Source organism: Prinia subflava, chromosome 1, assembly GCF_021018805.1.
Source record: "Prinia subflava isolate CZ2003 ecotype Zambia chromosome 1, Cam_Psub_1.2, whole genome shotgun sequence".
Taxonomy (NCBI): domain Eukaryota; kingdom Metazoa; phylum Chordata; class Aves; order Passeriformes; family Cisticolidae; genus Prinia; species Prinia subflava.
Genome location: NC_086247.1, coordinates 72643701 through 72714462, shown reverse-complemented (window position 1 = coordinate 72714462; position 70762 = coordinate 72643701). Strand labels below are relative to the sequence as shown.

At 42.7% G+C, this 70762-nt stretch overlaps 3 protein-coding genes across 4 annotated transcripts; all 3 read left to right on the top strand.

Moving 5' to 3' along the window:
• The first annotated feature begins 5420 nt into the window (after positions 1–5420).
• Positions 5421–16583, top strand: LOC134551884 (carboxymethylenebutenolidase homolog). The gene is made up of 6 exons (XM_063399871.1): positions 5421–5936; positions 9360–9573; positions 10206–10313; positions 12174–12316; positions 12701–12792; positions 14471–16583. The coding sequence occupies exons 2-6, from the start codon at positions 9368–9370 to the stop codon at positions 14648–14650; spliced, it is 729 nt and encodes a 242-aa protein (XP_063255941.1). The 5' UTR covers positions 5421–5936; positions 9360–9367; the 3' UTR covers positions 14651–16583.
• Positions 16584–32916: 16333 nt separating this feature from the next.
• Positions 32917–40552, top strand: CMBL (carboxymethylenebutenolidase homolog). Of its 2 annotated transcripts, none has more exons than XM_063399854.1 (6): positions 32917–33276; positions 35497–35719; positions 36515–36622; positions 37697–37839; positions 38989–39080; positions 40049–40552. In XM_063399854.1, exons 2-6 carry the CDS (start codon positions 35505–35507, stop codon positions 40226–40228), a joined length of 738 nt encoding a protein of 245 aa, XP_063255924.1. In that variant the 5' UTR covers positions 32917–33276; positions 35497–35504; the 3' UTR covers positions 40229–40552. The 2 variants fall into 2 exon arrangements, with proteins under 2 accessions (XP_063255924.1, XP_063255930.1); XM_063399860.1 differs by lacking the exon at positions 32917–33276 and adding an exon at positions 34516–34624.
• Positions 40553–56283: 15731 nt separating this feature from the next.
• LOC134562551 (serine/threonine-protein kinase SBK2-like) lies at positions 56284–66574 on the top strand. The gene is made up of 4 exons (XM_063419992.1): positions 56284–56381; positions 63311–63506; positions 64225–64427; positions 64686–66574. Exons 2-4 carry the CDS (start codon positions 63320–63322, stop codon positions 65253–65255), a joined length of 960 nt encoding a protein of 319 aa, XP_063276062.1. The 5' UTR covers positions 56284–56381; positions 63311–63319; the 3' UTR covers positions 65256–66574.
• The last annotated feature ends 4188 nt before the right edge of the window (positions 66575–70762 follow it).

The window sequence follows — 70762 nt, the reverse complement described above, 5'->3', positions numbered from 1 at the left end:
AAGCTCATGTTTTCTACTAGCTGTAGCATCCAGTTTGAAACTCACTAGTTCACCACCAAGCTGTGGAAGAGCAAGCCTGGGAGTTCACTCTTGGCACTCCTGCTTCGGCACACACAGCGCTAGCAAACCATGAACTGTCTGGGTGAGCAGAGGAAGAGAACCTCTTGCACACCATGATGTTTGATGCCATGAGCAGCTGAGCCAGGGTGGGCAGTGACTGCGCTCTGGTTGTCCTACCTGGCCCGAGTGCTGCCCTCCACATGAGATGCACATTGCCTGTGTGTCTTCCTGTGCCTGCACTGGACTCTGCAGGTCAGGATTCACACGGGGGGCTGGCCCCCTTTCCTGCCTGGACCCCTTTTGTCTTCTGAGATGCTCCATTATGTGTTTACAGCACCTCAGGGAGTCTTAGATACTCATTTTGTTTAACTGCCATAGACTTAGAATAGTCCCAGCACAGCCTCAACCATTTGCAGGATTACACTAAATGTACTTTTTTTTCTGCTCAGCCAAAGTTCATTATCTCATTTTAGAAAAAGGGTGAGACAGGTGCTCTCTGCAAACATATTTAATAAAGCCACTTGATTGCTCTGAATTATGTATGGTAATTATCTTGTTATATAATTAGAAGCTCTTATATATACTTTCCTTAAACTTGTTGCTTTGATGTTGCACTTGGGCGTCTGTATTACTTTGTGGGATACAGTCCAAAGCTGTCTGGATACATTCCAAGATTACTAATGCATAGACATATTTGCAAAACAGGACTTTTAAAGTCTAGCAAACATGGGTAAAAGTTTTTTTCCTGGCAGTCTGTTTAAAGTTATGGAGTTTAAAACACTGATTAGTATAGTAATTTTTGCCAGATTTGTTCAATATTCAGTGTTCAGATATTCAGTAGCTATCACTGATTGTTGAACAATTAGTGTTCCTGACTCTTTCCCTTTCTCCAGTTAGGAAGAAAAACCCTAAAGGTTTATCTGAAAGATGCATAACATGTGGGGGATCATATGCAGATGGAAATGTTGGGGTCCTCTTAGCTTTGGAAAGGATGTCTTGGAAAATCTCAGCCAAATGAAACTGATCAAGTGCACAGTGGGAGTTTACAGAGGAGAAGCCAGATTTCTACACATGGAAGTTGCTTCTTCTGAAAATTAGGATAAATTCTGTGGGCACAAGGTGCAGCTTTTTTGTCCAGGATAGCTGATTTGTACTGAAGACTGAAATAGTATTTACATATCCATGCAAATATGGCCTCAATTACATGGAAAAAAAATCACTCCCTTCCAGCTGATTAGTCCCAGAAAGTTTCTGAAACAAAATGAGCATTAGATGAGTTTTGTATGAGACAACACATACCAAATAAAGGAATAGGGAAAAAAAAGGTAAAAGAACCTATGCCCTGAAATAAAACTCACCAAATATATATCATAAATATAATCAACATTTTATGGTACAAATTCTGCATGCAAAATTCAGTTTCAATGGCTTAAGACATGGAATTAATTCACCATTGCAAGTAATACTCTGAGTGGTGGATAGCTGAAAAAAAAGAAGTGTTTTTAGTAATTACTGGGTTTCAAATTTTTGTCATTTTAGAGGAGAAGATAAAATATTTGGTAAGAAAAAGACTACATATTCTTAAATCATGCACAAAATAGATGTTTAGTTTTTTTAGAGAATGAAATCAGCTCTTAATCCATGCAATTATCCATGTACTCTTAATCATATTGTCTTGCTCATATCTGGATTTATAGAGTTCAGTGAAAAACAGACATCATCTTTGATCTGGGATACCTGTTTTTGAGCCATTTTTCCAGAGTGTATTATTTTCTCTATATACTATTATCAATATTCATTATTATTTGGAATATCTACCTTGTACTGAAATGCCATTGAAAGTGTTCCTTAATAAAGAGCTACTGAATAGCCTAGAAACACCTGGACAGTGGTAAATAATTTTAATATCCCTCTTTGCATGTCACCCACAACATTAGAATAGATTTCCTGCTATTGCTCAGCATAATTAAAGTACTCCACCTGATTTCTATAAAGTTCACAAACCACACCCTCTGCAATCCCACAAACTCTTTCAGGAAAAATAGAAAATTTGAGAATAAATATTCACAATTTATTTTTAAGTAAAAATTAATCCAAGACAGGCATATGAAACCCAGAAACTGTTGGGTCAATCAGTTTTACATTGCAAACTAGCAACATACCTGTGGAAAGCTATAATCTGCAGATCATCCTTCTGCCCCTGTGGTGAAAGTCATAATACTGATTTTAGGTAGACAAGTACTTGTATGCTCTGAGAGCTGACCCTAGCCTACCCCAGAAAAACCCTGGAACATTAAAAGGGATAACCAGAAACCAATTGAAACCAGTGGCTTCAAATAACTTACGCAAATGGAACAGAGTGGAACAGAAGGAAGAAGGAGTGGATGCAATGGGGAGGTGGCCAAATGATGACAGATTGAGCCTATTATTTTTTAGCAGCAAATAAAATCACAAGGGAGTGGAAGTGTGGTGAGAGATGCGAAGATTTATGGCAAAGAAGCAGCAATCACCCTGGTCCTGGTGCCCTGCGAGGAGCAGCGGGTGCTCTGATCAGCACAGGGAACATGGTCATGCCTGTCAACTGTGCACCAGATGAAGCAGATAAGGTCACTCACTCCCACAGAGGACAGACTTCGGAGCCTTTCTTCTTAGACACATGGGAGAGCATGGGAAAGAGTGGGGATATGGCTCACTACTAATCAAATCAAAGGATTCTTTGGAGAATTTTTGTAATGCTCCAGGCAAAGGCAGCTGCCAGCTCCAGAGTACTGTGCTAGGTAAATGGTAAAGAACAAAATTGTAAGTGTAAGACTAGTTCTCACTGATGATAAAGAGAGTATCTGTACATGTAAACCTCCTGCCAAGCCTTGATTTGCAATAAGAAGAGCTGGCCTGATTCCCAAGAGTCTTCATTCAAACCCTGACTGGACACCCAAGACAGAAACCTGTAGTATTAAATCAGATTTGTTAAAATATATTTCTTTCCTCCCAAGTGATGACTCAGTAGATAACTTTAGATATGAACCATTTTACTGGATGGAAGGAAAGGAATCCGGTTAACATGCAGAAAAAAACCCCCTCATCAAACCAAGCTCCAAATTACAAGCTCAGTAGTAAGGCTGTCTTTTCAGTGAAGTTTTATTAGAAGGAATAGCTATGCCCCCCTCTTGAAGAAAACCAAATCCCAAAGGATTCCTCTTGCTCTGAAGGCAGATACAGTTGGGTACAGAGTGCCCAGTGGCATTAGAGCTGGCTCCATAGAGCTGCATTCTCACTCCATCCCACTGTGCCTCTGCTGTGGTCCTCCCCAGGAGCCTCCTCACCGGCTCCTCACAAGGTAGCTCGGCTGAACAAGGCTGCTGTTGCTGTGTAAGGGGAGAGGGGAGCCCTGCTCTCCCTCTTGCCTTGTCTGCAGCTTCTAGGCTGCAGTCCTGTCACTCAACAGAGATCCTTTGTACAGGTTTTTTCACAACATAAATAAAATAGTTGTAATGATTTCAACTTTCTGGTGAGTCTGTTGTTACCAGCAGCCTCCAAATACTGTATGGGGTGACTGTAGACTGGGCATGTTTAAGCCTGCTCATTGGTTTCTCCATCTGAGTGTTTCCCTTCTGCACTAGATGCCACTAGAGTACCTGCCTTTCTGGGTTTTTAGATATCAGTAGTCATCTGGGAGAGAATACCTTTCTATTTTGCCTCAGGGCAGCAGGTTTCTGTGTCCTAGGATCTTGTTTCTTTTATTGACATACAACTAAAATTGCAGCCAACAGCTGTGATGATTAACTTTTGGGCTTTAGTCTATGTCCATTTCTATAAAACCAGGAGGGGCAGCTGGAGAAGTATTGGTGCAAGCCTTAAGGAGCAAAAGAAGTCAAACCAGCCAAAAACCAGCTGTGTATCTCTGGAATGAGAAATTCCACCACTGTGTGTTTGAACAAGTAAATCTTGTGCTCATTCCAGCTCCTATCTGCCTTCCTTTTTTTTTTTTTTTTTTTTAACCCTTAAAATAGAAATGCTTACAGCACATATAAAAATGTAAATGTATAAGTTCCTTGAGACTGTAGGAAGTTCATGGATGCAACGATCTCCATAATCCTGAGTCCATTACAGAGGTGATTGTATCTTATAAGGAAAAAGTCTCAGCAAGCATGGGAGATCTGAATGATAGAGGGTTTGCAGGTCAAACATAAACACTGTGTGCAGGCAAAGGCTTCCATTAGAGCAGAGTGAGTCCTTTGCTCTCCTTTTGCCCTAACCACCCACAAGGCTGGGCACCAAGACAGGGTTTACAGTCATGTGTGTGGGGATCAGATATTCGCTTCTGCTGGCTCGGCCTGTTCCAGGGGATTGCAGCTTGGATGAATCCACGTTCCGTGGGGGTAAGGTAGGAAGACAATACTTCAGTCTTGTGGATCTGAATACAAGATACCCACATGGGTGGGATTACACAAGGTCAAGCAAGATGCCATTAATATCAAAGTACAAACCGGATCTTTTCAGTCAAGTCTCCTGACTCCCTCCCTTGCAACACAAGCAATCTTTTTAATGGTTTCTTGTACAACCCTGATGTGCAAACCTCCTGACAGGTGTAACAGGACAAACACCCTCTTTCTGGTCATGACAAACCTTAATTTTGAGTTGTGCAGCTCCCATAGCACAGGGAGGTAGGACTCACTGTGCCTGGGTTATTATGCATTCAGCACAGCAATCTTATTGCACTACTTGGGTCACCTAGGGGACTGCCTATTTTCATTCAGAAAAAGACACCCATGAAGTGTGAAACATACTCTAAAAATTGATGACACTGTGGGAGTGTAGACACCTTGCTGACATGAAGATAGCATCATTGCAATTGTCTGAAGTTTGGTGAACTGAGTCCATCTATCAAGTCCATCTATCACCTGTTTAACACAGTCCTCAGATTATGGTCCCTACCTCACAGAGTACTCCTGAGCATCTAGTGGGTGACTGGGGAACTTGTTTATCATATACATCAAGAATAAAAATTTCTTTACTGATCTTTGTCTTGAAATTACATTATAATTTCCTTTGAGCTCTTTTGTCTTTCTCGTTTGCATACCCCCCCACCCTCCAACATGACACTCACCCAGACCATGTGCACTCACAGAGAAAATGAGTGCATGTCAGACCGAGGGCTAAGTTAATGTTCCTTACATACAGTGCCATTGTGGAAACAGGAATGGAAAATTTCAATCAGCCACAACAGACTCAAGGCTTTCTTGCCTGGCAAATGCAAGTCTAATCACAAATAACCTGGAACACTTTTCAACTTGTTGAGAATACTTATGGGTGTGGTTGTAACACGTTTGTGTGTGCTAGGGAGACATAGTAAAATTTTTAAGCTGCAAATTTGCCAGGACAGATTCATCTTAATTCGCCTCAAGTTTCATTCATAACATTTATTATAGTCAAGAAAATTCTTCAAGAAAATGCATCAGCAATCACACCACTGATGCTAAATATCTCAGTTATAAATAGTCTAAAGCCTCTGCAGTGTCTTAAATGTCTGCATTACACGCATCATAGTGTAGTACAGTGTTTGGCTGCATCTTTCCTTCTAAACTCCTCAGGTAATAAATAAATGAAAGGTGGAGTAAAGGCAACTGATGTAGAGCCTGCTGCACACTGCCTGTCTGCATGATCTGTCCCCACCCCTTCCGTTTGGGATGACTCTTGAGTGAAGCCTCTCCTCCTCACTTCCCAATCCCAAAATCTGCAGAAGAGTTGAAGAGCACCTGAAAACTGGATGGGCAGCACCAGGAGCAAAACTGTCAGCAAGAACTGGTTTTCTTTTTCTGTTTAGAGAAATCTCTCTGAGCAAAAGAAAGAAGCTGAAACAGGATCCTGCACTCCAGGTATGTGAGGGCAAACTGGTCCATGCAGACTGAGTTGACAGCAGAAAAGGATAACTACTTTTACCTGTGCTGAAAGGGAAAATCTGAAATTGCTAAGCAAGTAAATATAGCTCTTTGAAAAGGCATAAAAGACTATTATTTTGGTTTCAGTAAAAAATTTCACAAAGACAAGTGTCAAGGGGCAGATAAGATGAAGATAGAGGCTGTCAACTTCGGGAAATACAAAATTTGGGAAAGACTAAATTTAATTTTGAGTCTTTGCTACAAGCTGTGGTACAGCAATAGTTCTGAGGACACTGATAATTTATGTTCATCAAGTAGCAAATTCACATTAAAGGACCATAATATTTTTTTTCACCGTTATGGTAATGAATTTCCATTCTTGTCTTTGTTTGGTCCACTGAGCCCTTAGCATTGAAATGAAATGCTGCTGTAGCTTAAAATGTTAGCACTCGACCCAGGAAAAGGGCAGAGATGTCACATCTTGGCACCAGTAGTCCAAGGTTCTGCCAAACAGCACAGCACTTGGAGATCACGTGCTCCTACTCACTTTCTGGGAAGTGACGATTGTCCTTAACAGGATCTTTGCCTCTGTTTAACCTGATTATTTAAAAAAAAATATTTTTAACCTCACTTTCCAAGTAGAGATTTGTTTTTTCCTAATGAAAACTAAGACTCAGCAGAATATAACTGTGTTATATTGTTGCTCCTAGAAATGCAGTAGTTTGGGTCTGTCCTACCTTTGGTGGAGCCCATCTTTGCATTGTGTAAATAACTCTCCTCAGTTTCTATGTAACTTGCATAAAAGCTGAATGACACTGAGACACCCAAGGAGGAGCAGGACCACTGGAGAGAAGAAGCTTTAGGAAGGCTTTCTCTTAAGGAGCAGTAGGATGACACAGGATTCATCAATATCTGTGGCTTTTCCCATTAGCAGCAGGAGCTTTTCCCCCTGTTTGCAGCAGGCCCTGCATCTCCTCTGTGCTGCAGCGCAGTGATGAGCGGGACATAAAGGCGAGATGCTGCCTGCTTGGAACTGTGCCATGGGGAAAGCAGGAAAAGGAAAAGTGTAGTGGCTGAAATTGGTGGGAAGAGGGAATGAGGTGAGACTGGAAAAGTAGGAAATATCCCGGCGTGTTGCTTTGCCACACTGCATTGCGTAGGACAAAGCAGGAGGGAGCAAATAGAGCTTCTGACTGAATAGGATCCCATCAAACTTCTAAGCAGCTCAGGTGTGGCTGGCTATTTACTAACACTCTGCGCTGCCTGGTGCCTGGAAAGGAGCCAGCTGGCTCGGCCTCAGTCAGCACAGGCCAAACAAATGGTTTCTGGGAAGCAACCAGTGGATAGGGAGGAGGCTGGTTCACAACTATTGCACAGCTTAATGCCTCCTAAAGAACACTTCCGTGAAGGGGACACCATAGGTTGTGCCCTTCAGAACAAAATACCACAGTGGAGTAAGACTTTGGCTGCCATCTCAGAAGGCAGCAGTGTGAGCTATCTTTGGGAGTGCCTGTGGTTTCTCCAGGCAGCCTCCTGTTCTTCAACAAGCTCATTCATCTTAGGTTTTTAAAAAGAGAGGTAGGAAGCACTTTTGTATGAATAGACCTCTCTCAAGCATTTTCAGGCATTTCAAGCATTATGGGGGTCTTAAACCAGGAGATTATCTCCCATGTGTCACACCTTCCACTTTCATACAATACCAAAACAATGGAGATCTAATCCTGAACATCAGGCTACTTCATTCTTTCTCGAATCAAGCCTGACAGATGCTGAGAAAGGTGGGATAAAAATTAACACATGTAATCAATTCTCTGTTATCAGCACAGGGGATTACTGATGATGAGAGATCATCCATCTCATGGATTTATCTGAATGAGCTTCATTACAGCAGTAAAGCCATGTCTGCCCAGTTCCTGTATGTCTACACCATTATCAGCCAGGGTTGTGGTTGTAACCAAGTGTATTTGCTCAGTGGTGGCCCTACCAGATGTGGTGACAGCAGCCCCAGGGTTGGGAGAGGATGGGGAAGAACAGTGTCTCTGTTCTATGCATTGGAGAGGTTGATTATCTTGGGTATAGAGCAGTTTAAACCCATATAGAGTTTGGATTATCTTGGATATAAAGCAGTCTAAATGCATATAAAATATGGATTCTTTTACTGAGCCAGAGTGAATCATGCAAATGGGGAAGTGTTGTGTAGGGCATATGCAGGTGGTGAGTTTTTGTGGCATCAGCTCTCTGTTCTTCAGACTGTCAGTACCGTGCTTCCAATTGTGTCCGTATTGCCTAGGCAGAATTTCCCATTACTCTTTGAAATGTAGGCCTCTGCTGCTCTAGTCAGTGGAGGGCTGAGGAAGGCATGCATTTTTATAGGAACTTGCTGCTTTTAGATAGTTTTATGAAGTACATGTTACAACTCAAAATAAAATAATAGGTTGATGTAGAAATGATAAAGTGGAGACAGTCATAGTGTATGTGCCTGTGTACTGCACACCCAAGGACAGTTTCAAAGTCAGTACAGGACTAGGAAATGCTACTATTATCACTGCCCCTGCAGACTTAATTGGATTCCGTGTATGGATGCATTGTAACACCACTTTTAATTACAGGATCACAATCTACTTTTTGCACAGAGTCCATTCCAAGCTCCTGACACAGAGAGTCAGAACAACTTTTGCCATTAATCTGTCTAGCACATCTACTGGCTCATTGTCTCTAATTGCTACTTTTGGAGAAGGAACAAAACCACATACTCTCAAATATTCTGAATGAGGCTTGCACATAAGCTTGTTTTCTTGCAATCCCTTTCAAGGGCATAGGGGCACACAGCATAGGAGTCTAGTTTACAAATCTTTATTGCAGCTCTTCACTAACTGCGCCCAGTACTACTCTCAGAAGAGCTATGATGCTGCTACAGAAAACACAGATGAGCTACAAGGCACCAGCACCAAGACAAGCACTGAATGCTACACTTCAATGCAGCATTGAGTGCTGTGGTCCTTGCCAATAGTTCAGAGAAACCAGCACAGGATTCCCCATGAAGACATGCATGATGGTCCCATGCCTCAGGAGAGAGGGACATCGAAAGCCACAGTGCTTCACACCAGTGCTGACAGAGCCACGTGGCAGTGAAACAAATGTGACATGAGTGTCAAGACTTACATTAGCAGGTTGTTTGTAACTTGATAACTTTGATTTTGGTATTTCTCTTTATTTTCAGCTTAATAACATAAGAGACAAAGAGGCATTCTGAACTAGAACATTGCTTTTGCTTTTTTCTACTTTCTCTTTTCATACAAGGATGTCAATGTTATTCAGAAGATCATATTTGCCTTTTTGGCCTAAATAATTTTTTTTACATTCTTGCTATCTTTTTCTTATTCTTCATTTACTTTTTTTTTTTTTTTTTTTTTTTTTTAGGTTTTCAAATGGCTCATCCTTTTCTATATAATACTGGAGAAAGGTCTCACTATGGGTGCCTTGGACACGAAGTAGAAATTGAGCACATTAAGGCATATGTTTGTGGACCATCTTTTTCCACGGACAAAGCTGTGATTGTGGTTCATGATCTATTTGGATGGCGCTTCCCAGATATGAGATACATAGTGGATTTGATGGCAGGTCATGGATATATGTAAGCAATTTTCCTTTCTATCTTCCCTTTAAATGCACTGATAGCTCATCAGGCCCAAAGCTAGGCATAGCATATGAAGTTTCCGATACACATACGGTAGTCACACAATTTCAGTCTGAGCAAATAAAACAGAAAATAGACAAAATATTTCCATGGAGCCACCAAATCTACTAAAACTGACCCAGGTTAAATGGCTACCTCAGCACAAAGGCACAAGGAGTCTTGAAGTGCCTGTGTTTGTGCTTATGAAGCAGCATGGGTGATCCAAATAGAAACACTGGTATCTATTTTAAGTGGTATAAGCTTTTCAGAACCAAGCCTTTTGAACATTTGCTTTAGCTTGTAACAGCAAAGAGGTATATTTGTGTTTATATAGAATCAGTAGGTTTGTTTAATCATTTTATTTTTGTATTTAATGTCTGTCTCATGAAACAATGAGCATTTATTTATGTCTCTTCTTTTCTTCCATACAAAGATGTATACTTTTAGCTAGCTGATTGCCAGAATCGGATGAGTAAAACATGATTCAGACAGTGATCATGTAGATGTGTACTCTGGGGTAGAAGATACTAGAAGACATTTAGACATCCACAGATTCAATTAAACTTGACTGAATTCTGTATCTCACACAGAACCATCTGCCCAGACTTCTTCAAGGGGACAAAACCCTGGACATCTACTGATCACTGGGCTGACTTTCCTGACTGGTTGAAAAATCATGATCCTATGAAAGTAGACAAGTAAGATATGTATTTGTACTTGAACTGCTAAAAGTATCCAGCAAAAAAGGAGAATTTTTATGAAATGTTAGAAATGGCACCTCACAGCAGGGTAAGATGGCTGCACAACTGCAGTTTCTTATTCTGAATGATTCTTCTGTGGTCCTGGGCACTGTCTTGGCTGAGATTTGAAAAGGATCATCTGCTCTGCCCATCACTCTGCTTATTGTCCCCACCTTGTTTCCCTGAGCCTTTTTCTGACTAGGTTATACTGGCCACACAGGATCACAATGTTTCACAGGCTACAAAATGCCCACCATTGTCACCCACAAGTGCTGATTCTGCGCCCAGTTCCTCAAGATAAAGAGGAAAATTCTTCTGCAACTGCAGATGTTATCTGCCAGTTGTCACGTACCCATCTTGCTTTCTGCCTTGCAGATTGTGATAGGTACTGATGAGATTCTCCTGAGCAGCACTGCATAAAAATTTGCTAGACTGACCAAAACCTAAGATACATCTGATCCGCTGTATTATTTTTTCAGTGTGAAATAGAGGGATCATTACCTGTATGACCTAACAGAGCCTGTGAAAAGGCTTCCCTGAATTATGGCAGGCATTGCTGTTTCTTCAGCATCTCTCACCACAGATGAAAACTTCAGATGACAGTGAGGCAATGACACCCCATTACTCAGCTACCATCCTGCAGGCCACAAGTATTCTTCTGACCCTGTCCAGACAGTCAGCAGCCACAGACTATCTTCAATGTCTCTCAGCAAAGCTTTTGACCATATAATTCCACCAGCTGTGACCAATTTTTTTTAAAAGACAAATAAATAACGACTATAAAAAAATCTTACTCTGAAGAGGAGCAGATATTTTGGCACTGTCTTAAAAAATTAGGATCTCAGGACATGCTTTTTCAGTCTTCTAAGGGTTTACTTGTAGGTGAACATTCCAGTTCAGATCCATTGCTCTTTCAGAGAACATGAAATCCAACATGGAATCCATGACTTTCTTAATGCTTTTCAAAAAAAAACAAACCTAGAAGAGGATGGCCACAGCCCAGTGTCCTCTTCATGTCACTGTCATACTGGTTGTTTTTTTTTGGTCAGCCTAACCACACCGGAATGACCATACAACTCCACCTAATGTTTGAAAATATAGTCAATAGTTCATGAACTTTGCATTTAAACTCAATTTAAAACTTTGTAGGTAATGAAGAAGATAAAATTATTGAGACATCAGAAGTCAGCAATTTAAAAAATATTTACTTGTATTTATCTGCAAAAAAAAATTTTTTTTTAATTGCATCTCATGCAAAAGTTAGTTTTTTAAACATTGTAGTTACTGACAATTTAATGCGAGTAATTGCTTCTTTAGCATAACATTCTTGCACATGGGCTTGGTAAGATATTTTAGTATTAACTTGTGTAACAGGAATGACATAGGAAAAATCTTTATCTAAATGTGTGAGGTCTGTAGAGATAGTACAGTGAAGCTTATCTTTTCCTACAGTCCATAATGCAAGATGTTGTTCTACGTGCAGATATGTCTTGTCTTTAGTTGTCCTGTCCTAGACAGAGTGATTCAAATAAAAATTTACTAATTTTGAAAACAAAGGAGCAGGTGATAATTCAGGTAAGTATTTAAGTGCCTACACCTGTAGTTCCCTAAACTAGGACCAGAGATGTTAACTCTCATTTAATAACAGAAGCCACTGCTCTAGCCTGAAATGTGCTTTTTAAAGTAATCTCTGTTTTAAATGATTGAAGGTGCAGACACAGAAAAAAATACTGTGTATGTCTTTTGATTAACTTCTTAAATTGTCAAGTATTGGTTCTGCAATAGATTCCTTAGTTTACTTTTCTTTATATGTCTTAGGGAAGCTGATGTTGTCTTGAAGTATCTAAAGGAACAATGCGGTGCAAAGAAGATTGGTATCGTTGGGTTTTCCTGGGGTGGAATGGCAGTACATCACTTGATGCTGAAAAACCCTCAATTAACCGCTGGGGTGTCCCTCTATGGTAGTGTAGAACACATGAAAACTTACTTGGGTTCACATGACTATGCATAGCTTCTAATTCTACTTATTGCTTTGTAACAATTTCCACAAATACTCAGCTCAAAGGTGAGTTGAGATTTTGATCATGGTTATTTCAGCAATAAGCTATATTGGTATAAAAATATTAAGGATACTGTAACCAACAACAAAAAAAATCATTCCTTGTTTTAGGAGAGCAGAGAAAAATATGCTTTCCAAATGCTTATTCTCCATACAAATAGCCACTGTCCTGATCTAAGTAATATACCTAATGAGTAAACTTAAATAAAAATGTTCTCTTTTAATTTGCCATTTATCTCACAGGAATGCTAACCTCACTAATCGATTGTTTCTCAAAACATTATAGGAATAATTAGAGACTCTGAAGAAAGATACAATTTACTAAATCCCACGTTTTTCATTTTTGGTGAGAAAGACCACACTATTTCTTTGGATCAGGTAAGTTGTTTTTCTGGAAAGACTTCTTTTCACATAGTTCCTTTATTATTCATAGATATCCTTGTTAGAAACCATTTTCAAATAAAAAAAATTAGACAGGTTGTATGGTTCTGTTTATATTTCAACTTCCCCCCTATCTTGTTTAGGTTATTCAAAGCTTCTTTTTTGAGGTAAGAAATATAGTAAAGAATAGCCATCAGTCTTTGAGTGGCTAGATAAGCAGAATGTGAAACTGGGCGGGGATATCCAACTTGGTATGAGCCAAGCATCTCAAAAGCTTGGATACTACTGCTATGGGTGAGAAATCAGGAAGCTAAACCACTGAATTTGGACACTGAATGGAAAAAAGAAAAAAAAGTAGTTTCATCTTAGTAACTGAACTTTCTGATGATGGGCCCAATAACTAACTGCTTTTGCCACAAGAACACAAAATTAACTGTGTCAAGAGAGTTGAAGAGTTGAACCGTGTCAAAAGGCCATGAATTTTAGCTGAGACAACAACAACTTGTAGACTCAAATGTTTTGACTCCTGGCTGCCATCTATGTTCTGATATAACCCCTACTGTAAGCATATGTGAGAGGCTGGATAATTACATGGGTAGGAAGCTGGTGCCCTCTTCTGTGCATAAATTCTTTTTCTTCAGTGACAAGGATGCCATGTCACCTCTAGCACAGCTTGTTTTTTAGGGTAGGGTGTGACTGGAGAACTCAGTGTGCTCTGGGAATGCAGAAGTCATTTAATATTTACTTCAAAATGCATTAGTCAGCATATTAATCTATACTTCATATGTGTCTACTCTGCAGAGAAAAACAAATCCATGACTCTCTGTCCTCATTTTATGGTGAACATGTCTTTCTCCCAAGGGCACAATTTTGGCAAATGCATTTTTTCTGTCATGTGTTACACATTGAAACCACACCATTTCCTCCTGAAGCTTTCTTTCTGTGCAGATTGTATAAGTAAAAATTCCTGTTTAAAAAAAACCAAAAAAAACCACCACCAAACCTTCAAATATAGAATTTTCTGTACTGAAAAAAAGAGCTCCATGTAAAAAAACCCCACAAACCAAAACAACAAAAACCATAAAATAAATTACAATACCTTCTCTAATATGCACAAGGGGTAGAAGTAAACTTGTGGGTCAAAATAAGTGTTCATTCATCTATTTTCTGACTTTTACTGGAAATAAGCAGAAACTGTGCCAGCAAATGTATATGGGTACATGAACACATTATTAGTACTTTGCATACTAATCACCAAAACATTGTGCAAGAGCAATGTCTTTTTGTTTTTCTGTAAACTAAAAAAAAAAACCAAAACAAACAAAAACCAAAACCCTCCATGTTTTCTTAAACTCTGTAACTAAGCCTATCAAAATGTTTTGGAGTGATAGCCACTATGGTTTATGGAATATATTCTCTCAAGATCAGAGCTTCAAGTGTAGGTTACAAGCCTGAGAGTCTAAAGAGAAACATGCCTGTTCCTTTATGGCAATGAGATTTACCAAACCATATTTGCTGCAACTGTTGAAGTTCTTAGACTCACCCACATTTAAAAAAAGAGTTTCAGTCTTACACCCAAAGAGACATTTTCTCTATGAGAAACAGCAAATTTGGCAAACTTAAAAAATGTAATGGAAATGGATAATGTAATGGAAAATTTGCTTTCTTTTTTCAGATCTTCTTATTGGAGGACAAGCTGAAACAATATTGTAAAGTTCCATATAAAATTAAAGTTTATCCTGGGCAAGTTCATGGGTTTGCACAACTGAAGCCAGAAGATATGAAACCTGATGATAAACCTTATATTGAAGAAGCTAGAAGGGATATGATTGATTGGATCAAAATGTTTGTTTGACAATAACAGAAAGAAATGCTAAGCTTCAAGATCGGTGATTGACTTAGTATGAGAGAAGAAAACAGTCAAGGGAAAAATGTCTCATTTTGAAAGTTGTCATAAACTAAAATAGGAACATTTTAATTTATAGCTTTAAATTATTTTTGACAATATTTACAGAATATTGTGAAATAAAAGTCAGACTAAAGGATAATTAGGCATTAAAAAGTTTTTTTAAGTTTTCTTGCTTTTTATTTGCTTCATTGATGACCTTGATAGTCATGATAGTGTTTATCCATTTTTCTTTGCTAGTGAGCATGACTTCATCATGAGTTTACTGGAGCAATTTCAGGCTTTATTTTGGTATGATGATTGGTGTTCATAGGTGTTCACATGGGAAGTACCCTGGGTTTGCATACAGACATTTTCTTTTATTATCTACTAAGTATTTTTCTCAGCTGTACTGGGCAGAATTTCCCCATGCATGGAACAAACACTTGGCTATACTAAGGAGTTAGGAAGAAATGATGTTGTTAAGTTACACCCTCCTTGGCAATATTAAGAAGGGTATTTCTAGTATTCCTTCATCAGCATCAAGGAAAAACATAAACAGTCCCTCCTGTGGAAGTAACCCAGACATGAACACTGCAGAAACAGTGGGTTGGATGTCGTGGGGAAATTGGGTGAAATTGTGCTGGTGAGGCACAGGGCTCATGCAATCCTGATTATATTTTTTGCTTCATATTACATCCTTGTTGCTCTCTCAAGTTCTTCCCCTTTATCACCCTTATATCCTTCCAACAACATAATGTATAAACAAAAATAAGCATCCCCATGTACACTCTGCCTTTGTGAGTTTTTTGAATTTCATTGCCTTGGTAATGACTTGGCAATCAGCGTTTACTCAGAGATTCTCTAAGGAACCCACGGCCCTTTTTATTTTCTAGATCTGTCAGTTTCTTACCCTGTCACCTTGTTAATGCTGCCATAAGTTCAGGCCAGCTAGGTACACTGATATGACTTTCCCTTTGATATCAGGCAGTCTGGCAGTTTCACACATTATCCCATCAGTGTAACTATATGGTCACAGCATGCTGGTTGTTCACACACCTCAACAGACCGAGGATGTTAAACAATACTTGCTCAATGAGCCTCTTAAAAGGGCTTAAACTTTTTTTATGTACTCTGAGTTAGATGCATGGGAGAAATATCAACAAGATATTCTCAAGAGGCCAAAATAAAATTTAAAAAAAAAAAAGAAACCTTCACTGGCAACTACAGAAAATCAGAGAACTCAGAAAATCAGAAAATCAGGCAAAAGGCCTAGAGCAGCATTTTGTCAATGCAAAACATCCCACAAAGTGTTAACCTTGTCTATTCAACTTATCAAACTCCAAACCCACCTAATTTTAAATTATTCAAAGCTCCAGGAAGAGGGAATTAGAAGAAGAAAGGGACAAATACAGAAAAATATACAAAAGAACAAGTATAGCTACCATTTCTAGTTCCAGCAGTGTTCAGTCTCTCACAGTTCCATGCCCAGCTGTATTAATGCCTTTAAATATTTGAATCCTTATTCAATATGTCAGTAGCTGGTCTTGTTTAATTACAGAAAAGGTGTAAATTTTGTGTGTGTGAGATCCTGATTTTGATAATTAATCCTTCTGATATGAGCAGGAGTTCCTCTAGCACTGTCTTGCTTGCAAAAGAGCTGATGTTTTGGTACCTGTTTCCTTGCACTTTCTATTGCCCAGAGACCAGACACAGTCTGATCCACATGTAATCATTTTGTGTGGCTGTATAAAGAAATATACCCACTGGGCCATAAGAAATTTGGACAACCTTGCCTCTTCATGGAATACAGCCCTGGTGGTGAAAGCACAGACTTGGGAGCAGCTGCTTTGCCTTGCCTTGCCTTGCCTTGCCTTGCCTTGCCTTGCCTTGCCTTGCCTTGCCTTGCCTTGCCTTGCCTTGCCTTGCCTTGCCTTGCCTTGCCTTGCCTTGCCTTGCCTGGCAAGGGAACTGTCCCTTAAGACTATTTGCTGCCTTCATCTCTGATGAAGATGGTGAGCCATCTCTGGGAAATTGTAAGCCACAGTCATAAAAATTATATTGTGAGACCTCTTCAGATGGAAAATATTTACATCCATGAACTTCAACTAATAGGGGATTCTGTGCTGCTTATTTCTCAAGTCTGAAGTTCTGCTTTGCAGTCAGTGAGTTTTCAGGTGGAAGAAGAAGGGATTTTGTGTGTGTGTGTGTGTAAATAAGGGCATTTTAAGGTATGTGAACATAGTAATTTTTCTTTTCAGTTGTATTGGGGACCTTGAAATCCACAACACAAATGGTTGTCTCTTAAACTCAAGGACTGTCAAAATTACACAGCCAAGGTCACTGCTGTACATTAAAATGTGCACTGTGAGGTACAGTACAATACATTTATCATCAGTGTGAGTTGCTGCTATTTACCATCCAAAAAATTCTGGAACTGAGACTCTTTTGTTCTTCGGGTATCGGTAAATAAGCCTTGTCTACTCGCTTGTAGTGCATGACAAAGAATTAGGACTGAAGACAATTTATGTAATACTTGCATTTAGACAGTCCATAGTCATGAAGGGGATTGTTAGATTTGTCTTCTTTTAGATTCACTACAGTCAAGCACCTAAGCTTTTGCTTTTTAATTCTGAGGAACAGCATAGAAAATGGATGTACAAATTTTCCAGACAAGCTAGGAAGAGAATGTTTTCCAAGGGCAAAGGAGGAGATGAATGTGCCCGAGATGACTGAAAAATGGGTGCATGCAGACATGCCTAGATCACAGTCCTAGGACTAAGCAGGCTTAAGTCACTGCAAAAAGGACATGTCCTGAAATGCTCCTGACTTGCCCAGGGAAGATGGTGGCTGTGAGTGTGTTGACACAAACAATTAATTTACTAGACCTGGTTGCCTTCATGGTTCTCAAGAATGAAGGAAGGCATCAGAAGCAGGTCATAGGCCAAAATAACCTTAGATAATAAAGATGGTAAGAGAGCTGGAGCACCTTTCCTGTGGAGACAGGGTGAGAGAGCTGGGCTTGTTCAGCCTGGAGTTCAGCAGGAGTGGGGCAAGGCTGGGGGCTGGGTGTGGCTGGACTGGGGGGCTGCCTCTGTCTTCACCCTCCATGGGTGCAGTGGAGAAGGTCGTGCCAGGAGGGCACCAGGGAAGGCAGCAGGCATTAGGATGTGTGAGATGCTTCCCTGTGAGATGCTTCTGTTATAAATGCCAATACAATAGTCCAATTAAAATTATAATTTTTGGTTTATTAAAAAGGATCGAATTACAGAATTTCAGCAAAACCACCCGCAGCAGAGATACATTGACGATTGACCCAGGAATCGTCAAGGATGAACTGGGACACAGTACCTGGTGTTCCTGAGTGTACCTGAGTGTACCTGAGTTCACAAACTGGCCTTGTTCGGGGCTTAGTTTTTATACACTTTATTCTGCCTCTGGCAAAAATTTCCTCATAGTCCTTTTGTTTCCAAGCTAGTTATTCGAATTCATAGTCATCTCCGGCTTAGCTGAAAGGAGTCTCCTTCTCTACTGCAAGGTGTTAATTTTTAGTTTCCCATGAGTAAATGGACACCAAAGTGTATGAATGGTAAAAGTTCATCTCCAGAGATGTTGATGATGATGGTTCTCTTTTTATGAGGTGCTCTGATAGCTGATGAAAGTGCTCTGATGGCTCTGTCATCCAGGGAGGGGAAGACTGATAGCTTATCTTAATGTGTCCTTTTCTGATTCCAAAGAGAAGGCCAAGGTTTCCCATAAATCCTTTGTCTCCTTTCTAAATGAAATTCCAGGGTGGTGGCTGCCTCTGTCTCAGCGAAATTCAAGGCAGACTGAAACTATATTCCCATATAACATATATACAGTGGTTTTCATAATTTTTTTAACATGTCATAACCCATAAGAACATGAATTAATATCCCATGTTTTTCACACTTCACAACTTCTCTGGGGCAAGCTGCCCAGAATCTCCCTCTGTGGAGAGTTTCAAGACATTCAGGGTGAGTGAAACTTTGAGTGGTGTGGTCTCATCCTGGCCCATGGGAAATTGGGCAAGATGAGTTCCAAGGGCACCTTTGACCTCCAACCTCCTTTAATCCCTGAAATCCCCATGTTGACCTGACCTGGTGCTTTCAGTACAAGTCTGTTACTCGTGTCCCCAGAGGGCTGTATCAGCTGTCTTGTGTTGCCAAACATCAAGGTCCCAGTCCCACAATATTTCCATGTGTGTCAATGAGAGCTCCAGGCCCTTGGCACCACTCCTGTGCCTACATAACCTCAGAAAATCTCTCCAAGGGTCACGGCTTTGTGAAAGCTGCACCATACATGATGTCATTTTTGCAGGAGACAAGGGACCAGCATGATGAAGCTCTTGGAAATAGGAATTTGAGGGAACTGTGAAGCAGTGTCTGCTTAGTTTGTCCTGAAGTGAAAAATGCTGGTTGCATTATTGGCATTTAGACATGTTTGCAATGGGATAGAAACATGCACTGCATGTACAACAGCTTTTTCCTGTCTTGTTTTCCAAGTATTAGGCATCTTCTTAAAAATAAGCATTCGCTGGGGAGTCTCTTTAGGTGAGGCTTGTCCCTATGATACAGGTGTTGTGGGTGTGGGATAGCATGTGTGGGATGCAGCTGCACGTTGTGCAAACAGATTTTATAGGAGAGACATGAAAACTTGCTTGTATTCTTCTCCAAAGGCACCAAGACATGGGTCATCAGGTCTGGCACACGGTGTCTCCAGCCATTCTGGGCATCCAGGTTCTCCTGTTGCTCACAGCCACAAGTGCCATGGCTCTGGGGTGCCTGAGAAATCTTTGGGTTGATTAGTTGACCTCACTGGTGGTGGATGCCCTGACCTCATCTCTGCTCACCCTTCTCTTTTCTCATTCCTGTTTTTCAGTGAGCAGGTAAGGAGTTTGCAAGTCGTATGTGAAAGTGCCCTTCAGGTCTTTCTTTAAAAGCTGTATTGAGGACGGTTTGCCATGAGAAAAGGAAATGAAGTGGTTTTTGCACTTCTCAGCCCAGGCATAACTCCAGATTAGGCAAGACCTGCTGCAGTTGGTTATCACAGCTTGTTCTCAGCACTGCGTTTACAGCACCGTGGTTAACAGCTTCACAGCCAGACCATGCTTGCTGCAGCAAATATTCACAAGGTGGGGCCCCTTTCCTTGACAGCCACAAAGACTTTTAGGGACTTTGGCTCTAATTACAGTAATCAACACTCTGAATGGTCCCTGTCAGATCCTGCAGTAAAAGTACACCAGTGTCAGAGGAAACCTGGCTTCCTAGCAAGTGGAAGCTGTAGCAAGAAAAGCTGTTGGATGTTGTTGTCTCTGCATGCAGCAAGCACCAGCCTGTTGGGTTGTGATGAAAGGGGGAATGTCACCTGCTCATTAGCAGCCTGTAGTTATTCAGAGAGAACACTGGTTGTCACACAGTATCATCACACCCTGAGTTTTATTTTGCACTACTGCATATTTATCCGTCCATCTCCTGTATGTAGCAAAATCAAATTACCTTGGGATATCATTAGAGCTTGATAAGCCAATAAGCTGGAAGAAGCGTGATTTGAATTTTAACCCAAGGGTATTCTCCTTATGCTTGCTCATCATGAGTCAGATCTTTCTTTTTCCAACATAAGCAAATATAGAATTACACTAAGCTGCTTAAAGGAACTTTAACTGTGCAAGCAGCATTAGTTCCAAAATGCAGAGTTAATCTCCTTGCAATTCCCTGTTAAACGTAATTGGTCAAATAGTGCAAAATCACTTTAAAATTCCTCAGCAAAATAAAAATCAATTGAGAGGGGCAGCCCAAATATTTATCACTGGAAAAGTAGTATTCAAAAAATACTAGCTAGTAAATCTGAAATTCTGTCATCCAAGCATCACCAGTGTTCACTAGAGGTAGGAGAAGCCTCTGTTGCAGAATGTATTGTGGAGACAGGTTTGTGTCTGGCACTCCTATGCTGTCTGAGGAAATGGGGAGTAGCCACCTTGATGACATACCAAAGAAGAAATTGGACAAGGGCTGATGAGCAATGGGAAGGATAAATAGATGGAAGAAGGAGAAGGCAGAGAAGCATTTCAGAGCAGTGCTGTTTGGAGTCTTGTTACCTATTTCTGTGCTCATGTTATAGACCCAGACTCACTGCTGTGGGTAAGAGAACAGCACCGAGGCTGTTGTGCTGTGGCTGCAACATCAGGAGTTCACAGATCAGACTCTGCTCAAACTGGGTCCTACCCAAATTGTTTTGCTATTTGGTTTTATTTTCTAGAGAGGATTTATGTGATAAACTAAATCTTGGAACTGTTTTTAATACCATTTACTGAATTACAATTGTAGCAGAGAAATTGAAGAGGGATTATTGGAAGTGTATGAGAGGTCTTATTTGGCATCTATTTTAATTAATTAGAAAATCTAGAATGGGATAAATAACTAAGATATATTCTGAACAAAAACCAGTTAAGCATTGATCAGCACATTTGATTTTTGTTGCCAGCATGCTGCATTTCACTTCAGTAAGGGGACCAGCCAGACCAAAGAATATTGTTCCAGAACATGTGCTTACATGGGAATAAGCAAACAGTTTCATTTTGATCAGTTAAGACTGACAGCAGAGCAAGGTTAAGCAGCTTCTCAGAGTAGGGTGGAATAAATGTTCTCAGTATGACTACCTAATGCCTGTGAAGGGGAAGAGTGGGGATCACCAAATGTTAGTTTGGTTTAAAAAGCTGCTACAGTGGCCTGTCTGCTGTTGAAGGATACAAGAAATTAAACTGAGTTTGAGGGTTGTTTCTGAGAAGACCTCCTAGGTCATAATCTCCACTGAAACCTTTCTTCACTTGAGGAGAAATGGAGTAGTTTCCAGCTTGTCCTTTAAAATGTGCACCTCTGGAGAAGTTATGGATCTGTGCTGTATGAGGATGTGTTATATGCACAGCACTGGTGTGTGTCTCTGTTCTTCTGACCACTTGCAGTTCAGATCGCGCAGTTTATAACTTTGCAAAGAAACTCTCTGCTGATTTACCTTCTTCAAGATGATTTATTAGAACCTTTAGAGATGCCAGTTAATAGTGGGCTCCCTGGGAAAGAATTATAGGTGGCAGGGGATACAAGAGACCAGCAAAGTGCACGTAGGAAGCAGCAGCTTTGGATTCCCTAAAGAGGAAGGGAAAGGGGACATCCAGAATGAAAGCTTGAAGGGAACAGCAGTCAGAAAAACAGCATGATGACAGTGCGGTCCTGCAGGAGTTACAGCAAGAGGTCACCAGGTGCCAGCCTGGGAGGGGGAACTGTAAGACCTGTAATACCACAAGAGAGGAGTGGTTATGAAGCACAGTGTGTGGGGACAGCACATGGAAATGCAGTTATCACATGCTGAATTGCTCCAGGCACAAAGCTAGCGGTGGGGGACTGACACAAAGCCTTCCTCTGGCCTTAACACACCCATGGGTTATGCTGACTGGCCTGAAATTCATGAATATTTATGGCATAAACATGTCAACAGCCTGTTTACAACAAACACCTGGAATTTCCCTTCCAACCTTGCCATACCAAGAAGGTATTAGTAGGTGTCTGGAGGGGGCTGGGAAGGACTGCATGAAGATTGACTCATAATCACAGTTGGTATTCCAGATAACAACTGGTTTTCATTTCTGCTTTCCTGCAGATTCCTGGATGGCTGATGAATGAGGCCCTGCCCGTGTGATACTGGAGACAGATTTGACTCTGAGGGTTGTGGGGCAGGAAGTACAAGTTGAGAACATCAAGGTGTACATTTGCAAACCACCTGCCAGCGCAGGTAAATCTGTGATTGTGATTCATGATATATGTGAATGGCAACTCCCAAACACCAGATACATGGCTGATATGCTAACAGCTAATGGCTACATATAAGAAGTATTTTATTCTCCAGGAAATCCCACTCTTTATGATTTCTAGCCTTACATTAGAACGGTTACATGTGAAAAGAAACTATTACCAGGGCAGTTTGAGCACTATATTTCCATAACACAAACCCTTCATTCTTTGCTTTTACAGAAGAGGGGACTGCACAAGTAGAATGAGAAGAATATTGGAAACACTATGCAGTAAAAAGTGATTTTGCTTATTTTCCCAGCAAAGCAAGATGGCTTTTAAAAGTAGTGTGTTCTGAAACACAAGATTGCCTTCTGATTTTGCAAGCCTTTTAAAAATAAAGTCATTCAATCAGAGATATATGGTGGGATTTTAAAAAATTTCCATCAGCAGAAATATGAATGATTGTCATATATTTTGAATATGATATTGAATAAGGGCATATGAATGGTTCGTATGCACACATGGATATTAAATGCAATCTCCTTTCCCCTTCAAAGCTTTCACATTCATTTTCAATGTCCTGTATCAGTTAAATTCCAAAAAGCAGAAAAATCTTGCAATAACTGGATATGGTGCAATGTACTGCATTTGCTTTATACATTACAGACATTCATATAGGGTTTGAACAGGCATGCAGTGCCAAAAGGCAAACCTCCACATGATTCTGTAGCAGTCTAGTTTGGAGAGATACTGCCTTTAATGCCTTGAACCTGTGGAGCAGGAGGGAAGCCAGATGTCAGCAGACAGTTGTGGTGTGGCTGAGAACTGCCTGTGGAACTGAAAGGCAGAGAAACTGTCTGGAGAAAAAAACCCTCTACCTTTGCAAGCATTACAGTTTTCTGACACGCTGGAACAACGCAAGGGTCTATTCTCTGCTCCCTGTTACTGTCTTTCCTGAGGACTTGACCCTCCCTGCTCTGCTCCATGTTTGGAAATATGTTTTTCTTGTGACCAAATGCAAATGTGAGACCGGACACACGCCCTTCATGCTGTGCAGGATGCTGGCAAATCACTGCTATGACAATGTGCTGCTTTGTTACAGCAGGAGTCTGCTCTCTCAAAAGTGCCCAGTGTCTGATCAATTGGTATTTTCCCATACTACCTTGTAAATTCTCCCTATGAGTCATGCTATGCCATACTTGTTTTTGGGACACCTTTCCCTCCACCTGACCTGGTAAGAATGCAGTGGTCAAGGGAAGAAGGCTTCAGGAGAACTGAGTGTTTTCAGGCAGCTGTGAATGAAGAGAAGCTGTATGTGTCTTCCAAGATGCTGCTGAACTGGTGCACTGGTGTTTACTGAGAGGAAAATACAGGGATTTTTTCCTAGTGCAGTAAGGGATGAGGAGCTATCAGCTCCATTTCAGAGACCATATGAAGCCTGATGGCTAGTATTGCCTGATTAGATCAGCTTGAGAGGGAAAACACATTCTTCTGCTTGGGTTTGGGAAAGGTCACTTTCAAAGCACTGGGTGTCTCTTATCCAGAGGCTGCACAGTTTTGCCCATACATTTCCATTTATGCTCTGCATGACACTGGGGGTTTTTTTGGGTGGTTTGTGGTTTGGGTTTTTTTGGCTTTTTTTAATAGAAATTATAGAACTGATCAAACAAGGTGAAGAAAAATAAATGTTTGCAACATACTTCAGTCGGATTTAGGCCAAACTGATCCAGTCATTTCACCATGTTCAATAACATCCATGAGGTGTGTCTGAGGACGGAGAGAGCCAAAGACATTTTCATAAGTGAAAGATGATTGCTGATTCCCAGGGATCCCATTGCTTCCAACTGGGATGGGCTTGGGAGAGCACACAGCAGCACCTGGTGGTGACCTAGTGATGGCAGCCTCCAGAGTGCCCTCTGCTTAAGGAATCTCTGTCATGCACTACTGAGTGCATCATCACAACTCAGCTGCAGGCCATGTGACACATTTCAGCCGAGGTCACCCCGAGCCAGGGTTTGCATCCCCTGATGCAGGAACTCAGTTCTGAGTGGACTCTTACTGCACTTCCCTTTTCCCAGTCACCAAATGAGTAAAACACTACTCCCCTTCTCCTAACACAGTTTCCCTTCACTTGTTCTTTGCTGACCTCAGTCCATCAGGCGTCTGCTGTTTTGGATTTTTCCAGTTCATAAGCCTCCCCATGTGCTCTGTAGTAAACAGATATTTTATGTACTTGTCTTGGTTTACGTGGAACCTATCCATGATGGACTTATGTTAAATGCTATATGTAGCATACAAATGTGAATTTTTTGTAATCATGACATATTTTTATCATCTTTTACAAGATCATCTGTTGTTTTAGTGTGTTTTAGTTTCAAATTATGTACACAAACCCAGGTAAAATACAGATAAGAGGATTGATATTTTCCAGATTTGTATCACAGAATGTACTTTGTGGTTTAGTCATTGAAAAAAGCACGTATATTTAAATGCTTTCTAATGCTCATAGGTATTTCTGTGGAATATGTAACATTGTTTAAAAATTTTACTTTCTCAGGAACAAAGATATCAAAATTATGCCTGGATAGAAATCTTCCATGCAATGAAGGGCCAAAAAAATCTCAGTGTGTGATTAATTAATCCAATTTTGATTTTTGTGTCTGTGTGTGCAGAGCCAGCTGCCCAGACTTTTTTCAGGAGGAGAAGTTAGAAGCTTTCTGATGAGTGGTCTGAATTTGAGGACTGACTGAAAACTTGAGATGGCAGGAAAATACACAGGTAAAATGTCAGGGAGCTGGATATCATGTTGTCTGCTGCTGTCAGAAACTGCCTCTTCCCTTTTTTTTTTTGGTTTGTTTTTTTGGTTTTTTTTTTTTGTTTGTTTGGTTTTTTTGTGTGTTTTTGTTTGTTTGTTTGTTTGTTTTGGTTTTTTGTTTTGTTTTGTTTTGTTTTTGTTTGTTTGTTTTGTTTTTTGTTTTCTTTTGTTTGTTTGGAGTTTTTTTTAGTTTTGTTTTGTTTGAGATTGGATGCATCTATTTTAGTGACACTAGCAAAAGTGGCCTTTTGAAGTGACTTCCTAGAAGTGGATGGAATCAATGATTTTGCCTTGAAGAAAATTCAAGGACATGTCCCTTAGTAGTGGCTTGGTGAAGAATTTTTGCTATCTGCTGTTGACAAAAGTTGCTTCCTCTGCTTCAAAAAGCCCAGTTTAGAAGTGCTCAGTGACTCAAATAGTGAGAAACCATAATTCTGATCTGGTGTCCCACTGAGTCTAACAGACTGATCCTTTAAGGGGGCTGTATGGAAAGAAGAAAGGAGTTATTGATTGTGCCAGAGAATTTTCCCAGCATGGAGTAATTGCCCCCAGGGAGGTGATGGCTGCATCATCAGGCAGAGTGAGGGCCAGTGGCTCTCTAGGGAAGGTGGTGTCTCAAGGTTATTTTTCCCTGAGATTCTCCTTGGGGTTGGTGTTCCCCAAGGTAATAAGGGTTCCCCCAAGGTTACTGTTCCCTGGGAGTTTCCTCTGGGTTGCTGTTCCCAGAGGTAATAAGGTTTTCAGTCTTCTCTTTGCCCTAAGTGTTACACACCAGAGGTAGAGACGACAAGTTGAGTCTGCCGGTGCACATTTCCAAGGTTGTTTATTCTTCATTATCTCACTTCTTTTTCAGCTCTGCCAGGCCTCCCTGGCAGGGTACCTTATCTTAGTTCCTTCTCAGCTCTGTGAGGCATCCCCAGCAGAGCAGGACACGCGGCAGACTGGGCGGATCAGAGAGCCCCGCACCTTAAGTACAGTACCCCTGACCCAACCACTGTCCGAGATGTACTTTTTATTTACAAAATTGTACCAATACCTACTACCTATGCTAACATGTCATTTCTACTCTAAACCAATCCTTGAGATCCAACTCAGCAGAAAATGGGGGACGAGAGCAAGAACAAGGAGCACAGGGGCCACTCCCCAATTCCTCCATCTTGTCTCTTCAACCCCATATACTGAGAATCCTAGATTCTACATTTATATTCTATGATAAACTAGCTACTACTTATTTTGAATTCTCTCAGCTTGTGATTCTTCATACAATGTGGGCATTCACTCCCATGGACAGGGATCAGAGGCAGTGTCCTCCTGGGCTCTGTGTGAGGCTGGTTGACCCCCATGTACAGATCCCAGACCCCCCTGGTCTGGTCTCCAAACCCTCCAGGGTGGCCAGAGGGATGTTCTAGACTCCAACAGTGATGCTGGGAGCCAGGAGGAATATCACATCTTCCCCTCCTGTGTGCAACACTGCCCACACATTTATCAGCAAAGACCTGTCACTAGCAGGCTCTGCTGCCTTAATAACTGAGAGGGAAGCTGCTGGCAAGACAACACTGAGCAGGGGTCAGACTAATTAGAGGCCAAACTAATTAACTTTCCTGGGAGAGCAAATATCTTGGATTATTGGGAGTAGCTGCATTTAATGTTGCTGAGCTTGGGTATTTGGTGGGAAGGTTATGGGAGACATAACTCAATCATTTCCAGAGTGCTCCTGTGTCAGAGGGGTCAGTTGTCTTGGAAACTTTTTAGCTTGGAATCAGTCTGCTGCAATGGGAAGGCAGGGTTGGGTGCTGCCTGGCATTTCTTGCAGGCAATTCACACGTTTCAAGTGTCAGCTCCAGTCAGGAAAGAATTTCTTGGCACTTAATTTGCTTGTTGTGTGTGTTTGTGTGTTGGCAGATAGCGCTGTGTTTGCGAGGCTGGTTTACTGAGGAATTGCACTGGTGGGTGAGGAACTGGGGCTGGGAACAGCCTGGAGGTGACATAAAAGCCTGACCTGCCACCCCTCTCCCACCAATACTTTCTCTGTACTGTCTCTGCATGGTGGCACATGCCTCAGAGGTAAGCGGGTATTTTGAGAACACAGCATCTTGGCAAGACGTATTTCAGGCTACTTGTAAATTCTGAAAACATCTACCATGTTTGCTACATTGGCTCCCCTGCAACAAATATCCCAGATTACAACTTACGGTTATTGTCAGCATTTTCACTGGCTAATAAGCACTGTTTTCTAGAGAGGTTTTTATTACTTTTCTATCAAAATTTACAAAGCAAAAATTTGTCCAGCTTCTCACAGAATGGTAAGGTTTTTAAACTCTTAGGTAGGCGTGTAATCAATATCCATCCTTTTCCAATCCATCCTTTTAGGTTTGTTTTGATGTAGTTATGTTTCTTTTTAAATGAATCCCATTGACATATATTTTTTTCTCTTTCTGATGATGCCAGATTATCAACCTCTAACGTTTACCTGGAATGATTAATTATTTAAAGTATGCAAAAGAAAATACAGGAGCAGCACAATATAGTGAAAGTCATAGGCATCTCTGTATTTTCATATTTTCAAATAGTGGTTTTACTATGGTTGCTTGATTTGCATTTTCTTACAAGTTCCAGAGAAGCTGATGCTGTCCTGAAATACCTAAGGGAGCAAAGAAATGAGGGGCCATTGGTTTCTGAGTGGGTGGTGTAGATGTAGGTCACCTGATGATTGCACACTTGGAATTAAAGGCTGGTACATCTCTCTATGGTAGGTAAATTCAAGAATGCCCTGCAAGCAGGTACACATGCATAAGTGTGTTGTGTAGCCTAAACACTTGATGTAGCATCATTTTATTCAAATGAGGCTATTATCTGGTGAAGAGAGATATTTTTAGCAGAGTTGGAAGGATACTATGCAAAGAAGATGGTGGTGAGGTTATTCATTCCCAGTTTTGGAATGGGTCATAGCAGCCATGTCCTCATTTTGGATCATGTTGTCCTTGGGTCACTTTCCCAATTTAGCTTCCTTTTTCCTGTTTACTACAGCTCTGCATACTGCAGAGCCAGAACTTCACCCAGGAGCAGAGAATGTTATTTTGGTTGTAGCTGCTCTGCAAAGTTAGATTGCAGTTATTTTATCACCAGCTTCCCCTTATTTTAACACCAGCTTTCCTGCTCAAGAAGCTGGGATAGCTGAGCTGCCCTTTCCTGGTGTTCTCAGAATGTACATTTTGGAAGGCTTACTAAAACACTGTTTTTCCCAGTCAGTTTGAAAGAACTCAAGCTTGTATGCACAGAAGAGATCTTTTAATTCAGATATTCAGTCTACATTAAGAAACTGGCTTAAATAGAGTTTTAATCTAGAAACATATCCTTTGAGGAGCCATGATACCAGTAGCTTCAAAGTAAAACTAGTGTGTATGGCTACATATTGTGTAAGATATGAAAATTTCTCACTGCAGAAGCAGAATGTTCTATTTGAGTCTGTATTTCCCCTAAAATGTCAATTGAAGATTTTGTTTTCGTGTTTTCTAGGACTAATCAAAGATTCTGATGATATAGTCAATCTCATGAACCCTAAATTTTTCATTTTTGCTGAAAAAGATGACTTCATTCCCCTTCATCAAATATGCTAATAACCTCCATCATCTTTGATTTCTGCATGTTTAATTTGCATTCTAAAGTGTGAGTTAAAACTCAGCCTCCTAATAGTGAAGATCAAAAGAACAAGCAGAAAAATGGAACTAGACATAGAATGGCTAATGTAACCTAGGCAAAGAATGAAATCTATCTACCTATATATATTTTTAAGTCTCTTTCTTTTGTAAAAGTATGGTTACTAACCCAAGTATAAAAGCTTTATCAAAATTCCACTGCTGTTTTGGAGTAATCTACTCAGGGACCTATCCTTTGCTGTATGACGCTTTTTTCTATTGGTCCTAGGAACCCATAAACCAAGCAGGATGTGCTGCATTGCATCCATATGTGTCTGTTTGAGGCTTTTTTTCAGTTATAGTGTGTGTGGCACTGTCATATTTCACATATAGGAAATACCTTTGTTATGTCCATGAATTTGCAATTGGGAGGCCTCCTTTCAACAAATTTTCTAGAATCTGACTGCAAAAGTGGATGTCACGCTTTAAAATGCTTTGAAATATTCTCCGGTTTCTTGAGATTTGTATTAATGTTTGAAGTTAGACTAATGGTAAAATTAATCTGTGTATTATGACCCTTGATCACCTATGTTGCAAACAAATCACAAGGCCAAAATTTAGGAACACAAACACATTGTTTGGTGTTATAAATCTCAATCAGATATTCCAATTTGAAATAATAATTTGGTTTATTAATAACAAATCAAATCACAGAATTTCGATAGCCCACCACCAGCGGAGAAACTTGACAGAGTTTTCCCGGGAAATGTCAAGGGTGAACTGTGAGATACAGGGTCTGGCAGCCTGCTATCTCCCCCAACGGTTCACAAATTAGCCCCGTTCAGGGCTTGGTTTTTATACACTTTATTCCGCCCCTGGCAATATTTCCCCATATTTCCCATTGTTTCCCCACCAACTATACAAATTCGGGAGTTTCCCCAACCAAGCAGAAAAGAGTTCTTTTCTTAGTTCAAGTGTTAATGTCCAATTTCAACAGGTCCTCATAGTTGATGAGTGGTCACGATATCGAGGATGTGGCTTGATGGTCCGTGGAGGTCGCACCCAAGGTGTGAGTTGCTGGTGCCAGCTTATCTCCGGAGGTCCCCTCCCTGGTGCTTGGGCAGCCGCGGGCTTTCCCAGAAAACTCCTTTGTTCTTTTCTGAGTGGAGGCGCCGGCTGTCTCAAGGTGGTCAGTTTTACCATCTGCTGCAAAATCTCTTAAAACATAAACTTTTACCTGATATAATTTTATACAGTTTTATAAATTTCCATTTTATCATAAGAACATGAATTAACCATTCCACGTTTATAACATTTGGTGAAGCCCATTTAGAGAGAGGAAGCTTTTTTGGACTTGTAGCCTGGTGGCAGATCTGTATTTAGCAGATGATGTAAGGGAGCACATCTTGTTTCAAAATTTGTGGCTAGGATTATTCAGAGGGGATTCTACTTTCTTGGGTTACCTGTGGCTCTGTGAAACACTGTAGATTCCTAAACTGATTAGTTTAGGAATTGAAGTGTGCAACGCAATGGGCAGACAGGACATTTTCATGTGAGGCTTACAACCATGGCTGCTGCCTGAAGAAGTCTCACATGTCAAAAGCAATCTGTGTTTTTGCATGATGTATCTTGTTCCTTAGTTTTTCTGTCAGTGATATGACAAGATTCTCCATGTTGCATCAGCTCAAGACTGCATCCACCTCAGCACCCACCCTCGGCTTCTGGCCAGCAGTAGAGAATATCCCTCATTGCTAAATACCCTGACAACCTTTGCTTTGGGGGATTTCTGAGCTAGAAATTTCTAATGCTGCTCATGCAACTGTGTCAAATGGCCACTGGTGGACCAAGAGTCTGTGGATTTGCCACGCTCTTTTGGAACTGACTTGAACTATTGAGCTCCAGCATGCCTTGTGACAGTGACTTCCATGGTTTCATTATGCCTCATAATTAAGAAGGGAGAAAGGCTCGTGATCATCAGTTTAAACCCAGCTGCCTCATGTCTTCATTAGGAGCTGGTACTTCTAAAGCTGTAAAAAAACCAAACATGAGTGTGTGTCCCTTTTCACCTTTTTGGTGCTACAGATAAAGACTGTATGTCATTTAAATGGAGTGAAAATGTAATTTAGGGAAGTCTTAATTTTACTAATGACAGTCTCTCAAATTAAATATACTGTCAGAGAAATATTTATTGTGTCTCTCATGTAAAGATAGTCAACAGTACTAATGACCTCTATTTCTCTTAATGGGATTGTAAAGGTTTTCCTCCCTTACATGCTGCTAATGTCTCTCCATCTTTCCCATGGGGAGGCCTTCAGAGAATTCTGGCCTGAAACTGCTGATTAACTTTTGATTTCCATGTGACACCACCTATATGTAATAATATAACCCCAGTGTTTCCTGGGTGATACAGCTGTCATAACACATATTTTCCAGGAGAGGAATGCAGAAGTCTGGAAGTGTATTATGCTTTAATTACCCCAATGCCAAACCTGGATAAGTCCACATTCATGGTGTTCCATTAGCGTTAGAAGGTTAGTTAACAGGGAGAGGACAATCAGGACATCTATTTAGAGAACAGCAGTCATTCATAAATTCTGGAATGGCATGTGAACTGTAACACTAACACTGTGACTAAGCAAAAAGGAGAAAAATTCCAAAATGACATGCAGTATTTTTGTGAAATGAAAGGGTAGATAGCTACCAAGCCATATTATCATAGTTATTTTATAAATGTGTATATTATATATGTGTGTGTACTTTTATATACATATATATACAAACATTATATATATTATCATAATTACTACAATTACAGCCAAATCTTCATGATCAAAATGTAAGCCCCTCAGTAAAAGCTGGAAATGTGAGATGTGAAAGAGGCACGTGTTTACAGTGTGAGGCCAAATGCATGTACGGAGATCATGGATGAGCTGAATCAAGTTTTGAGTTCTAAATGAAAAACCAGCATGGATTGCCCATCAAGGAACATGAAATAACAGGAAAGGAAATTAAAAGCAGTTTAGTTTCCAAAGTTTAATGTTAATATTAAGGCAAAGAGGAATAGTCTTACCTATAAAGAATTATTTCCAGGACCACATGATTAAGAAAGTGGAAATGTGGTTAAATAGCTCTAGTGGAGTAGAAGTTCTGCAGGCATTGCTTCCATTTTTGTTTTCTAGGAGTGATGAAAACGTATAATTGTTCTCTCATTTATTTGACTGCTGTTCTCTAAAGTTGACGTGGAGCACCTAATGTGTGTGCTGTAATTTGCAGCACACCAGTGGGAAGAACCAAAAACCTAAAACAAAAGGCTTGGGTTTTGAGCCTTATGACTTTGCTCTGGAATTCTTGGATAGGCTTTTTTTTTTTTTTTTTTTCATTTTTTAGCTTTATTTTAGAGATTGCAAACCAAGAGCACTAAGTTACTTAGAATATGAGCAAACAGCTTATATATGAGAACTAAACTGTAAGACAAAAGTGTGGTAAACTAGCGTGCATTTATTCCACTTTAAAGATGCACCTCTGTGGAAACAGGGAATTTTGGATTGCTAATATATTTAGCTGACGGTCTTTAAAAAATAATCCTAATAATCCCATAAAAATAAAATCGGGAGAATGGGAAGGTTAGCCAGAGACTAAAAATGAAAAAGAGAACAAAAAAGAATAAATTATGCTGTGATAAGATAAAAACGTCTGTATTTTAAACATTTATTGTATAGCATGGAGGTACAGCAATCTAGAAAGCTCTTACTTTTTTACATGCTATTATTTTGATTCTGAAGAGAAAATACTTTTCCTGTAGTGTATAAGCTTTGTCTAGTACAGAGCTTTGAAATGACTTCTGTACTTCACTGCCTCACCCTGGTGACTTTGACTGTGCCTTTTACCCGTGGGTGAATAATCTCAGGAACGAATTGTGCCAATGTAGTGTTTAAAAGTGGTTTTTTTAAACAAAGAAACACCCATTAAAAAAAAAAAAAAAAAGTGTTTTTTTTTTCTACATGGACTAAATCAACACTTTTTCAAAACTGAAAGAAAAAGCCCTCCAGGGGTGAATACCATTTCGTGTAAGCCCAGAAGGTTTGGGACTGAACTCCTGAGCTGCAGCAGCTCCTCGGGACAGCACAGCCCGCCTGCGGTGAAATAAATGAGCAGCCCCGTCCCTCGGCGGGCACAAAGATAAAGGCAGGCGCTTATGTAACTCTTGTAGAGGAGCCTGAGCCTTGCGCTCCCTCCTTTCGTTTTGTGAGCGCTTCTCTTGGGGATCCAGCTCGGCCGTGACCATCCCCGCTGAGCTCCCGCATCCCGCTGCCGCTGTCTCGCACGCTCGCAGGGCTGCAGGTATGTGTAGGGTCCTTTGGTTTGTTTTTTTTTTTAAACTCGTGGCTTTTTTTTCCCTAGAAACGTAGAACAAATGCTTGCGAGGCGTGACTCAGCATGCTCGGGAGACTTTCATTTTTTTTTTTTTTTTTTGCAGGCAGAGTGCAAGCTCATTTAAATGGAATCGGGGGTTACTTTCTCCCTCCTCCCCCCCCCCCCCCCCCCATCCCTTTTTATTTTATTATTTAAGTATTAGAAAAGCATGTTAGAAATTGAAAAAGATGCTATTTGTATGTACTGCAGAAGATGCAGAAACATTGAAGGGTCTTGCCTACAGAGCTTGCAAGTCTGTATGGCTCAAAAACAACACAAGCCAATGCTATCCCTCATGTATCAGGAGATGTTTTCATCAGTGAATACATCTACGTCTTTAAATCATGTTCTATGTGTTGCTTTATGAACATATCAAATGTTCTCAAAGCCTTTGAGGATATACTGGTAAGGGCACTGTATTTGTGTTTCTGGAGTTCTGAAATAAATGTTTATTTAATATTTAATCCCTGGTTTAGTTACATTTTCTGATTTAGTCTAATAAAAATGAAACAGTTTATGAATTGAAAATTAGTTATGAACGTTTTCCTATTATATATTTGCACTGTATTTTGCCTTATATGCTCATTTATTCTTTCATTTTTTCCTTGTAAACTTATTTTAATTTAGAAGTCCTATATGTGAGACCACAGCATGTAGGGAAAAAAGGGACACTTAGAGGTGTGGCTTATTTTAAAAAGAAAAGGTAGGGTACTAGAATGGAAGTGTGCCCAGAGATAATACAGCTTTCAAATATGACACAGCTTGTCTTGAACTGATCTGAACTGATCTGCAAAAATGAAATCTCCTGGTATCTGCAGTCTAGCCCTGGTGATACTGCTTGGGAGATTCTGAATTTTAAAGTCTGTAAATCCAGAGTATATTGGCCTCTAGAATTCTGTCCTAGAATTCTGTCTCTAGAACTTTTCTGGCTGCTGAATTGTTTGTTGGCTTTCCTAAAGCTGTCCCTGTACTGCCACAAATCTTTAAGTCCCACTTGTCCAGGGACAGTTCAGTAATCTGTTTTTTCCTGTTTCTGTATTTTTGATACAGTTGAGTTTGAAGATCCTTGTTTCTTTACTAGCAAAGTTTCTATGGTAATACAAATGATTTATCTGTAGAGAGGTTGGGCAAAGCTTTATCTAAATTCTTCCCATGTTCTTGAATCATTTGTGGATGGTCTGTGAATATTCAAAGGAGTTATTCATGTCTGTTCACTTGGTTAACCTAAGCTTGATGGCAGATAATCATTAACTTGAGTCTAAGGAGCTACATAAAGGTGTGTTAGATTCTGCTGGTACTTTTTGACCTTTGTAAGTTACTTGTTTGTTTTCATTTAAGCAACACTTTGAAAAAAATTAACCATACTCTACTCTTACCTTCTTGATAAAAGATTTAGCTCAACTTTAAGATTTTCGGTTTTTATGTTCAGTTTACTTTTTTCCTGTCTTGGAGTTTTAATGCATTCTTTATTTAATATTAAAGAAATACAGTTTTATACTCTGACTTGTGCTGGTACATTTTTCTCGGCATCTTTCTTAAGTATGTGCCTTCAAAATTCTGCAACATCTGAGGCTAAAGCTGTTTAGAAAAAGGGTTTATTGACACTGACATTTTCAGTTATGTAACATTGGAGTCCCTGGATGAAAATATAATGCTTAATCTATGTGCAATTATATCTTTCTACACAGTAGCTGGTTTGTTTTTTTTTTTTTCAAAATGCTGAGTCTTGTATTAGGCCTTTGCTGTCTACTAAAGAAGGCTATGCACTCTTGACAGGAAATACACATGATGAAGAGTGGAAGGACTGGCTTCACTGCTATGTAAACAGTTTGTGATGGTTGCCTTGCTGCTTGCCCATAACTTTGGTTTTATTGTACTACTCATTGTAGGCCATGGAAATCCTAGCATGCACCAGGTCCCTGCTGAAGACTTCATAACATAAGAAACTCTAACAAGAACCTTATTTATGTTAAATAACCCAATGGACTTATTGACTAATGCTTCATTTTAGACCAAACAGTAATGAGCATGTTCATCCTATTACTGTAGTGATTAAAAAATTCAACAGCCCCATGACACTGCTATCTTTTGATGTTTTTCAGTGTGGCATGCTTTGATATTCGGTACTGAATATTTTTTGTTCTTCAGTATCACCCATGGCCAATGAATCGAGGCCCTGCCCGTGTGACATTGGAGACAGGTTTGACTATGGAGGCCGTGGGCAGGAGGTGCAAGTTGGGCACATCAAGGCGTATGTCTGCAAACCTCCTGCCAGCACCGACAGAGCCGTCATTGTGATTCACGATATATTTGGATGGCAACTCCCGAACACCAGATACATAGCTGATATGCTAACAGCTAATGGATACATGTAAGAAAGTGTCTTTTGTCTTTTCAAAGTGTCTTTTTAATAATAAGAAAGTTTGTTGAACTGTTTCCTGTTTTCATATAAACCATACAAACACAAATAATTTCACAGTCATTCTTTACCCCTTTCTCCAAGGAGCTTTCTGATAAAATAGTGAAATAAGTCTAAAAAAAAAAAAAAGAGTGTTCTTACCATAATGAGTTAGTAGACAAGCACAGAAGAACAGAGAGGAAACAAAATTTTCTTGTTTTGCATCTTTCATCCTCCATGAGCCTTAAGCAGCCTGCTGCCTCCCTGCCTCTGTGCAACTTGGCTGTTATGGCAAAAATTCCAAAGAAGCTGAAGATCTTTCTATGAAGGCAAAGTGCACTAGCCTGTGCCAAATAGAGAAACAAACTCTCAAATATGTGAAAAGCACGTTGAGTATCCTCTTTCCTGCATTACTGTGTTAGTATTCCTTCTAGGCTAAACATATGTACCGTGTAAATTGCAGTTTCTTTGCTTTGGTTTTAGATTTCTTTTTTTAAGTTTGGTAGAAAATCACTGAGGATTTTCAGTTACAGTTAACTATTTATCAAATTAAGTAATGAATTTTAACAGGGCAAAATGTAACTGGAAATTATACTGTCTTCTTATTAGATGTAGAAAATTATTGAGGGTTGCTGGTATGATGCTTTGGTGTGGGTTAAGTACTATGCATTCAGCAAAATGAATTTGTTGTGTTGTACATATGGTTTTCCCTTTAATCCTTTTCCAGTATGATGTCATGGACATAAAATATTTTCATATTTCTTGCAGAGCCATCTGCCCAGATTTTTTTGTGGGACAAGAAGCTTGGAAACCTTCTAATGACTGGGCATCTTTCAATGACTGGGTGAAAACACGAGATGCTGGCAAAACAGACAAGTACAGCCATTGTTCCTTGTCCACTGAGGGGACATCCGTATTTCATAGGAATTTTTGCCTCAGTGAAAATGTAAAATTAGATGCTAAGTTACTAGTGGGTCAAATATAGCTGGATGTCCACAAATACGAATTTCATGCAGCTCATGGGACAAACACATGGTTATGTGAGTGGTGCTTTAGGGATAAAAGTAGACATTTAAAGAATAAAAGTGCCAGTGTTTGTCTGTACAGAAAGTAGAAGCAAAGTGAATAACTCAAAAGAAAAGAACCAGCAGAGGCTAGAAAATTCAGCTCACTCCAGCCACTTCCATCCCTCAGAAAGGCACACAAGTTCCATGGATTTTAGATAGGGTGTAAATGCACACACTATGTAACAAGGGAACATTTCTTCTGCTCCCCATCAGATCACAGTTGTTCAAAGCATACTGCTTTCCCACTTTTCTGTATTTTCCCCAGTTTTATCTGACACATAGCTTGATTGCATAAAGTAACTGCTGATTTAGACAAAACACTTTCAAATTTGCTTTCACAGTTTTATAAAATATTTGTCATCCTTGTGAGAGATGATTTGCATATAAGCCACATTTGTGACAACAGGATGTTCTTGACTGGCTGTGTGTCTCAAACTTTTGTGTTAGCCTATATGGTAACTACTGCTATTTGTGAAATTAATTGGACTGCTGTTCATAAATCACCTCATGTCCTAGTAACAATGATTTGGGAGACTGATTTTCTCCTTTGTCTTCTCCCCTGGAGTTTGTCTTGTACTTTACAAATGAATAACAATAAAGCAGTGTTGTGGGTTGACCCCAGCCAGCAGCCAACAACCTGGACTACCACTCACTCACTCCCACCTGAGAAACAGGAGACGGAATAAGGGAAACAAAGCAATCTCATGGGCTGAGATAGAGACAACTGGATAAGTAAGGGAAAGAGAAAAACCAGGAGTGGTGCAAAGACAGTCACTCCATCCCAGAAGCAGACTGATGCCCACCCAGTCTCTGAGCAGCAGCCACCAAGGAGACCAGAGAAACAGGGCTAGAGCCTTAATTCCCTTTCATTTGCCTGTCTCAGAGAAGTTGATGTCGTCCTCAAGTATCTAAAGGACCAATGTGGTGCAAAGAAGATTGGTGTCATTGGGTTTTGCTGGGGTGGAGCAGCAGTGCAACATCTGATGCTGAAAAATCCTCATTTAAAGACCGGAGTGTCCCTCTATGGTAAGCCTGAAATACCTGCTGCATTCTGAGCAGAATACCAGTGCAGGAGGCAATTCTGTAGGGCTATTGCTGTAACAAAGTTCAGTGTGACATCCAGTGGAACAAGGTGATTTTATTATAAATAATCTATAAGTGATTTGATTTTGCACACTCACATTTTTACACTTCAGTGTATCAGCAAGATCTATGCATATAGAGAGTGGCATGACCAGGATCACATCTGTGAACATAGTGCCAAGTGCCATGACCTCACTGTGGCTGAGGTTCCCCTTGGCTGGTGATGACAAAAGAGCTTCTAAGCACATCTTTTATCTCTTTTAGAGAGTGGTCCCTCATTACTAATAGGAACCATTTTTAACTCTCTGTTTTAACCCTGGACTCTCACACATTACTCAATGCATTTGTGCTGCCTTTTATATTTTTGTATTAACCTCTGTACTTCTACAGAACCCAGACCAACTTTTATTAATTAGAGGTGAAAGCAAATTGAAGGTATTTTTCCAGAAAGAATTTTGGGATTGTTTTGCTGCACTGATATGCTGATCAGTTGAGTCAATTCAACAGTGTTACTTGCTAATATTTTACTTTTTTTGTTGTAATAATCTCAGGAATGAAAAGGGTAGCCAGGTTGGTTAGTTCTACTGTAACTTTTATTCAAATATATTTGAATAGTCAAAATTACAATGCCAGTTTGTCGTGGAACCATATCAGTGTAAATATATGTACACTGAAATTGTAGCCATGTATGTGGAATGATGAATATTTACAGTTATCTTAAAAATGGTCTTCCCAAGCCAGAGGTGAGCAGTTCCAAAGTGTCCATCTCTCACAGAACCCTGTCTCTAACAGGGTCTCAGAAGCAGTTGCTCTAAGCAACCCACAAAAATGGGGCAAGTGTAACAATTCTTCCCTGCTTTTTTTCCCCCAGAACTGGTCTCTGGTTTCTTTTTCACACAACTGATGTTACCTTTAATGACATTGCCCACATTCCACAACAGAAGGGACTTTTAAGCAGAGTGTGTTAAATTCCATTACAAAGTGATCAGCTGTAACTGATGAAATGTCTCCAAGTTTCACTGTATAGATCTTGTAGTGTTTAACTACTTTAGGTGGCATAACTTATTGGATGTATGTTTTCTTCTTCCTTAGGAGTGATCAGCCGTTTTGAGGACAAACACAGTTTGCTGCATCCTACTTTCTTCATTTTTGGTGAGAAGGATGACATCATTCCATTGGAGCAGGTGAGTTTCCCATCACAGATATTTGCCTTTTTAATGCTTTTCATGCTTGTTTTGTAATTTGTTTTTTAATGAACAAAAAGTAGAAAACTTATTTGCATTTTTCTTTCTCTTTCACTGAATCTTACACTACTTCTACGTGAATTTATGTTGTTTATCCCCAAATCAAAAAGTTTTACCATGACACTAAAAATATTTTCTGTTCCTGTTTGAAAATTTGGATGATTTTCATCAGTTCCTAGGAAAAGACCAAGAATCCAAAGAAAGCCTTTTGACAAGTTTAAGATAGGAGACCCTTTTTAGTGATACCAATGGTTCATAAAATGCCTGTTCCAATGGAATCACTTGTTGCAGGAGAATTAAAAAGATTCTGTGGCTATCCCTTTCCTTTTTCCACTGTCCTGAGATTCTCCTTTCTATTACTCTGTCAACAGCCTTTCTCTGGAGCCTGAGAGGAGAATGATTGAAGAAAGATAATTATCTGCCAAGGGGATCAAAGAGAAACGCATTTTTATTGAGTGATGTTGGTTTTAATTTTCCTAGCAGAAATTCCAGTCACTTTGAACTGCTGATTTTGCCTCAATTTCAAATTAATTTAAACTCTTGCTCCATTTTCTTTTATGTGAGGCCTATCAGCAGCAACTCATACAGTGTTCACTACATGATAACCTTCTCATGATGCTCAGCAGTAGGTTTTTTCCTTTACAAGTATTAATAGCAATCCATATCATATTTTTTTACATTTTATACAGTCACATGCTGGTATTTTACTGGGGAAAAAATCCTAGTTAAATAAAGCAAGTGCATCAACAGACATGCATTTAGGTATAAAATTAGCAGAAGAGAAAACAGTGGCAAGGATAAACTATGTCTGTCTTTCAGAAAAGTAAAAATTGAGGACAATTTTGGGACTGTAAATATAGAACATGTTAACTTTGTACTCAGCCAACATAGAATGTTCTGTGTTACAGGTCACCTCATTGGAGCAGAAGCTTAAACAAAACTGTAAAGTTGATTATGAAGTTAAAATTTACCCTGGACAGACACATGGGTTTGTGCATCGCAAAAGAGAAGATATCAATCCTCAAGATAAACCTTATATTGAGGAAGGAAGAAAGGATATGATCAACTGGCTGAATAAATATCTTTAGGTTAAATTAATGCCAATAAACAAAATCAACTGTTGTAGGAAATCAGAAAACAATACAGACTATATTGGTTAAAATGTTCTTACAACCATGAAAATATTTTGTAAAACTCTTCTGCAACAACACTAATTATTTGCACTTACCTTCTAAGTAGGGGCTTAGAAATGGCTTTTCAAATGCTGAAAGTTATAAATGTAAAGGTTTTTAACACTGGTCTTGTATATCTTAAAATTAATAGAATTTCATGTGGCATATTTTCTGGCACTTGAAAGTTTAATTTTTTTATATGAATGTCAAGATGATTAAAAATCATTGAAACTGCCCACACTTGAGAAATTCTCTCCTTAAAGCTGTGTTTAGCATTGTTTGGCTTAAGATTTTCAGCTTTTAGGTAAGTATAGTTCTGGGTTGGAAGGCTGGGAGATTTTCTTAAAAACAGAATATCCTACTCAGAATTCATGGAAAGAGAGATAGAAAAGGAAAGAGGAAAGACAATGGAAAGAAATGTATGTGAACAGAAAGGGAGCTGCAAAAAGTTGGGAACCATGACTGTGATTGCAGGAAATCACATAATTTCATGATTATCTTGATGCAAATGCTTCATCTCTCATGGTTTCAGGCATGAGTTTTATCTAAACCAACCTCCAACGTTACCTCCTCACCTCCACAAATCTTTCCTTTATCATCAGGTTTCTGTCTGCTGTGATTTAATTGGGTATTGTTTTTGCTAAGACACAGCCCATTCCAGTGACTGGGGGAACATGTTTCAGCTCCTTTGGACCCTCCCAGCGTAATTCCCAAAAACCATGGGTGAGGTCTTGCCTGTATTTGTGATGCTGAGGGAATAGATGTGGCAAAATATTCTACTTAACAATTGCCCATTTGCCCTGAGTATGTGTGAGCCCAGGGAACTTTCACAGAATATTCCCTTTACATTTTCAGCCCCTCCATGGTTTCCATTGCCCCACAACATTTTTTCTTTTTGAGTTTGCTGCTGCCAGCCATGCCTGACAGTTCCCTCAGGAAGTCACATTCCCTCTGGCTCTTACCTGCCTATCCTCGGCAGTGCTTCAACCATCCCTGCATTTTAACCCCCTTTTTCACACCACACCTTCCCTCCCGCAATGCACTCTGTATGTCCCATGAGAAAATAGTTCTCTCTGCACCACACTGGTTGATATTAAAGAAAATCTCCTGCCTTTCAAAAAGATTTCATGTGGACCTCTGAGGCAAAAATGCAGAATCTTCCTTTGTTCCTTGGTTCATGCCCTTGGTTAGTGATTATTGCTGCTCTGTTGGTTTGGACACTGCCCATTGTGTTTCCATCTTCTTGCTCAAGGGTTTCAGGAGAGATGAGCCTTGAGTTCTTGCTGGGTCAAGCCAGTGCAGGAAAAGCCTCTCCAGGTCTGCAGGGCACTGTCACCAGGAGTCATGCTGGAAGAAATAGTCCCTCCACACTGGAGGTGAGAAGATCCCTGATCCTGCCCTGGTGCTCAATCTGTGCAGATTCCCAGTGACTCAGAGACAGAGGGAAGGGCCTGACAGTGACTTCTGTGCTTCCTGCCAGTCCTGGCATGGATCTGTTCTCAGCAGGCAGAAGAGGAACAGCTTCCCAGGAGAGAACTGCAGACGCCTCCATGCACTGGCACAGGCACAGCTGATGCATGTGCCTGCCCAGCTCTAGGGGATGGAAGCATAAAAATGCACAAACCTTCCTGGGAAGAAGCAATGCAGGTTTGTGGTTCAGGTAATCTGTGAAGTGTAAATTCAATTCCCAGCTCTGGATTCATGCCCAGTTTATCAGGGTTGCTATGAGAACAGAGAGAGATGATGAAACTGAACTCTCTACAACTATTTTCTCATGTGGATTTTAAATAAAAGAGCCTTGGTTTCTCTGAAGGTAATGTTTTGGTTGGCAAACCTGGTCCAACCTGGTTTTTTTATGTGAATGAACAGATGTCTTAGGAAAGAGGGCTAAGTGTTGCCAAATTTTCCCTGAGATGGGGAAAGACTGTAAAACTGAAGAGTATTCTGCCAAGATTAATTTTCCTTAGAGAATTCAGAGTTGCTTGCTGTAGGACAGGTGTTATGTTTTATTATATATTTGTTTTTGTAGGAAAAAACAGAATGAGTGCATTAGCAAAGGTCATTGCCAGCAGCTCCAGGGAGGTGATCCTACGCCTCTACTCAGTTCTGGTGAGGACACATGTGGAGTGCTGTGTCCAGTTCTGGGCTCCTCTGTATGAGAGAGGCATGAAGCCCCTGTAATGAGTCCAGTGGAGGGCAAGAAAGATGATGAGGGTACAGAAGCAACTCTCTCACAAGGAGAAGGTGGGACAACTGGGCCTTCTCAGCCTCAAGGGGAGATGAGTGAGAGGGGACCTCATCAGTGTCTGCAAGTATCACAAGGGAAGGGGTCAAGAGGACAGAGCCAGGCTCTTCTTGGTGGTGCCAAGCAATAGGACAAGAGGGAATGGGCAGAAAGTGGTGCACAGGAAGTTCCACCTGAATATGAGGAAGAACGTCTTTACTGTGAGGGTGACTATGGACTGGAGAAGATTGCCCAGAGACGTTGTGGAGTCTCCCTCCCTGAAGGTATTCTAGGACTGTCTGGATACAATCCTGTGCAATGAACTGTAGGATGACTCTGCTTGAGCAAGAAGGATGGACCAGATGACCCACTGTGGTCTCTGCCAACCTTACCAGTGATTTTGTGATTCTGTTAAAACGGTATTTAAGATGAAAGACTCAGAGAACTCAATACTGGCACGAGAATTTTGGTAGCATCTGTTGTCTTGAATCAGTTTATTTTTACACTTGCTTAATTTCTACTCCTATTTATTTTCCTTTTTTTACATGTTGAATGGGAGCTTTTATAGGGGTTTCAGTTAAATCTTTATGGCAACAGTTTTTAATCCACAAAATGCCTCTTCACCTCTGTTCCTTTTTCTGCATTGCTCTCTGTCAAGTTCACATTTATTGTTTTTTTCTTTTTTACTGTGGTATCTAAACCAGATAGCCACTGTTTAATTTTGTTAATTTTTCTCAGCTTCTTTGACTCCTAAATTGGAATGAGCGTTTAGTGTAGATGCCACAGTCAGCAAAGACAAAGAAAAGCACTCCTGCTCCCATCACAGCCCCCCTTCCACCCCAACCCCAGACATAGCTATAGAGCAGTGCCAATATTCCCATAAAATAATGTGCACTCAGTATAAAAAAAATGCTCTCCACCTTCTAAGGAAACAAGGCAGGAGGGCATCTCTGCTTTATGGCACATTATAAGAGACTGTGCACTTGCTTTAAAAATGTGTCCCTCTGCACAGCTCCAACTGCATGAATGTGGGGAGCAGCCCTTCCTCAGCTGCAACCTCTGACTCCAAGGAACTCTGCTGCTAGGTCTTGAAAGGGCTTTTTTGTCCTATTTTTTTCTTCAAAGCAGGCCCTAGGGAAGGAGCTGAATGATTGCTATGCTGGATTAGTGAGGCTTCAGGGCAAGAAGCATGACCAGAATTTGAACTTGATGGAATTTGGAGAATTGATGGAAGATGTGATAGAGATGACTACACCAATAGATTCAGGTCCAGCTCATCTGAATGTCTTGTTGTAAGTCATTTTGGCCACATTCTCAGGCATACTAAGTTTGCTATTTAGGGCTGTAGTTGCCTACATGGCTGTGATCAAACTGGCCTCCATACCTTTAACTGATGAGATTTCAATGTATTTTGCCACAGACCAGGAGTGGTAGCTTAGCCTCTAGAAAGGTGCACTGAGGACACAATTTTTGAGGTAGGCTGTTTTGTCACAGGGACACAAAACACTCTAGTTTCATTTTATTTGAGATAGGAAAAAATAAACGTAGACCCCTGAAAACACTTTAGTCAGAGCTCCCATAGGAAGAGCAATGGGAATTTGGCACCTTCTTCTTTATACCTTTAGAAGCCTCCAGCACACTTTGCTTATTTTCTTTTTTCTCATGTTTGGCACTGAAGTTTATCAAAGCCCAGTGAATAACAGAATGCTGAATTTTAGAAAGTGAGCGTGGAATGGGCTAATGAAGCTCCAAAACAAAGTTCCCCTTTCAGACCATCAGTGGAGCAGATGGTGACACCTGTGGCAATACATTTCCTTCCCCTCCCTTCCTGCCACTGCTATATGAAAAGCTTGTGAGGAAATTTCACATCTGGGCTGGTAGTTTGCCCAGAACTTCAGCAAAGCTATGCTAATGTTATTCGTTAGGGGGATTGCAAGTTATTCCAACTGCACTAATAAACTGTTCTTCAATTTTACTTCCAGGTGTTGAGCTTATAGATTGTTGATGATTACTTTAAAGTTCTTCCTTTTTTTTTACCAGAATGCTTAGAAAATTAAGAAAGTTGCTAAGAAACTTTAGACGGGTGACTAAGCCAAAGTAAAAAAACCTTTGTCCTTCAGTAAAGAAAAAACCTTTCTTTTTCCTCTCACTTCTTTGAGCAAAAACCAGAAGGTAATTTTAAGACATGGGTGTTTGTAAGAAGAAAGAGATGCAGGGGGAAGGGATAAGCTTGCACGTTGTATATATTTGCAAGAATTTGTAGTTGCAGCGCTTTGTGATGCTGCTTTGGAGAGCAGTGAGCTGTGAAAGCTCTCCCTGTCAGTAGGACAGCAGTAAGTAGCAGCTCAGGGTAGGTTAGCAGTGCAAGTTGATCCTGTTGGATGGCTTGAATAGAATGAGAGCTTGTTATTGTCCTTCCTTTCCCCCGTTTTCCTCATCCAGCTGGTTTAGCTCCAAAATCACTGAAATTTTCTTTCTGGGACACAGATATAACCTGGGTGAAAATTAAAGGGACAGACTCACTCATGTGTGTTATCTACTACAGATGAAACCAACTTCTGTCTCCAAGGCCAAGGTAAAGCAGAGGTGACCTCCTGCTCAGGGGTGTTCCTAACATGTACAGGTTCTATATCACACCTGTGTTTTCAGATGTGATAACCAGAAGAATCTAGTTCTCTCTTTAGAGTGGCACATAACAAATAGTGTAAGAAAAACTAAATAAATAAAATGGTGGAACTTTGCTGATAAAACCATGAAATCACTTCATTAAAATCTCTTTAAGCTGGAAAAAATGGGAGTAACAACATCCTGCAACAATGTTGTTGCCGCTCATTTCCAGCCCACCCTTTGCTGGTGCCCCTTTGCTTCGTGGCACCAAGGCAGAGGTAGCACTGCTGTGCTTGACCATCTCAAGGCTGTTGCAAGCAACCATGAACTCATTCTGCTCACAGCCTGAGCTGGGCTGAAGCTGGATATCGTCATCAGATGGATGCTTTGTTTAAACAATATCAGCTTGAAATCATTATTCATAGCAAAGTGGCACTTGGCTTGTACTGCAGTGACTGGCAGCAGGGCTAGAGGGCCTAATGTCCCATCTTTTTTGCCTCTGCAAAACACTGCTGAGGCCTAGACATGATTATCTGTCTGCATAACATCTCATTCTTGCACATTTGTTGCTTTTTGCAGATTAAATATCTGTGAGCAGCTACCTAAGTGACTCCAGCTATCCAAGTGCCTCCATGCAGAGAGCAGAGACCACAGAACAGGAAGAGTTTTAGGATCTCTCCAGTAGGCCTGGAAAGAAGGAAGCAGAAAGAGTCTGATAAAGCTGGAACAGACAAAAAGGGAAGTGTTACCCGGTGGGATGAAGAGGGAGTGCATAGTTGGCTGTGAAAAGGCAAAGTGTGGGAGGTATCCACTGAAGAGAGCAGAGAGTGGTGTTGGTTGATGAAAATCAGAGTTGTGGCAAAAAGCAGAGTTCTAGAACTTCAGCATGAAGCAAAAGTGACACTGTGAACAGGAGAAAAGGAGACCTGAGACTGACCCTCGAAGATCACTTTCACTAGTCCATGTTCATCCTATCAGTGCTGGTTTTCTTTACTAAGAACCTGTTGTAATAACTAAGAACCTGTTGAATAAGTGTCTGTGAGGACAGCCAGATGGAAAATCAAATAGGCAAAGAAAAGGTGGTATAGAGAAAAAAAACCAGAAAAGCAAAAGAGAGAGGTTGGGCAGGAAATGCAGATGTAGAGTGCTCAGGTGCACTTGCAGTGATGATGTCTCCTGAAAGTCACAGGTATCCCATGCCTCTGCTCCACTTTCCTGGCTTAGTGAACCAGGAATCAGCCCTGACTGAACACTATATAATGTTAGCAGAGATGTCTGCATTAAAGAGGAGCAAAAATTCAGCAGTTCTAAGTGGAGGTAGAGCCTCTCTGTGGAGAGAGATAAAGGGAGATCTGCTTCAAAGGAGAGGCAGTGAGTCAGCACTGGAGAGGCAAAGCAGGGGGTATTTCTATTGCTGGGTGCCCAAGAGATTTGAGGAGATAAACACTTCTTGCTGTCACTAAGCCTTTCTCCATCACACTGTGAGCAATGGCACTGTAGGAGACAGGTGGCCTTCTGTTGCTTTATGGCTGTTGCTGGGTGATTTGTAGATCGTATGCCAAAGTTCAAAGTTAATTTCCCAGGAATTGCTCAACCCAAGATAATGCCAGGAAGCAGTCAGAAAAACTGGTGAGATGATGGAAGTCACTCCTCAATAAGACAAAAGCTTCTCAGGGAAAAAATTTACCTGGGACTTTTCTCACCCATCCCTTTCCCTCGCTGAGCCCTAGTTTCATTGCCTGTCCATATTGACTTTTTCTGCTGGGCTGATGCCAAGTGGTACATGCAAAGGGGGCCGAAGAGAAACATGTCAGGATGTTTTGGTAGGAAGTCACGGTAAATAATTCAAAGCAAGAGGTAAATCAGGAATGAACAAAGAGGAGTTAATTATTTCTTTCCCCCTTGTAAGCTGGGGAATGGTGAGTCTGGAGTCAAGAAAAAAGCTGGATGAAAAAGGAAAAAAAGATGTCTGTACCGGTTCATGCTATACCAGTAAGAGGGAGGTGGGGAGGGCTTGGCAGATCCCTGCAGGCTGATGGGGTGGAGAGGGTACCATTCCAAGACTTATTGCTTTCCAGCTGGCTCAGATTAATGGTGTTTGCTATTCCCATGATAGCATCTGTCTGATGTACTAATGACAAGATGCTTCATCCACCACTCAAAAGAGGGATTAGGGCTCAAATCGCCATTCCAGCTTGTCACTCACCAAGGAATTAAAATCTTCTTTGAATGTGGAATTTACTGACCCCGCGGGAGAGCCTAAGACTAAGGAAATGATGCTTTAAACATGAGATCACTGAAATAAAATAACTCCTTAGCTGGAGAACGTTCATCTTTCCAAGCTGTGGAGGAGAGCCACTGGACAACGTTACACAGGCACCACTCTCATGGTCCAGCCAGATGACCACAAATACCCCAGACATTTCCTCCTCTGAAAAAATAGCAGAGTATAATGCAGGAACACCAAGAGATGGCTTTTAAGGAGTTTATGTGGTTGTTAAGGAAGAGGCTTTGATCTGTGTCTTTCCTAATGGAGCAAATTATCTACTTTTTGTCCTGATTTGTCACTGACAGCTGGCCATGGTCACAAATCTGAGTCAGGGGCAGAAAAGTGATTTTCTGCACAGAAAATCACTTTGAATTTCATCTGGGCAGAAGACGGATGCTGATAGCAATGCCTTAAATGATCTTATATAGATGTGCCCACATGGGAAGACAAGGGTCCTGTAGTGCCAGCCTCAGCCTGTGATCTCTGCTAGCTCAGCCCAGTTGTGCTATTAGGTTCTACAGTAGAAGTGAGCTGGTCCTGAACTAAATGTGCACAGTGGTGGAGAGCAGCAGTATCTCAGGAAACAAGACGGTCAGGCAATGATACACAGTCATTGTAGGTGATCTGGGGTCCTCCAGAAATTACTGACATCTGTGCTTTTAGAAAGTCTGAGGACACTGCCCTCCTGCTCCCCTCCCTGCTCTCTCCTCCCCTCCACCTCCGGTTTTTGAAAACATCTTTAGAATTCTCCAGGAAATGATAACTTTTTAAAAAATTAAGAGGGAATTCCAGTAAATTCTTACTATTTTGCATTGGGGTTTTTTTGGTTGGTTGGTTTTGTTTGATTTTTGCTTTTATGGGTTGGGTGGTGGTGTTGTTTTTGGGGTTTTTTTGTTTGTTTGTTTGTTTCCTTTTTTTTTTTCTGTGCTAGATCTAGGTTCTCTTCATATTACACATAATTTTGTTGGAATAATTCTGAACTTATCTCCTTTGGAATATAAGTACAATTTGAGCCAAAATATGCTGCAAGATGAAGGAATTGTGTTGCAGCTGGTGGAGTTACTATGGATCGACGGACAAGATATTACTAAAGGTCAAAATCCCTTCTTATTTTGGTCTCCTTTTATTTCTGGAACAATCCCTGCTGACATCTCCACACCAGCGTCTCTCCCCAGTTCTCTGATGATGGAAGGCTCAGCCTTCCTCAAGAGAAGCCTGTTTCCATGTGATCACTGAGGCTGATGAAATATCTTTGGAAGACTTAAACTCTTTCTTTGGAAGACTTAAACTGTATCTGAGCTCCCTTAGGAACAAAGCATAGCTGGGTAACCTAGCTTGTGTCATCCTTCAGAAGGCAGTACCCTGGATGGGCTCTGCAACCTGAAAAATCCCCAGAGCCCACAGCAACTGACAGATCCTACAGCTCCTACAGGGTAGATAGTAAGAAGGCAAGCCCAAGCTAGCAGAGATCACAGTCCTCCTCAAGGCAGCTGTCCTGCCTCCTTGTTTCTGTGTGGAGAAGAATTGTGGTTGCAGGGATGCTGAACTTGAAATCCCTACCCCTGCCACGTGTGTCCATCCATGTTAAGAAGATATTTCTGCCTCTTTAGATTCCACCTGTATGTCTGTATATCTGCCTGCTGTTCCTTGTTGTCCCAGGTCCTCAGCCATTCATACACCTAGGTATCCACTTAATGTCATCTCACACCAGAGATCAATCACTGGACCACAGTGGCAAGGGAAGCTGAAGCTCAGACTCTAGAAGGTCCCCAGTTCAGAAAAAAATGAAATCTTGAAGGTCTTGAATGTAACAGGTCACTTCTGTGTTCTGTGGAACTGAATTCCAAAGTGGCTAAATGAATCTGTTCAATTAATGTGCTTTTCTGTAGTGTAATATCACTCCCTAGTGTCATTTGGGTCCAGTTTCCACTGTTACATTTTTCCAAACCAGTCTTGATTTCTTACCTCTTCCCCTCAGTAACCTTGCAGATGTAGCAAGAGACAGGCCAGAGGCATGGTCCTGGGAAAGTGACAAAGATGTATTTACCTCGAGATGTGAATTTGCAAAGAGTCAGACTTTAAATGTTTATGCCGAAGAGTTAAGGAATTTTGAAAGTTTTCTTTTATGTCTGTCTGGAAGTCATACAGACAGTGATACAGTTGCTTCTTCTACCTTCCAGCAGAGGAGTGCAGCGTATGGCGGGAACAATTTCACTCCTGATGCCACATTTGTAGTACATTGGTCAGAGGGAACAACTTAGTTTGAAGTAAGACCAGACAGATACTTTGAATGTTACTAAGTCACTTGGACTGCATGGCATTTGCCTGAAAGTCCTGAAGGAATTCAAATGTGAAACTGCGAGCTGTATAACCCGTCTGTCATTAGTATCTCTGTGCCTGAGCACTGGCAGATTGCTGGTGTAACCCATTCACTATAAAAACTTACTGGTGAGTCTGACTTCCATCCATGGTGAGAGACAGGCATCTGTTGCAAAGGGTAAGACTGAGGAATAGTCTTGGGAACAGTCTTGTGAGAAAGAGTCAATGTGGCTCCTGTAAAGGGAAATCCCACATCATTGCCGTGCTGGTTTCTGTGAGGGTCTCAATAAGCACAGGAAGTTACTAAAGGGTTGGAGGAAAGGACCTCGTGTGGAATGAAAGTGAGTAAAGGACACAAAGCAAAAAGGGAGCATGGCACACTGCAGGGGAAGGGGAAGGGGAAGGGGAAGGGGAAGGGGAAGGGGAAAGGGAAGGGGAAGGGGAAGGGGAAGGGGAAGGGGAAGGGGAAGGGGAAGGGGAAGGGGAAGGGGAAGGGAAGGGGAAGGGGAAGGGGAAGGGGAAGGGAAGGGGAAGGGGAAGGGGAAGGGGAAGGGGAAGGGGGAAGGGGAAGGGGAAGGGGAAGGGGAAGGGGAAGGGGAAGGGGAAGGGGAAGGGGAAGGGGAAGGGGAGAGGGAGGACAGGAAGAGAAGAGAAGAGAAGAAGAGAAGAGAAGAGAAGAGAAGAGAAGAGAAGAGAAGAGAAGAGAAAGAAGAGAAGAGAAGAGAAGAGAAGAGAAGAGAAGAGAAGAGAAGAGAAGAGAAGAGAAGAGAAGAGAAGAGAAGAGAAGAGAAGAGAAGAGAAGAGAAGAGAAGAGAAGAGAAGAGAAGAGAAGAGAAGAGAGAAGAGAAGAAGAGAAGAGAAGAGAAGAGAAGAGAAGAGAAGAGAAGAGAAGAGAAGAGAAGAGAAGAGAAGAGAAGAGAAGAGAAGAGAAGAGAAGAGAAGAGAAGAGAAGAGAGAGAAGGATTATCCAGTCCAACTGCCTGACCACTTCAAGGTCAAAGTTAAAGCATGTTATTAAGGGCATTGTCCAAATACCTCTTAAACACTGACAGGTTTGGTGGCATTGGCCACCTCTCTAGGAACCTGTTCTAGTGGTTTACCACCCTATTGGTAAAGAAAAGCTTCTTCATGCCCAGTTTGAACCTACCCCAGCACAGCTTTGAACTGTCCTGTCACTGGAACCAAGGAAGAGGAGATCAGTCCCTTCACTTCCCCTCCATAGGAACCTTGAGAGGGCAGTGAGTTTTTCCTCCAAGCATAGCCCATGTATTACTCCTAGGAGTAGTTTTATTCAGCATCTTCATGGATGACCTAGGGGAGTGACTGAACTCCCTGCCTCCCTTCCTTGAAATATTTTGGACAAAAATATTGCTTTTCGTCCTTTACTTAGAAGAGACAAGTGCAATGCTTTGACATTAGACAGATAGAAACAATGAGAACAGTGTCCCAGCAGCAGTGGTCACTAGGAGCTGGTTGGTGGAGGATGTTTTGCAGGGTGCTGCAAATTTTCTTTTTTGTGCAGATGAAGCTGTAGAAATGAGGTAGGGTAGCAGAGAAAGGAATGGGAGCCTTTGCCTTCCAGACCATTGCTAGAGGCAGCCAAGGAGCTGCTGAAGAATGAAGAGGTAAGCAGGAACCATCATATTGCCTTGCTTCAAGGATACTGATAAGTTTTGATGGCCCTGACCAGCCTCTCCTGGGTCTCCCACTGCAACATCTTCCCACGGGACCAGGAAACCCATTTCACCTCATCCCTGGGCTTTTAGTCCCTGCCTGAGCTGTAATGTGGTCCATCTTTCCCAGCTATGCATGGCCATATTCCCTGTTTGTCTGAACCCTAGCAATTGAACAGACTGCCTGGCTTGACCTCATGCCTGCCTGGCATTCAGACTGTGACTGGCACTGACTGCCACCAGCAGCAGTGATACTGACCTACAAACCAACTTCTCACCTGGACCTTGGACCTGCTTTGCCACCACAAGCTCACCTGATGATCTGGACTCTCAGTTGAAGCCAAGACCTTCCCTGTCCCTGCCTGCTCTCACCTTGTGGGAAAGTGGGACAAGACTTGGCTGGAGAGACCTTGTCCTGCCAGCCTTTTCTCCCAGGTCTCCTGGATCCCAGATGCTTAAGAGCAGTTGTCCCATCTGTCTGCCCTGACAGAAGAAAACTTTCCCAGTAAAACATGTTGTCCCTGCCCCACCACCCCCTGTCCACTCGTCCTCTGCAAGTCTATCCTTTTTTCCTGCAAGACCTCACTACAATTCTTCCCTTTCCAGTATCTGTCACCAAGCCATCTGGAAACCCAGCCAACTCCGCCTCCTGCAGTGGCACCACCTTACCAGGCTAGGGTGGGAGCTGCAAGCTGAGTTGCCTCCTCAACAGTCCCTACCTGTACCTGTGGTGACAAACAAGCCATTAAGTTTCTGGGAGAAGGCTGATGTACACCATGGTTACAGGATATTTTATACTGTTTTAAGCCCTGGAGGACAGGCTGGGAGGGATGGAAAAGGTTACAAGTACAGCTATTGTGGATCCCTGTCCCTGTGCTGGGTTGGAAGGGCACCGCCCCAGCATTGCTCTGAGGCACTGGGATCAGTGCTCACGGATTCCACTGGATTAGCACTGCCTCTTGCAATCATGCTGCACCCAATGCACTCAACAGCCACGTGAGGGGGGCAGGCTGAAGAGGGACTGAGCAGAACACATCAAAGCGGGTGCAGTGTTCAGTGGTGACCAGAGGTCTCAGGTGTGAGGGGTTTTGACAAAGATGGGAAGGTGGCTGGGAAGCACTCCTGGGGAGCAGGGCCCAGGCTCAGTGTGACGGTTGTGTTAGCTGGAAAGTGAGGTGGGATGTTGCACGGCAGTGTCAGGAAGGCGGCCAGCAGATTCCTCAGTGATGGGGTAGCACTGAATGAGCTCAGAGCACAAATGGTCTGTGCAGCTGGTGGACTCCTCTGAGCACCCTGCCTGTGCCAAGGAGAGCTCAGGGCCCCAGCTCTCCTGGGAGCCAGCCCACACCTTGTAGTACCCTGCAGATTGGCTTGCCTGCCTGTCTGCTGAGGCTGGGGGGACGAAAGTGTTGGCAGCTCTCAGAATTATTAGCAGAAGAAGAAGATGAGCAATGGGGAAAGTCAAAGAATGATTCCCCAGCGTCAGGCACCAAACTGGATCTGAAAAAGGCTGAGCAAAATTTAGTGCTGGAAATGAAGATATTGTGACTATGTGCCATAGACTACAATATTAAAAGAGCAGTGCCAATTTCGGCCCTTTAGGTAAGGGAGCCTGACCTTCATATTTCAGCAACTTTGTCTCACACATACCCCTGCTGATAAGCCTCCACACCTTTAAAGAGTGCTCTGTTGGGTTCAAATGGCACCAAATTTTCCATCCCCCTAGATGTTTTTGGTGCCTCTGATAATATAGAATGGGAACTAAAGAGCTGTGTGGGGCCAGGTAACCCTGAAACAGGAGTACAGACCTCCTCACTCAGCTCCCATGGAAATCATCAGAGTCATTAGCCAGGGATATTGTGAAAAAGGGTTCACACTAAACCCAGCACCTGAGAAGCTGAGTGTCCTGCTGAAAGTGTGTTGGGAGAGCTAGTTCCCTCCGTGGTTCTTAGGCTACTTGCTAGAAGATGGTGGATTTCCCTTTGGAGGGGCAGTGATCTTCTGGAACCATACAGCTGGCATCATCTGACTACAGAGCACTCATATGTGTGTATCCAATACAGAGTATTAGGAAATCACACCTGATCCTGTAAATCTGTGTATGGCTGTACTTGAAAAACTGCTGCTGTTCTCATGTGAGTGCGTGCTGAGGATGAGCAGTAAAGGAAGAGAAAGAAGGGTGAAAAGGAGAGTTCTTCTTGACTATGTCCCTTTACTGTCGTTGCTTTAGTCCAGCTGCTCCTCATGCAGTTGCCACTGCTATAACTTTGTGATACTGGCTGCCATGTCTGGCTCTTGGAAATTTTCATGTTCTGTTATTTTTCTGTGAACTGCCTATGCTGAGCCAGACAAGCAAGAGACAGGATATTCACCATGCTAAACCAACCACAATTCAGAGGAGGAAAAGGATGCATTTTCATACAGTATTTGTTACATATCACAGGCCATCCCCAATGCATGTGTCACTGTAGTGGGCTGACCCTGGCTGGATGTCAGACACCCACCAAAACCCCTCTATCACTCCCCCTCCACCGTTGGACAGGGGAGAAAATGTAACAAAGGGTTCATGGGTTGAAATAAGGACCAGGAGAAATCACTCACCAATATTGTCATGGGCAAAGCATGCTTGAATGACAGATTGTAATTGAATTTATTTGTAACAAAATCAGAGCAGGATCATGAGAAGTAAAATAAGACTTCAAAAAAACCTTCCCTACACCCCTCTCTCCCTCCTAGCTCTACCTCCTCCACAGCCTAGGACCAAACTTCCCAAGACACTAATACAGCTTTATTTACATCATGTTTCCATATTCTGTCAGTGTTGGCTTCGACCAACATCTTGGTTGCCAGCCGGACAAAATGTGTGCAGCATGGGTGAGAGAAGCGTGGTGTTAAATTACAGGGGTCCTGAAATGCACTAGTGTGGACCTCATCGGCAGTGCAGCAGCTCCAGGGCCTCCCACAGCTGTCCTGTGCCCAGTGCTTGGGGAGTGGGGGTCAGGGATTCTCAAACATGCATGTGATGCACAGTACGTGACATATTCCCCGTTAATGAGGAATGCAGGACAAGCCCTGCAGATGTAGCGCCAGATGAATGGCAGATCAGGAGCAAGCCCTCAGTGAAATTACCACTTGTCAGTGCACTCCAGGTAAGGCTGTGGAAGAGGTCTCTTCTCTAAACCAAACCCCTCACCAGGTGCTCATCTCAATAGGAATGAATCACGTAGGATAAGGCTCTCAAAAAATTAACTGGCAGATTACTACTGTATTTTGTCCCTATATCTGGAAACATGTTTAAGATAGTGATTGGAGAGGAGAGGGACTGGGGGAGTAAGGGAACCTGGGCTGCTTTCCCAGCATTGCATTGTTACTGTAAATTATAGCAAGTCCCCAGGGACATTTTTCAGTTCTGACATGTCCCTCAAGAAGAGGCAACAGTCTCACACTTTCCACCAGAAGACTAGATTATACAGGGTCCCTGTTCCTGGAGAGCAGTCCTTACATTGCACTATTTATCCCAGTGCTGAGTTCTTGGATACTGGATAGGTTTCTTTGGTACACTCACACCACCCCTAGCTGCAAAATTCCTGCTTGTAGGGACTTTGCACAGGACTTTGCAGGCTGTTCCCAATCGCACCTTTCAGAACTGGTGTCAAGGCACAGCCTTGAATGGCACAAGACCTTTAGGTCATCAGCAAAACAATCTCGCTCCCCACCCTTTATCCAGAAGCACAGGGACAGCTGGGAGCCTGCCTGTGCTGCTCCTCTTGCCCTCTGATTTGCACCATCTCTGAGTGGCAGCAGACTGGCTCTTCACAGGCCTGTGCCAGCAGTCCAGTGCATCACCCCTTGTTGCCCCTCTGTAAGGGCAGAGCACTGAGAGACCAGCCCTTGGCTAATCATTCTTCCTTCTGAGATCGGGTGAGAAGGTTCAGTCCTGTGCTGGAGACCCAGAGTATTTATGTTTATGGGGGCTGCTCTTTTCTCTTAGACTGTTTTTCACCTCTCCCAGCCTTCCTCCCAATTCTCTGTCCCCAGGGAGGGCCAAGGCTCCTCACTACAAGTGCCCAGCATGGCTCTGGCTCTAGGGACCAGGGGGCCCATGCTGTGACACACCCACATCATAGCTGCATGCACTGCTGCTTCAGATATACAAACTAATCCACTTCCCTGGGAGAAAAAAAAAACAGTGCTCAAGATCCAGGGCCTGCGTGGTGTCCATGCTCCAGGATCTGTCTTAATCTCCATGCTCAGGTGGAAGAAGGAAGACCTTGGCACAGGAGTATGCTCTGAGGGCAGGTACTGAGAATAGGTGAAAGGCTTGCAAGTCATCGCAGTTATCATGAATAATTCCAGCTTCACCACAAGGCTCTGCAGTACCAGTGTGTGTGAGTATCTTGGCCCACTGGGCCCCAGAGGGGTCCTTGAGCCAGCCATGGTTTGTGCCTGGTCTCTGCTGCTCACGGCACGGGCACCCTTGGTAGCCAAGGATGAGCACTGGCAGCCCACGGTTGTTCTGATCCCTGCCCTCAAGAATGGACTCACACTTGGCACAGCCCTGGAGCAAGGGCCTCGTTCCAGCCCAGGGAGCTGCTTTGCTCCTTCAGCTGCTCCCAAGCTGGAGCAAAGGGCTGAACAAGGTGGCTCTGCCAGTGGGTCCCTGGGGGTTTATTACACTATGGTTAGAGCAGAAACAATCCCACCCCGACTCCTGAAACACATCCCCCTCCATGAAGAGGGTAGATGGATAGTCCTTTCCTCCCCCCCTTCCCCCTCATTTCTCCCCTCCGGGAGGTCACCTTCAGCAGGGAGGCAGTGTGCCCCCAGGCCCAGAGCCACGGGGACGGGGCGGAGCGTCACGCCTGTCCCCGGAGCTCCTGGCAGCCCCTGCGGGCGCTGGCGCAGCCGGAGCCCGGCGGCTGCGGCGAGGGGAGCGGCGGGCGCGGCTGGCGGGGCTGTCCTGCGCTGCTGGAGAAGGTGAGAGGCTTAGTGCCGGCGGGAAGCGGAGTGGGAAGGGAAGTTACAGCCGTGGCAGGATGAAAGACACTGGACAGGCGTGTAAAAGGGCTCCCAGCCCTCTCAAACTGGTTTTGGAGAGTCGAGCGTGGTGTGCCGGCACCATGCGGAGTGCACCCACTTCCCCCAGCGGGCTGATGGCGAGCTCGTGGTGGGTGGCTTTGCCCTGGAAGGTCGCTGTGTGTCCGCTGGTGCTGGCTGGGTTGGCTGGGAGAAAGGTGCGATGCGGCTCGGTCCCGCTGGGCTTGCTGCCGGTGACTGTCCGAGGAGCTGCTGTGCCCAGGCTGTGGTGTGCTGAGGGCTCGGAGGGGATGAGGGGCTCTCCGGGGAGGCTGCTGGGGGTCTCTGCCCACCACAGAGACACAGACGCGGCTCTGCTACCGGCACAGCCGTGCCATTCTCTGCGGCGAGACTGAGCACTAGCCCGCTGACCAGTTCTGGAAAGAAGCTCATAAATCTACCGGCAGTAAGGCCGTAAGCAAACATTGCGATAATCTGTTCTTATCCCTTACTGTATTAAACATGGTTTGCACCAGAGTGGATCTTTTAGGGAAATCAAAAGATGTCGTTCTTGAACCAAAAGTTATGTACATGGAAGGATATTCTTCCATAATGTTTGATGAGAGTTTTAGGGGTAAATATCCTTCATCACGGAATCTGGACCACAATGGAGGTCTGAAATGGCCTCCGTTCATCTTCATCTGTTGGTTTTATTATAATGCTTTTATCTATCTGGAAGAGCCCTTTTTAGTGAAATTTCAGTACTCAGAAAGGTGTATAGAGATGATTAAGTTCTTCACTATCTGTTTGATAAGCTATAAAGACAGCTCCACTGGAATTTCCCCTGTGATTTTCAGCCCTCTTGCCATTGTCATGACTTTCTCTTGTCCTTTTTCTGTCAAACTGGGGACACCAGTGGTAGCTTGCTAAACTGTGGGTTCACCGATATCATTAAAAAGATAGAAATCTTGCATTAACTGGTTCTGTTGATCTATCAGCCTCCAGGAGAGTTCAGGAAATTTACCGAGGCTTTCTTCATATCAATGTAGTTTTAACATTTCAAGAAGCATCATAAAAAAGTAGATAAAGAAGAATACAAAGCAGAGCAAAAATAAATTTATTATAAAAGTGCGAATTCCACTGGTGTGTGATATTCTCAATTGTAGTGCAGAAGCTGTTAACAGGTGGCCAGCTCTTCAGAAATCCAGCTTCTCTAACTCAGCTGATTTTCGGAGATTGAATTTCAGACTGTCTCATGGCATCTGTATGTAGGAACCTCTGCAGAAACTGGAGTTCACTCTAAGAGGCACATCGCCTCAGAACAGATCTCTTCTTTTGTTACACTCATCTCAGCCTACGCAAAGCCAAACAGCTGTCTCTACTTTTGTTTGTTTGCTTGTTTACAGTGATGCTTACTTTCTTAATTTAGCATCTGGAAAATGTTAGTTTGCCTCTCGCTCCTAATGTTTCCTGCATCTGATTCTTTTTGGGCATTTTCTTTAGCGGAGTAAATGAAAAGTGGAATCTGTAACATCAGTAACCCTTGTTCTGTTATGCCCTTAGACGTGTATCCGTAACATTAAGATGTATCTGTATCACTGTAGATTATTTCTACTGCATTTCTGTATCATCAAATGTCTTAAGGCCTCCAAAGGTAGTGAGGCTATACCAAATTTACATTTCTAGATTTACATAATGCCCATTAAGCAGCATGAAGAACCTAAATGTGTCTGATTAATATGACTTTTCCTTTTTTTTTTTTTTCCCCTTCTTTTTCCTGTCACCCATCCAATGCCAGACTAAAATCCTGACTTCTTTGGTCATTTAAAACACTTTTGTATGTGTATATGTGCATGCACTAGTTTTACCAAGCAACACATTGTATACTCAAACCTTTTTTGTGCCATTTGCAAACATTTTCTGGATGATTTCAGTGTTTTCTTCTAGATCATTGACAAAGGTAAAAGTATTAGAACAGAGTTAAGATTGAACAAAAATTAATTTTGTAGGGTGAGAACAACAATAAAATATGGTATTTTCCACTAAATACTGGGCTTTTGGAAATTTTATTAAAAATATGTGGCTTCTTGGTTTAGACCAATGCCAGGATGAATTTGTACAGATGACTTTTAGGAAACAACCCGTGAATGGGACATTTCTGGCAGGTGCTATCTGAGCCAATACCAGGATGAGAACTGCTTCAAACCAACAATTTAGAGGTTGGTGGGTAGTGCCTCAGGTGGGGTCCTTACACAGCCCCTGAGCAGAAGTGTGATAATAACTGAGTGAAGTGATCTGAATTACTTGGTACACTAAATCCATTTGAGCAAAATGTGCTTTACTAAACATGGTGCAGAAGTATTCAGGTAGAAACCAAGGAGCCAGCACCCATAAAGGCGCATGAAGAGGATGTTGTTTTTTTCCCCAGCATCCCCCAGTAATTTGGAAAACCTCTGAACTCATAATGGATGTATAAGGTAGCGCAGCCTGTGTGTCATTCCTGCAAAAAGAGATCTTGAGACCACAGCATGAGGCAGGGGGGGAATTCTAGCTCAATGTGTGACAGGAGGCATTCCCCCCAAGACAGTCAGGGTTTTAATGTGTGGGATGGGAGGAGAAAAACGATGCAGCTTTAGAAAAGAGTCATGAAACAGATCTGAGAGCTGGACAAGAGGGCTGGACAGTCTGAGAGCTTGGTTTGACAATTAGACAGAAAGTTATTTGAAGGCATTGAACCAATAAGAAGACTGAGAGATGTCTTGATGAGAGAGCACAGAGATGCTTATTCTGGATTCAAAATGTGGCCACATTTTGTGGCAGCATCACATCTGTTTTTCATCTAACTGATGCAGGCACTACAGAAGCACAGCGTGGCAGGTGCTTTGTGAAGCCTAAGTAAAGCATCAGTTAAATGCATAGCCTGAGCTTCAGTCTGATAGTTTTACACAACGTAAATAATTGAAAATATGTTCTCATAGTCTGTGGTCATACCACTGACCACAGTGCATATAAACCCTGACAGAGTCTGGAGAAGTTTAACAGGTATAAGAAACCTCTTTTCTCCATCTGAGAAACTTCAGCAGCAGGTTAGGTAAATTCAGATTAGGTTATCATATGAGTACCTAACAGCAAGAATGTTCACACTGGCATTTATAATTGACCAATTGTCTTTGGATCAAGCCTGAATGACTTTTTGGAAGAGATGCCCTGGGTGCTATTTGTTATTTGGTTTGTGTTAAGGCCCTGTAGAAGGTCAGACAAGAAAGTGGACCCCACATGCCATATGCTCAAGGCCATTTTTAATAGAGTATCTTTGATATGAGAAGAGGCTGAAACAGCTGAAACTCTTCAGCTTGAAAAAGAGAAGGCTCGGAGGGGATCTTATTGGTGTATATAAATATCTCATGAGAGGGAATGAAGAAAAGGAGCCAGACTCTTCCAAGCAGTGATCATTGATGGGAGTCTCCATCTATGGAGATACTGAAGACCTGGCTGAGCACCTTCCTAGACAACCTGCTTCAGTTGCTGCAGCTTGAGCAGGGGAACTGGATTAAATGATGTCAAGAGGTCCCTTCCAACCTAACCTCTGTGATGCTATCATCATAGCATTGTCTCTGTTATACAGAGATCACACTGTCTTTGGCTTTTGACACGTATGAAGTGCTTTTCTGCACTAAATACATTATTCATTTGGCTGAGGACCAGAATAATATTACCTGCACTAAGACCTTGTATCTCCATAGGCTAGATCCCACTCAGCCTCTCAGGTGGTTCAGAAGCATCTCTGGATGGTGTAAAAGATGTGAGCTTTTTGCTGCTATAGTTAGAGATTCTTTACAGAGATTATTTTGAGGAATTACAGTTTCTCACAGTCAGCAGCCTGGAAACAAGACCTCCAGCAGGGATGAAACATGGAAAGGATAGTGGAGGAAAGAACAGTTTTGAACAGAACTCTGCCTGCTGCCTTCAAAAATACAGCACAGCCAAACGGTGAATGCATCCTGGCCAGGGCCCTGGTGATCTCCTCTCAGTGCTTGTCAATCTGCAAAGGGAAAATGACACTTTAGAAGGTATCAGAAGTAGATGCAGAGCACACTCTACTCAGCAGTGACCCAGATTTGATCCTCACTTACCTTCCTAGCTAATCGCAGTGGCATCTCAAAGAAAGACCTGACAGCTTCAGCTATTTTCTCAAGTATGGACTTTATCTTGTAATTAATGACTCCAAGGGCAGCAAGGGCCAAAGTCTGCAAGCTGTTCTGGAGTGGCTGCAGCTGGGGCTTCCTTCACAAGGAGCCCTGCTCAGACCCACAGATCACAGACCCTCAAGAAACTCTACACATATCCTCTGGATGGTCTGTTCTTCCAGGCTGGCTCATTCACTGTAATGCTCTACTCTGAACCTGGACCATTTGCCCTCCCGTGCCATGGGGGCCACAGATGGAAGTATGGATCTGTTCCACCTATGTTGCAGTTGACTTGAATTGTGAAGTGGAAGGATAGAAAAATTTTTGGGATTTGGGTTGTTCTGTTTTGGGGTTTTTTGTTGTTGCAAAAGCTTATGGACTGAAATATTTTGACTCCCTAAGGTGAACTCAGAACCAAGAATATACAGAAAAGCATATCCTCCCACTCACAAAAGCAAGTTTTAGCATAGTAAATTGGAAGAAACTAAAATATAAAATGGATTAATCATGTTGTAAATAATTCAATGCAAATAAAATATATTAATTAATAGATATTTGAAAAGTATATAACTATTGAATAATACTTAAAGTTGATGCAGCAAGAAGGTTCCAGCTTTTGGGCTAAGTAGCAGTAAGAAGTTGCCAGCACACAATGGAAGAAATTTTACCTAACTCAAATTTGAGAATTTCAGTTATCTAAGATTGTGAACAACTTTCTGTCAAGAACTTGTATGTGACCATGAATTTGATATAGGAGAAACACTGTCTTGCAGAAAAGACAATTTTTTTTATTTTTTTTCACAAATATTGATATAATGTGTTCTTCAAATGACAAGCAGACATTTCTCCTGTTGTTCCACTCCACTCTTTAATGTGGCTTAAGCTTGTCTAATATCAAAGGGAAGTCTATGCCTTTCCCAGCTCTATTACATTTTAGATTTTTTCTCTATATTCTATATTCTATCTATTTTTTTCTCTATATAACATCTAAATGAGGAAGGCACCAGTTTGGAAATATTGTTGGCAGGATGGATGCAGTTCTGGCTTCTGAGATGTCCTTGCTGTCTGGAATTTCACAAGCCTCATTGGCTGGGCAGCAAACAGGAGGACTTCAAAGCAAAATCTTGAAAATACTTTCCAGACCCTTTTTCCCTGTGAGTTATCCCCAGCCTTCCATTTATCCCCTCCCATGCAAACACTTGTTCATTGTTGTACTCTCTGTGGACTGTACCAAATGTGACTGCTGTTGACTCTTGCACCAAATCAAGCCTTTGCAGAAAGGTTAGGCCAATGACTTGGCACTTCTGAATTGGATAAAACTTTGAAATACAGTCTAGGAGAGAGGGAAGGGAAGAGAAGGGGAACTTTCCCACAAATAGTCCCAGGCTCCTGTAGAAATCCAGCCTCACTGTAGATTTCTCAGGTTTAAATAATTCTTTTTTTTCCAAATTTCTTTATTTTGAAGAATGACTGGTTTTAGCAGCAGTGGGTTTCCTTTGCAGGTGAGAGATGTGGACATACTAGAACAAATCCAGACTATGAGGGCAGTTAAGATATGGGAGTATCTCTCATAGGAGGAGAGGCTAACAGAGCTGGGACTTGATCAGCCTCAAGAAGAGAAGGCTTGAGGGGAATCCTCTGATCAATGTATATGAATACCTGCAAAAACACACAACCAGGTGTATCACAGTATCAGATGATACTGAGTGACAGAACAAGAAGCAGTGGGCCTGAAACAGAATTTCTATTTAAGCGTAAGTTAGAATCTTTTTTACTGTAAAGGTGATTGAACACAGGTTACCCACAGCAGCTGCAGAGTCTCCATCTGTGTTGATATTTAAAACTGGGCTGGGCACAACCTGCTGTAGTTAACCCTCCTCTGAGCAGGATATTGCAGTAAGTGGTCTCCAGAAGTACCTTCTGGCATTGACCATCCAGTGACTCTGGTTCTGTGACCTTGCTCCAAGGCCAGGAGGAACTCCTGGGCCCAAAGTGCCTTGTATAGAGCACAAGGAGGTAGGGAGAGTGCTGCCCCAGAGGCCTTAAAATGCTGCCTTGTAGCTGGCTGGGGAAAGTGAAAAGACACTTCTCTGAAATGGGTCAGAAGCAGCTGTCTATAGGTCAAAATGCCATTGATGTCCTGGGTTACTTCCTGTGTAAGTTACTTGGCTGCACGGATGCATGACTTTTGGTCAGAAATGTCATCAGGCATGTGAGGTACTGAGCTCCCTTTGGCTTCCTCAGGGCACTCTGCCTTCCATCACGTGCTAGCTGTGCCTCTGCCTGAGGGACAGGCCTGTCTTGTCTGCTCCCTCGAGGACTTTCTCCAGTAAGCAGTAGAGGTGGAATTCTGAGTAGAGAGATGAGGTCTTGCTGCACTAGGCTAAGGAGAGCAAGGGGAGGCGACTGGGTCACAGTTGAAAAGCCGGGGCTCTGCTAATGTTTTGTCTGTTGTCTAATATCAGGCAAAAGGATTAGAGGGCTAGAGGAGGTTCCCTTCAATACAGAGACCTTTTTCTATGATGGCTTTGCCCAGAGATGTGCTGTATGAAGTGCAAATTCAACTTAGGGAACAGCAGCAAGAATGCTCAGGCTCCAAGTAGCAGAAATATGCCCTGCCATGGCATGGTTTGTGTTGCACGTCTGGTCTGGCTTTCTCTGTGTGCTGTGATGTTCCTGACTCTGGCTGTGGTGTTTCTGCAGCATTTAGTGATGGCTGAGAGCTCAGCTGTGGCTGCAGCAGTGCCAGAGAGAGCAGCACCAACCAAGCTGGAGGAGCTCCTGGAGATCACCGCTCAGAGCCTGGTGCGCGCCGAGGTGGCAGAGCACTACGAGGTTATTCGGGAGCTGGGCAGGGGCAAGTATGGCCATGTGATGCTCGTGACCCACAGACAGAGAGGTAAGGAGCTGACTGTGCCCTGGGAACTGCTGCGCTTTGTCTCCACTCACCAGGGCACGGGGCATGCGGTGGGCTGGTGGGCAAGGCAGGGCCGGGCACCAGGCATGGCAGGGAGGATTCCCAAGGAGACCAGCAGGATGGGGACCTCCCCAGCCAGTAACCATCCCACTTCATCCAGCCAGGGACCAGGTGATGCCAAGGGGCATCCCAGAGCATCCAGCAAGATTATAGTTGTAAAACAGGTCCAAGGTCAAGCTGGGCAGTTAATCCACAAGTGAGGATCAAGAGAGTTCCCAGATATACACCAGCTGGCATGTGATACAGATGGAAACAGCAGTCCCAGCACAGGGCTCAGTTAAGGAGCCCCAAGCCTGAGCTGAAGTGGTACCGTAAGGCCCATGGGCAGAGGGTGTGAATGAAGGTCCTGGGATGGCCATATGAGTGCCCTGACACTGCTCCTCCCCAGCAGTCCCAGCTCAGACTGATGGCCGCATGTATCCTGGATGTCCCTACTCTGCCCAGGGCTCCTGTGCATGCCTGGGGCTCAAAACTCACACCAGTGGCTGTGCCTGTTCCCAGACCTGATGTTCACAGGGTATACCCACACAAACTTTGGAGTAGAGGCCTACCTGTTGCTGTGACAGCCTAGATCTGTGGCTGCTCTGTCTTGCCTTGGTGTGGCTTTCAGAGAAGTCAAACCCACTCTTCCCATCCCCAGGGACTCCTATGGCTCTCAAGCTGCTACCCAAAGCCAGCACCAAGCTGCACACCTTCCTGTATGAGTACTGTGTAGCACTGTCCCTCGCCACCCACCCTGCCATCATCGGCATGTTTGGAATTGCCATTGAGTCCAGCCAGTACTATGGTTTCCTCTATGAACCAGCGCTGCACAGAGACCTCATCTCTATCATCAAACCTCGCGTGAGTGCTGATACGAGGCCATGGGTTCTGGGCTGTAGCATCTGGCCCCTCTGAGGGCCGGCTGGCTCAGAGGGAGGGAGATGAAGGCAGTGGGCTGTGGGTTCATCTGGGGTCTGCAGCACTGGAGCAGCCTTGGGCTGGCAGGGCGAGGAAGGCGAAGGTCTCTCCCAGTGCAGAGCGTCCTGGTGAGAGCCCAGCTGGCAGGGCCGCCGCAGAGGTGGCCGGTGTGTGCCACCCCGCCCGTCTCTCCCCCTGCAGGATGGGATCCCTGAGCTGGCCGCCAAGCAGTGTGCCAGGCAGCTGGTGAGCGCGCTGGAGTTCATCCACAGCCGGGGCCTGGTGTACCGCGACATCAAGCCTGAGAACGTGCTGCTCTTCGATCCCGACTGCCGCCTCGTCAAGCTCACTGACTTCGGGCTCACGCGGCCCAAGGGCACCAAGCTCAAGCTGGTGGCCGGGGTGATCCCCTACACTGCCCCCGAGCTGAGCAACGCTGCTGATGCCCAGGGGGTGCCCATCGACGCCAGTATGGATGCCTGGGCCTTCGGGGTGCTGCTCTTCTGCCTGCTGACCGGCTACTTCCCCTGGGAGCAGAGCCTGCCAGAGGACCCTTTCTTTGAGGACTTCATGCAGTGGCAGCAGACAGGCCTGGAAAGGGACGTGCCCCGGCACTGGAAGCGGCTGACAGCCGAGGCTGCCGGGATGCTGCGGAGCCTGCTGGCTCTGGATCCCGCCAAGCGTGGCCCCGTCAGCGGGGTGCTGCGCTACGTCCACTGCCCTTGGCGGCTGCGGGATGGGCGCGGTGAGGAGGCTGCTGTGAAGTCCTAGGGCCCGCTCCCCATGGCAGGAGGGAAGGAGGGTCTCAGCCTGCGAGGGGCTTCAGGGTTTGGGCACCCTGGTGGCCTGGGTGTGAGAGGTCCTGACGACCCAGAGAGCAACTTCTCTGCAGCACTGTCCCTGCTGCCACGGAGTCAAGCTCCTTCCCCAGCCGATGGTTCTCACCCCAGGGCTGCCCAGGGCCGCCTCCCTGTGGCTTGGAAACATCTTTCTTTTGGAAATGACTGTGTGTGAAGCATCCACTTGTTTCCTGGCCACAGGAACTCCAGGGGGTTATTTAGCCTGCAGCATCTGCCATGTCTCAAAATAGAGCAAAATATGTACTTCTATGTTTCTGTGTGTGGCTCGTTTTCCCTCATAATAAATGCCTGTTGGGATCCACTTGCTGTTGGAAAGCAGGGAGTATGTCAGAACTTGCAGCTGTGTCAGGCCATCTCGGAATGCTGCCTGTGCCCGCTCCAGGTCCCCTGGAGGGTGGCTTTAGGCTGGTGGGGTGGAGGGGCTGGGGAGACCCCAGCACATGGCCATGGATGATGGCTGGGGAATGGTTGTGGTGTTGAGGTTATCTCATGCCAGCCCAAACACATCCCTTCCCTTGTACTGCCTTCAGCGCTAAGACAATGTCCTTCATGCTCTTTTAGATGCCTGGTTAACCCTTAGAAGACCTTCCTTTTCCTCTTTCCTATCACTTCTTTAACCCTTCCCTAGACACACACCTCTACTAGTAATATCCTCCTAGGTGCACATTTTAATCCTGAAAAGGAGCGGCAAAGATGGAATTAGGGGTTAGTAGCCCTTTTTACTTTTCTACCTCTTTTCAATCCTCAGAATTTTGCTGTTGATAATAATCCCTTCCTGCACTTAACCTGTTTTTTTGCTGGAAACATTCACGGGTCGTTTTCTACTCTCAGCAGCTTCATAACTTCCAAAAATGTAGTGTCCCAGCACAATACTTTCTAGTGTCCCAGCTTTTTTTTCATGTCAGACCCTCTCCTGCACACACACTTTCTTCTATGCTTGCCCAACCTCCAGCTCTTTTTTTTCCAGCTTCTTCTCACCTACTGGCGTTTTAGCATTATTTAACTTCTCTAACACTACCCATCACCTGGTAAACACTTTTTGCTCACTTCTCTCTCAGCAACATCACCTCTGTACTACTATTCTGTGCTGTCCCTGCTCCCTACATCACTTATGCCTTGAATCTTCCTTCCAACTCCCCAGCCTACCTTACCAAACAGCATTATGCTCACACTGTCCAAAATACAGTTTTCTTCTGCTTGCTTCCATCTCTTAGAATCTTTCGTTACTTGAAATCATAATAAATGCTGCTCAACTCCAGCCTGCTGAGATTTGGCTTTAATTACCTTTTAATTACTGTAGGAGTAGCAGAGGAATGTTAAGGTGCCAGCGCAGTTCCTGTATTTAAAGTGGAGAACCCTTAAGAGCAATGGATCTAAAGGCCAGGTAGCTGGCAACTATCCAGTGGAAAATAATGGAAAATTTGTTACAGATGCTTGCTAATGGTGAATTGCATAACAGGAATGCGGCTTTTTGGAATGATCCATAGGAACCACATTTATCAATTTTATAACAAAGTCTTGTTTGATACAGTAAATTCATAGCATTATGGTACAGAGTTTTTGTAAGGCATGACTTATTGATAAAAAGAGAATTATGGTATGTTGCATTGGTTCAGAATGCACTATGCAAAGTCCATAAAATATAGATTAAGTGGATTGAGAACTTTCAATAGGCAGAAGAAATAATTGTCTGCTTAGAATGCTCTATTTTGTTTGGTTTCTGCAGGGATCAGTTGTTAATTGAAAACTGGTTAACATTTCCAACCATGATTTTAAGGAAAAGGCAAAGCAGGTAAAACAGGTGACACAAGCATGAATGGAGTGTTAGCAAGAGGAACAGGCTAGCCAAAGAGATCTGGATAAGTTGATAAGTATATTCAAACAAAATACATTTTCTTGCAGAAGAAACATGATTAGGTAAGAGCACATAGGAATAAAAGCCATCCTTACAAAAGGACTCCTAAAAACTTGCCAAGTCCCAGAGGATACACAAGATTACATGCATTCTTACTGTGTTGTCCTGTTAAAAATGGCAAATGGGCTCCTTGCATGGCTAAAGAGGGGCAGAGAGTAGGGATGGTCAAATCTTCAGGAAAAAGAGCTAACAAGATTCCTGCTGGCCTAAATATGAGTGTGGGAAGTAGGAGGAAGTGATCAGTATTTGATACCTCCTGGGTATGGTGCCACAATTACAGGCAAGCTGGAAAACTGGAGGCAGCTCAGAAAAAAACATGGTGGGACCATGGTTTAAGGCTTTAGGAAAGCCTTAAAGAAACTAACAAGCTAAACTATGTGAAATAGGAAGATGTGTGGTGAATTGATTATGGTATAGAATACTAAGAAGAAAATACCACCTACTAATGACCTTTTTTAGTTTGAGAAGGATCCAAGAGCAACCATGAGAGGTTGAAGCCAAACACTCCAGTAGTGAGGTTCTTGCCTACTGGAAGAAACCATCTTATGAGCAGAGGCTGAAGGAATGGGGAATGTTCAGCTTAGAGAGGAAAAGAGTCAGGGTGGACCTTATACCCCTTTATACTTGCAGGCACAAGTATAAATTGTGAGAGGGGAAGCATTTAAACAAAAGAAAAAAATGGCTTTATGGTGATGGTGGCCAAACTTCATAAGATTGCTTGTGTGTCTGTGGCTTTGGAGAAGTTCAAAAGATGATCAGACAAGACTGGTTAACTTTCTCTAGCTGTCTCTCTTTTGAGAAGGAGATTGGTGTAGGCAATCTTCATATGTCCTGTCTGGTATCAACCATGCTGTGATTCCACAACATTTTTTATTTTGAAGACTCTGTGTTGTAGCTAAGGATGTCCCAAATGTCTCTCCTTTGGAATTTCTCAGCATGGTCTCAGCAAAGCTGTGTGCCAAATGCAAAACCGGCTTGACAAGAAAGGGTTAGCAAGATTTTAGTATTTATTCCAAATTAAAGTAAACCTGAACTGATGAAGCACTAACATTTTGGGGAAACAGATCAAGCTGCCCCATGCCATCAGGACCCAGGCTGTTTTTTTGCAGGAGCCAATTATGCCAACGAGGATCAGGGATTGAGTGCTGCCTGACAAAGGCAATGTGACAGGCTAATGGCAGTGAGAAGTGGCAATGACCAGGATTGTTTCTCTATCCCCTTTGTCACAGAGCCTTGAGACTTTGGTAGAAGGGATTCCTGCTGCCAGAAAGTTGTGTGATGTATAGTGAAGTGATGAAATCAGCACTGTGACTGCATCATGCAGTCATGGTGATGGGGATGGGGACAGGGCTGCAATGAAGCAAGCACAGATTTGAGCACAGTGGCAAAAAGCCCTGCCCTGAGCCAAGTCCCCAACTCAAGCTTCTTTTCTCAGTAGCTTGTTCATAATTGCAGCTGGATTTCTTAAATCAATTAATAAACAGACCTGGCAAAGACCCAGGGGTCTGGAAAAGGATTTGGTTGCCCCCATCACCCCTGGGGCAGCTGTTGGAGAGGCTGAAAGGAGCGGAGCTGAGTGAAGCATGGCCCTTTGCATGCACAGCTCTGGGTGCGGGAGGGCTGGCCAGGTGCCCAGCACTGCAAAGGGCAGCATTGCAGCTCATGTGGGCACGAGGGATGGGGGGATCTGGTGTCATCCCCAAAGGGGCATCAGGTGGCTCTGAAGAGGAGGGAAAAACGTGGTACTTCACTCCTCTCTGGGCTGGAATGAAGAGATAAATCGGGTCATTACTGAGCTCACCACACTGTGTGAGTTCTGGCTGCAGGCCCAAGAGGTGTGATCCAGGCCCTGATGCCTACAGCACACTGCATGCAAGGGCCGGGAGCATGGATCCCGTGGCTTTTGGTGGGATGTGTGCTGTATATTTCTGGATCCCCTTGTGCACCTCACTATGGATTCTGCTTCCACTTCTGCACTGTACAGTCCACGTGGCTCCTCAATAGTTACACTCAGCAGCAGCCCAGGGAATGTGGTGCAGATCAGAGACTGTAGGGTGTAGGGAAAGCATGGATCAGCACTGCAGGCAGAAGGGTGATGGGTTGAGCCTGGATCTGTTAACTGAACAGAAAGTTTGATTGTAACTCTTCTCCCAGTTAGGAAGTGTAGTTAGGAAGAAGTGAGAGTGAAAGCTGTTCGCTAGACAGAGATGTGAAAATTGAGGCTGATTTGAAAGTGATGACCCAAGTCGTGATAATGGTTAAGCAGTGCCCCAGATGAGTCATTTCAGAATTAAAACCCTGAATGCTAAAGAGAGACTATAGGCAAATTATTTTGGCTAACACAGGTCAGCAGTGTCCCCAACATAAAGACTGTGTTGCGATGCTGGCTGGACTGAGGACAGAAGGCAGGGTAGGACCAAATTGCATGGTGCCTTCAATGTCATCTCCTCTTCCTACAGCAACAACAATGAAAATCACTCTATTGGAAGCTGGAGCAGTGACTAAAGGCAGGGTAGAGACCCAGCCTTCAGGGATTTAGCAGTTGGGCTTCTGGACTAATTTCTAGAAGCTTGCGTATAATATTCCTTCTGCTTTGTCAACTCCATCCAGCACTATGTTACTTCTATTCCTGCCCACTTAAATGTCCTTAAATATCATTACTGTGACTGAATCAGTTTCTTAAGATGGGTGGAATTCCCCAGCATTCCCTGAACAAGACCACATGCCAACTGCTCTGTGTGTCCCTTCCCACTCTGCACACAAGTGTCAGGTCCTGAGACTGCAAAAGGACTGAGCACCAGTTACAAAAAATGAGTGGGGGAAAGCATCTCAGGCCAGGGAATATGATAGGGCAGATGCAGGACTGCATGATGTGTAAGCCTAACTCCTCCCACACTGCTTGTTCTTGAGTTTGACTTTCACTTCAAAGACAAAGCAGGCCAGAGCTTTGTTAAAAACCATAAAATATGGCCCTGTTTTGAGCAACTTTCCTGAGCACAGGGATAGGAAGAGAAAGTAGCTAGGGAGTAAAAATGGTGAAGTGTGTTACCTTTAATTCTTACTTATGTAGGGGCGTGTTGGTGACAACTGCAACCCATCTGATGTCTTCTAGAACTGCCTGTAGCTGAGAAGCCATGAGAAATCATAAAATGCCATTGTCATGACAAAGAGTTGCAGGATTGAAAGTGACTGGAGCACAAGATATCTGGTCCCTGACATGGAGTTTCAGCTTTTAGCCTTTTTTTTACATCTATTCTGCATCCCTGGGTGGAGGTGCAGAAACCAGAGGGAAATATTTTAGACAGGAAGATCAAAGGAACTGCCCCCGTGTTTTCCAGGTCCCATAGCTTGCACAGTACCTTGCTACCCATACTGTAATTTTAAGTTCCCCTTGTGCTGTGCTGTGTTGCTGCTGACCACAAGAAGAGAAGTGACCACCACAAAATCCCCTAATGGCTAGTATCAGGCAGCATCCTAGACTTCCCTACTTAGGATGCACAGAG

Coding starts and splice junctions, on each gene's coding strand:
- LOC134551884 (XM_063399871.1), top strand. CDS start 9,368: ATGGCTCATCCTTTTCTATATAATACTGGAGAAAGGTCTCACTATGGG. Junction 9,574..10,205: donor ATGGCAGGTCATGGATATAT/GTAAGCAATTTT, acceptor TATCTCACACAG/AACCATCTGCCCAGACTTCT. Junction 12,317..12,700: donor CGCTGGGGTGTCCCTCTATG/GTAGTGTAGAAC, acceptor AAAACATTATAG/GAATAATTAGAGACTCTGAA.
- CMBL (XM_063399854.1), top strand. CDS start 35,505: ATGGCCAATGAATCGAGGCCCTGCCCGTGTGACATTGGAGACAGGTTT. Junction 35,720..36,514: donor CTAACAGCTAATGGATACAT/GTAAGAAAGTGT, acceptor TATTTCTTGCAG/AGCCATCTGCCCAGATTTTT. Junction 36,623..37,696: donor GATGCTGGCAAAACAGACAA/GTACAGCCATTG, acceptor TGCCTGTCTCAG/AGAAGTTGATGTCGTCCTCA.
- LOC134562551 (XM_063419992.1), top strand. CDS start 63,320: ATGGCTGAGAGCTCAGCTGTGGCTGCAGCAGTGCCAGAGAGAGCAGCA. Junction 63,507..64,224: donor CGTGACCCACAGACAGAGAG/GTAAGGAGCTGA, acceptor TCCCATCCCCAG/GGACTCCTATGGCTCTCAAG. Junction 64,428..64,685: donor TCTCTATCATCAAACCTCGC/GTGAGTGCTGAT, acceptor CTCCCCCTGCAG/GATGGGATCCCTGAGCTGGC.